The sequence below is a fragment of the Diceros bicornis genome, chromosome 15, assembly GCF_020826845.1.
Source record: "Diceros bicornis minor isolate mBicDic1 chromosome 15, mDicBic1.mat.cur, whole genome shotgun sequence".
NCBI classification, from domain to species: Eukaryota; Metazoa; Chordata; class Mammalia; order Perissodactyla; family Rhinocerotidae; genus Diceros; species Diceros bicornis.
This window is the reverse complement of record NC_080754.1, coordinates 4,030,149-4,102,237: the sequence shown is the minus strand read 5'-3', so window position 1 is coordinate 4,102,237 and position 72,089 is coordinate 4,030,149. Positions and strand designations below refer to the sequence as shown.

At 37.8% G+C, this 72,089-nt stretch overlaps 1 long non-coding RNA gene across 1 annotated transcript; it reads right to left on the bottom strand.

Annotated features, from left to right (window-relative positions):
* Positions 1 to 34,396: 34,396 nt before the first annotated feature.
* LOC131414660 (uncharacterized) lies at positions 34,397 to 53,068 on the bottom strand. The gene is made up of 3 exons (XR_009222211.1): positions 52,875 to 53,068; positions 51,725 to 51,894; positions 34,397 to 35,453 (listed from the first exon to the last, which is right to left on the bottom strand). It is a non-coding gene; the product is annotated as an uncharacterized LOC131414660 (long non-coding RNA).
* Between the last annotated feature and the right edge of the window lie 19,021 nt (positions 53,069 to 72,089).

Genomic DNA, 72,089 nt, shown 5'->3' with positions numbered 1-72,089 from the left:
AAAATTCACTAGAGGGACTCAAAAGCAGAGTAGAGGATACAGAAGAATGGATCTGTGAGCTGCATGAATGACTAGAAGAGATTACCCAAGCTGCACAGGTAAAAGAGAAGAGAATTAAAAAGAGTGAGGACAGTCTAAGGGACCTTTGGGACAATATCAAGTGCACTAACATCTGTCTTATAGGTGTCCCGGAAGGAGAAGAGTGAGACAAAGGGGCAGAGAATCTATTTCAAGAAATAATAGATGAAAACTTCCCTAACCTAAGGAAGGAAACAGATATCCAGGTACAGGAAGCACAGAGAGCACCAAACAAGGTAAACCCAAAGAGGCCCACACCAAGACACATCATAATCAAAATGTCCAGAATTAAAGATAAAGAGAGAATCCTAAAAGCCACAAGAGAAAGACAAGTTACATACAAAGGAAACCCCATAAGGCTATCAGCTGACGTCTCAGCAGAAACCTTACAGGCTAGAAGAGAGCGGCATGATATATTTAAAGCGCTAAAAGGAAAAAACTTACAGCCAAGAATACTCTACCTGGCAGGGTTATCATTCAAAATGGAAGGAGAGATCAAAAATTTCCCAGACAAGCAAAAATTAAAGGAGTTTGTCACCAAGAAACCAGTGCTACAAGAAATGTTAAAGGGACTGATTTAAGGGGAAAAGAGAAGACCACAAATAGGAAAAATTACCTATTTCCATGATAAGAGGGTAATGGATACAAACGCACAAAAAAGAGGTTAGATATGATATCAAAAACATAAAATGAGGGAGGAGGAGAGTTAAAGAGTAGAGTTTTCAGACAGAGGTCAAACTAAAGAGACCATCAATTCTGTATAGAGGACTACTAAAACACTGAGAAAAAAAATTAAAAAATGGCAGTAAGTACATAATTACCAATAGCTACTTTAAACGTCGACGGACTAAATGCTCCAATTAAAAGGCATAGGGAGGCTGATTGGATAAAAACCAAGATCAATATATATGCTGCACACAAGAGACACACTTCAGACCTAAGACACTCACAAACTGAAAGTGAAGGGATGAAAAATCATACTCCACGCAAATGGCAATGAAAAGAAAGATGAAGTAGCAATACTCATTTCAGACAAAATAGACGTTAAAACAAAAACTGTAAAAAGAGACAAAGAAGGGCATTACATAATGATCAAGGGAACAATCCAACAAGAGGATATAACACTTGTAAATATCTATGCACCCAATGTAGGTGCACCTAAATATATAAAGCAATTATTAACAGACATAAAAAGAGAAATAGACAGTAACACAATAATAGTAGCGGACTTTAACACTGCACTTACACCAACAGATAGATCACCCAAACAAAGATCAATAAGGAAACATTGGCCTTAAATGACACACTAGAGCAGATGGACCTAGTAGATATATACAGAGCATTCCATCCAAAAACCGAAGAATACACGTTCTTTTCAAATGCACATGGAACATTCTCCAGGATTGATCACATATTAGGCTACAAAACAAGTCTACATAAATTTAAGAAGATGGAAATAATACCAAGCATCTTTTCTGACGATAATGGTATGAAACTAGAAATCAACTATAGGAAGAAAATCAGAAAAGCAACAAATACATGGAGATTAAACAAAACGCTGCTGAACAGTGATTGAGTCAATGAAGAAATCAAAGGAGAAATCAAAAAATACCTGGAGACGAATGAAAACGAAAATACGACATGCCAGAATTTATGGGATACAGGAAAAGCGGTTCCAAGAGGGAAGTTTATAGCAATACAGGCCTATCTCAACAAACAAGAAAAATCTCAAATAAACAATCTAACAATGCACCTAAAGGAACTGGAGAAAGAAGAACAAACAAAGCCCAAAATCAGTAGAAGAAGGGAAATAATAAAAATCAGAGCAGAAATAAATGAAATAGAGACTAAAAAAACAATAGAAAAAATTAATAAAACCAAGAGCTTGTTCTTTGAAAAGATAAACAAAATTGACAAACCTTTAGCTAGACTCACCAAAAAAAAAGAGAGAAGGCACAAATAGATAAAATCAGAAATGAAAGAGGAGAAATTACAACAGACACCTCAGAAATACAAAAGATTATAAGAGAATACTATGAAAAGCTATATGCCAACCAATTCGACAATCTGGAAGAAATGGATAAAGTCTTAGAACCATACAATCTTCCAAAACTGGATCAAGAAGAAGTAGAGAATTTGAATAGACCAGTCACCAGTAAGGAGATTGAAACAGTAATCAAAAACCTCCCCAAAAATAAAAGTCCAGGACCAGACGGCTTCCCTGGTGAATTGTACCAAACATTCAAAGAAGAATTAATACCTATCCTTCTCAAACTCTTCCAAAAAATTGAGGAGCGGGGAAAGCTCCCTAACTCATTCTATGAAGCCGACAATACCCTGATACCAAAACGAGACAAGGACAACACAAAAAAAGAAAATTACAGGCCAATATCACTGATGAACATCGATGCAAAAATCCTCAAGAAAATACTAGCAAATTGCATACATCAATATGTTAACAAGATTATATACCATGATCAAGTGGGATGTATTCCAGGTACGCAGGGATGTTTCAACATTCGCAAATCAATCAATGTAATACACCACATTAATAAAATGAAGAATAAAAATCACACGATTATCTCAATAGATGCAGAGAAAGCATTTGACAAGATACAGCATCCATTTATGATAAAAACTCTGAATAAAATGGGTATAGAAGGAAAGTACCTCAACATAATAAAGGCCATATATGACAAACCCACAGCTAATATCATCCTCAATGGTGAAAAACTGAAAGCTATCCCTCTAAGAACAGGAACCAGACAAGGATGCCCACTCTCACCACTCTTATTTAACATTGTACTGGAAGTCCTAGCCAGAGCAATCAGGCAAGAAAAAGAAATAAAAGGAATCCAAATTGGAAAGGAAGAAGTGAAACTCTCACTATTTGCCGATGACATGATTTTATACATAGAAAACCCTAAAGAATCCACCAGAAAACTTTTAGAAGTAATAAACAAATACGGTAAAGTTGCAGGATACAAAATCAATATACAAAAATCAGTTGCATTTCTATACACTAACAACGAAGTAGCAGAAAGAGAAATTAAGAATACCATCCCATTTACAATTGCAACAAAAAGAATAAAATACCTAGGAATAAACTTAACCAAAGAGGTGAAAGATCTGTACACCAAAAACTATAAAACATTGCTGAAAAAAATTGAAGAAGACACAAAGAAATGGAAAGATATTCCGTGCTCTTGGATTGGAAATTAACATAGTTAAGATGTCCATACTTCCTAAAGCAATCTATAGATTCAATGTAATCCCTATCAAAGTTCCAACAACATTTTTCACAGAAATAGAACAAAGAATCCTAAAATTTATATGGAACAACAAAAGACCCCAAATAGCTAAAGGAATCCTCAGAAAAAAGAACAAAGCTGGAGGTATCACACTCCCTGATTTTAAAATATACTACAAAGCTATAGTAACCAAAACAGCATGGTACTGGCACAAAAACAGACACACAGATCAATGGAATAGAATTGAAAGCCCAGAAATAAATCCACACATCTATGGACAGCTAATCTTTGACAAAGGAGCCAAGGACATACAATGGAGAAAAGAAAGTCTCTTCAACAAATGGTGTTGGGAAAACTGGATAGCCACATGCAAAAAAATGAAAGTAGACCCTTACCTTACACCATACACAAAAATTAACTCCAAATGGATTAAAGACTTGAATGTAAGACCTGAAACTATGAAACTTCTAGAAGAAAACATAGGCAGTACGCTCTTTGACATCAGTCTTAGCAACATCTTTTCAAACACCATGTCTGACCGGGCAAGAGAAACAATAGAAAAAAGAAACAAATGGGACTACATCAAACTAAAAATCTTCTGCACATCAAAGGAAACCATCAACAAAACAAAAAGACAACCTAACAATTGGGAGAAGATATTTGCAAACCATACATCTGATAAGGGCTTAATCTCCAAAATATATAAAGAACTCATACATCTCAACAACATAAAATCTAACAACCCAATTAAAAAATGAGCAAAAGACCTGAACAGACATTTCTCCAAAGAAGATATACAGATGGCCAACAGACACATGAAAAGATGTTCAAAATCATTAACTATCAGGGAAATGCAAATCAAAACTACAATGAGATATCACCTCTCGCCCGTCAGAATGGCTATAATTAACAAGACAGGAAACAACAAGTGTTGGAGAGGATGTGGAGAGAAGGGAACTCTCATACACTGCTGGTGGGAGTGCAAACTGGTGCAGCCACTGTGGAGATTCCTCAAAAAATCAACGATAGAACTACCATATGATCCAGCTATTCCACTGCTGCGTATTCATCCAAAGTACTTGAAAACACCAATGCGTAAAGATGCATGCACCCCTTTGTTCATTGCAGCGTTATTCACAATAGCCAAGACTTGGAAAAACCTAAGTGCCCATCAAGGGACGAATGGATAAAGAAGATGTGGTATATATACACAATGGAATACTACTCAGCCATAAGAAATGATGAAATCCAGCCATTTGTGACAACACGGATGGACATTGAGGGTATTATGCAAAGTGAAATAAGTCAGAGGGAGAAGGTCAAATACTGTGTGATCTCGCTCATTAAGTAGTAGATAATAACAACAACAAACAAACACATAGAGACAGAGATTGGATTGGTGGTTACCAGAGGGGAAGGGGGGAGGGAGGAGGGTGAGGGGGATAATTCGGCACGTGTGTGGTGATGGGTTGTAATTAGTATTTGGGTGGTGAACATGATGTAATCTATGCAGAAATAGAAGTATAATGATGTACACCTGAAATTTATACAATGTTATAAACCACTGTTACTTCAATAAACAAAAAATTTAAAAAAATAAAAGGCTGGAGTGTGGGCGATATTTTCTGGGAAACCACACAAGAGAACTTGCTGGGGTGATGGAAATATTTTATATCTTCATTGTAGTGGTGGCTACATAGGTGTATCTGCTTGTCAAATTTCATTGAAATGTACACTTGAATGGGTGCCTTTTATTATATGTAAATTATAACTTAATAAAGTTGATTAAGCAAGTCAGTTGTGTCACCTTTCTACAACTCATAATATACAGGCAAAAGGACAGAGCACCTCTGCTGCTAACTATAACACCTCCATACTACAAAACTGGAAAGATTTATATACAGATAGAGGGGAAGTTCTATCTCTGTTGTGGCCTGGTCTGGGTCCTTGATTTCTGTCATTATGCTGGTACTTGTTGACGTGCTAGTTCTGTCTTCTGGTTTGCCTCGTCTGTGTCTCAGGCTAGCCCAGTCTCTTGGTGCCGGTGGAGCAAAGCACAGCCTCAGCCCTGCAGACTTCATTAACTCATAGCTATTTTAGCTAGAAACTGTTTCAGCTAGAAACTAATTTCAGCTAGAAACTAAGAACAATGTACCAATGTGGGAACATCAGGAGATATGATTTTCCTCCACTCTGTTGAATGCCTTTCTATTATGACAGTGAGATCAAAGAATCACAGGAAGTGTGGGAAAGATTCCATCTTTAGCTTAATTTGGGGAAGACTTCAGTGATTTAAAAGAAAAATAGGCACTCTGGAAACCATTTTTTTCCTTTATAGTGATATAAAAAAATCATTACTTTGTAATTTATGTAATCATACCAATGGTTATTTCTCTTTAATCCAAAGAACACCATGAACATGTTACCAAGAATGTTTGTGCAATCAGTATATTATGGGATTTATATAGCCAGACGTGAGCTCCCTCGAGTATTAAATATTTGTAATAGCCATTTATACAGTCTCTTCTTCTAGTCCTTAATACCTTTATACTAGTGTTTGTAGTTTCTTCATTTGACCTAGCCTGTATTTCTCTTGTTGCTATTTTAAATAATTTTCTTACATGGAGACGTAGTGAGGCTGGAGAGCAGATGGCCAATGTCCTCCAAATAATAATGTCATGTTTCAAGACTCATGATCGGTCACTTCCCAATCGTGCTGTCTCCAAATCAAATAATCCTAATTCCTTTAATCTTTAATCATGCATCCAATTGCCTAGGCCTTTTCTTAAACTCCAATAACTAGACATGAGATAGTTCCAACCATGTATTCAGAGCAGAGATTTCAATTTCTATTAACTTTGATTAGAACCAGTTTCTACAGAGCATACAAAAATATTTCCCATGCCTCATGACATAAGATAAATTCTTCTGAAGTGTACAGAGGGATGCTCTGTCACGCACCCAGTTGTTCTTCTTTTTATTACCTAGATTCTAGCCAATTAATGAATGAAAGGAAACATTGCTCATTATGTGTTGTCTATGGGAACATTCTTTAGTGAGGGTGGATTAATCAACTCCAATTCAAGCTTTCCCCCAGATAGCCTTCCTTATACTAAAATGACCAGGTGGAAGAATGATCTTTGAAATGTATTGTTAAGAAATATAATCTTACGTTAGGAATATAATTTTCTTCCTGATGAATTTCGTTCATATCCTTAATGGAGACGAGCATCTTTCAAGAAATATAAGGTCGAATCAGTACTATTAACTCTTCACCTAAAATAGATTACTATGCTACAAAAATGAGAGGGTAAGTACTAATTTGCAAAAATGATACATGTTCTATGTAATCTGTGTTCTTCTATAAGAAAATTTTCCAGATTCTCTTGAATCAAATAGAGGTCATACTGAGCAGAAAATCAAGAGCCTGAGAACAGGACTGCCTCTGTCAAGCCTGGATAAACTCAACCTCAAGGTTGGGCAATGGGTTCTTCAGAAATCCTTCCCTCTCTGTCCAAATAATTCTCCTTTGTGAAAGTCTTTAGATTTTTTTTTTATTTTTTACTTTCTCAGTATAAACTAAATACATAAACAATAATTTGGATTAAAAATATATTCACTAACTTGAAGGTAATTCTGGTTTTAATAACAACAAAAGCCAATCTTTTGATAACAATTGGAACAAAATGATTCTTATTAATATAAATATATGGTAAAGTTTTGGAATGTAATTAGAACGAGTATCCATACAAGTCTTTCTGTCTAGACAATGTCATGTTGAACAAACAAAAAATGAGTAGATATTGAAACAGCTGTACATCTAGAAAACAATATCCAAAAGATTTCAGCTTAAATGATTGCTTAGAACACTTAGTGACTAACACGAGACCAGTATATAAGTGAATGCTTTATAAGTGGTATAGGCTTGATAATTTTTTCATAATTACTTTAGATCAAAAGCAATGTTTTTATTATATGTAGCTCCTAATAATTGACATGAGTCTCTAAACAACTAAGATAACTTCTAGGATTTTAGACATCCTTGGCGTTGTGGAGGCAAATTTTATAACTGAGTAAATGGGGTCCTTTTCCTGTCTTTCAGTAAAAGTCAAAGTTGCCAGTACTTATAGTAAAAGTTGGTGTTAATAATAAATTGCCATAAGCTTGCTTTTTCAGAGGATAATTTTTTCCTCTTATTTTTATAACAGAATAGGACTTCACCTTTGTGTAACTCAGCTATGTGGAAACCTTAATTATTTTAGATGAAATGAATTAAAATGAAAATTCATCCTGCTATTGTCTACCAACCTTCAGAGGAGACCCCGTCAAATAAAAAGCCAATATTATTTCTTTTTTATCTGAAAAGTTTAAACAGAGAAAAGTAAAGATACCACTAAAACACTCATGAACTCTCAAGCCAGAATTTTCCAGTGTTCACACCTGGTCCTTTAGATGTTGTTATCATGAGAAGTAAAACTTGACTGATGAGACACATTTTCTCCTCTTTGCCAGTCCTTTGCTTTCTCTCTGCTCGGAAGCAGCCACTGTCATTAGTTTGGTGGCTAGTCTTCCAGTTCTGCTTTTATATTTTTGCCAGCTTTCATTCATAAGAATTTTTAAAAACATTGTGTTAGTTCTTTAATTGTTGTTGGAATTGTGTTGAAAACTATTTTAATTCATGCATTTAGATGGGTAAAAAGACATCTTTATTATATCAAACCTTCCAATCCTTAAGCAATATTTTCCCCTCTATTTATTCAGGTTTCCTTGTATGTCCTTTAATAGAAAGTTTCCTCCATAACGTTTTGTAAATCCTTTCTCAGATTTATTCATAGTAGCTTTAGATGTTATTGCTATTAAATAGAGGATTATGTCATTGCTACATTTTCTAGATATTTTGAAACTAATGCATATGAACAATAGTGATTTTTGTATGTTGATCTTGTATCAGCAGTCCTGCGAAAGTCTTTTCCTAATTTTCAGATTCTTTGAAATTATCATCTGAAAATAATGAGTTTTACTTTATTCTTTATAATTCTTAAACCTCTTATTTTTTTTTGTGTGTGTGTGTGTCTTCATTGGCTGTGATATCTAGTACTGTGTCGAATAGTAGTGAATTTAGTGGGTTTTTTTGGCTTTTTTGAAGGTATTTCTCATAAAAATTTTTATCATTAAAGGTGATGTTTGATATAGGCTTTGGGTAGATATCCTTTATGAATTTAAGGAGGTTCTCTTTAATTCCTAGTTTACTAAGATATTTAAAAAATTATGAATTATTATTAAATTTTCCTAATTTTACTGTATCTATTGAAATTATCCTATGACTTGTCTTCGATCCATTAATGTGATGAATCACATAGATATTTTTTATGTTATTCTGTTCTTGAATTCCTGGGATGAGCCCAAATTAGTCAAAATATATTTTTTAAACACCATAAATGTTTGGGTTTTTTTGACATGGAATCATCTTTGACATCAATTATTCTTTGATGTTTTCCTAATTTATAATTTTAAATCCTCTGCTTTTAAATCTTCATATTCCTTTTTAATTCCATGTGCCTCTTGTAGATGACATAGTGAATATTACATTTTATCCATTCTTTCAGTTTCTGTATTCTACCTGGTGCACTGAATCAATGAAAAGTTGTTGTGATTATTGATATGTTTAGATTTATTTCTGCCATTTTATTTTTTTATCTCTTTTTTATTTATCTCTTTTCCTGATTTCTTGTATGTATAAGGTTTTTTATTTTCTTTTTTCTTTCTAACTTAGAAGTTACAGCTTTTATTTCTATGCTAACCCTAACCTGAAAGTTATGAAACATAATTGGCTTCATTTTTTTTCTGAAAAATTAAAAAATTAGTTAACATCTTCATTCTCTTCCTAAACAATACAAGAACCACAACTTGCTGCTTAAGTACATCCAGAAACCCCATCTGGAACTTTTATTCCATGTTCCTAAATGCGTTTCAGGTTAATAATATTTTCAAGTATCTTTGCTTGCTATTTCTTTTTGCAACTCACTCTTTACTCTGAGTTAACATTTTTTCTTGCTGAAAGAATTTTTTTTTAGCAATTCTTTAAGAAAGAGACTGTGAATGTAAAAATTTTTTAATTAATTAGTGGATCTATTTTTAATTGATGTATTATTACATATTAAATATACACATTCTAAGTGTACAGTTAGATGAGTTAGCATGTTTAGCACATGTGTAACCAACTCTCCAATCAAGATAAAGAACATTACCAGTACCCCTTAGAACGTTCCCTGTTACTACTTTCCAATTAATTCCTCCCACTTCCTTGCAGAGACAGTCACTAATCTGGTTTCTATTCCCATAGAGTAGCTTTTCCTATTTTTCAATGGTTTTGCCTATTCTTCATATAAATGGAGTCATACTGTGTATTTATTTGTGTCTGGCTGCTTTCACTGAACACAATATCTTAGATATTCACCCATGTTTTGTGGCAGGAGAATGAATATGGTAAAAGTTTATATCTGTTCTCTTACTGATGAATATTAGATTTCTTCCAAGTTTTTGCTGTTGTTAACAAAGTCTTTTTGTTGATATATGTTTTCATTTCTTTTGGGTAAATATCTAGGTGTAGAAGTGCTATATCATAAAATATGTGTAGGCTTAACTTTACAACTGCTAAAAGTTTTCCAAAATGTTTGTATTATTTTACACTATCACCAGCAAGCTTTGAGAATTGTTCCACACCCTCTCAAATATTCAGTGTTGCTAGTATTTTTAATTTTACCATTCTAGTAGATATGTAGTGTTATTGTGGTTTTAATGTTCATTTCCTGAATATGGAAGGTCTTTTCACGTGCTTATTGGTCACTTACAAAACGTCTTTTGTGAAGTCTTTGTCTAAGTCTTTCACCCATATTTTAATCAGGTTGTCTTTTTACTATTGATCTGTAGGAATTCTCTGCATCTTCTGGAGTCAAGCCTTTTGTTGGATACACGTGTTGAGAATGTTTTCTCTCACTCTTTGACTTCATTTCTTTAACGGTGTTTTTTTGAAGAGCAAATGTTTGTGATTTTGATATCCCCTTTCTCCATTTTTTCTGTCATCGTTGCTGCTTTTTGCATTCTGTTTAAGAAATCTTTTTCTACCCTATATCGGTTTCCTGTGGCTGCTGTAACAAGTTCCCATCAACCTGGTAGCTTAAAACAATAGAAATTGGTTCTTTTACAGTTCTAGATGCCAGAAGTTGGAAATCAAGATAGTGGTGGGGCTACACTCTATCTGAAGACTCTAGGGGACCCTGTTTCTTCCTCTTCCAGCTTTTGGTGGCTCCAGACACTCCTTGGTTTGTGGCCACCTCTCTCCAGTCTCTACCTCTGTGTTCACATTGCCTCTTTCTTTTCTGTCTCAAAATTCTCTCTTCTTCTCTCTCATAAGGATAGATGTGATTGCATTTACTGCCTGCCTGTATAATCCAGGATAAGCTCCTCCTGTTAAGGCCCTTAACTTAATCACATCCTTTTCCATATAAGGTCATATTCACAGGTTCCACAGATTAGGATGAGGACATATCTTTTTGAAGGTCACCATTCAGCCCACTACCTATCCCAAGGTCACAAAGATATGCTTTTCTTTTTCTTCTAGAAACTTCATAATTTTAACACTGACATTTATGTTTGTAAACAGTTTTGACTTATTTTTATGTATGGTAAGAGGTAGGGTCATGGTCCATTTTTTTCCCATGTTGATATACAATTGATCCAGACTATTTGTTGAAAACATTTTCCTTTTCAAGCTGAATTGCATTGGCATATTTGTAACAAATCATTTGACCAAAATGAGTAGATCTATTTCTGGACTCTCTAATATGTCTCCTTCACTGTCTATCCTTATACCAATTCCACATTCTATTAACTGTTGTAGCTTTACGGACATCTGCTGGTCAAGAGTGTGAGTTCTTCAGCTTTGCTCTTCCTTTTCAAGATTTCTTTAGCTATTTTAGATCTTTTACATTTCCATATAAATTTTGCTACCAGATTGTCAATTTTTATGAAAAATAACAAAGCTTGCTGGAATTTGTAAGGCAGTTGAATCTATAGATAAATTTAGAGAGAATTAACGTCTCTAAAATGTTGAGACTTCCATCTAATGAACGTAGTATATCTCTCCATTTATATTAATATTTTAAAATGTCCTTCAGCAATGTGTTTGTGGTTTTCAAATGTAAAGATATTTGATTTATTTTTAAAAATTTATTCCCAGGTATCATATATCTTTTGATGTGATTATAAATGGCATCAACTTTTAATTTTTATTTTCCAATTCTTTTTTTTCTGGTATGTAGAAGTACAATGAGTTTTTGTATGTTGACCTTGAGACACTGCTGAATTCACTTATTAGATCTAGCAGAATTTTTTAATAGAATCCTTTAGATTTTCTCCATAGATAATCATGTTTTCTGAGAATAAAGTTTTACTTCTTTTTCCCTCAATCTTTATACACTGTTTCCTTTTCTTTCCTAATTACATTGGCTAGGACCTCCAGCAAAATGTTGAAAAGAAGTGGCAAGAACAGACTTCATTCAGTATTTTAACATTAAGTTAAATTAGGTATAGATTTTCCTTAAATGCTTTTTATCAAATGGGAGAATCTTTTCTAGTTTGCCTAGAGTTTTTCATTTTATCATAAATGGGTTTTCAATATGGTCAAATGACTTTTCTATGCCTATTATGATGACCATATGATTTTTCCTTATTCTGTTAATGTGATAAATTATATTGACTGGTTTTTTAATGTTAAACCAAACATGCATCCCTAGGATAATCCTTGGTTAGTCATAACATATCCTATTTATATATTGCTGAATTAAATTTGCTAATATATGGTTAAGAAATTTTGTGTCTATGTTCATTAGGGGTACTAGCCTATAGTTGTTTTTTGGGGGATGGCTTTGTCATGGTTTGACATCAGGGGTACTCTGGTCTCATAGAATGAATTGGGATGTGTTCTCTCCTCTCCTCTTTAACTTTCTGAAGGACTTGGAGTAGGATTGGTAGTAAGATTGGGAAGCTGTGGGGCTTTTTTACTTAAAAAATCAATTTATTTTCCAGTTTTTATCAGTTTAGTTAGTTGTGTTCTCAAGGAATTTGTCTATTTTAGCTACATCATCAGGTTTGTGGGCTTAATTTTGTTCATAATTGTTCCTTACTATCTTTTAATTACTGTAGGGTTTCTGGTCACATTGCCTATTTTATTGTTGATATTTGTCTTGTGTGGTGTTTTTTTTCCTTTATCAGTGTTAGGATACATCAGTTTTAATAACCATTTCAAGACCCAACCTAGCTTTAAGGATTTTCTATTTGTTTCCACATAAATAATTTCTACTCTTTATTATTTTCTTCCTTCTACTAATGTGTTTACTTTGCTCAGATCATTGATTTTTAGACCTTTTTGTTTTCATACGTTTTACCATATATATTGTAGATGTCACAATACATTGCTATTGATTTTGCTTCAGTCAAGTATCTTTCAAGGAAATTGGGAAAAATTGAAAAGAAAAAGATATATGTATTTCTTTCTTGACCACTTCCAGCACCTTTCAATCCTTCCTAAAGATTCAAGTTTCCAGCTCTTCAGCCTGAAGAACTTCCTTTAATATTTCTTATGGTACAATTGTACTGAGAGCAAATTTTCCCAGTTTTTGTTTACTTGAAAATGCCTTTATTTCACCTTCAGTTTTGAAGGATATTTTTTGCTGAATATAAGATTCTAGAATGACTGTTTTTTTTTTTTCTCTTAGCATTTAAAAGTATCATTCCATTGTGTTCCAGATCACATTGCTCCTGTCGAGAAGTGAGTCATCATACTTATTGTGGTTGTCCTGATATCATATATCATTTTTTTTCTTTGATTGCTTTTAGGATTTTTTCTATATTTTTGTTTTTCACAGTTTAACTATGATATGCCTAGGTATAATTTTATGTTAATTTATGCTTCTTGAGATTTGCTGATCTTCTTGGATTTGGGAGTTTATATTTATTGTAAATTAAAAACAATTTGACTATTATTTCTTCAAATACTCCTGTGCTCTTTCTCTCCTTCCTGTACTTTTGGAATTTTGAATACACATATTTTAGACTACTTAATATTGTCCCATAGCTCACTGATGTTTTCTTCAGTTTCTGTCAGTAATTTTCAGTAATTTTCTTTCCTCGTGGCTTTTTTCAGATAATTTCTATTAACCCGTCTTCAAGTTCACTTGTCCTTTCTTGTGCAGTGTTAATTCTGGTATTAATCTCACTTAAGGTATTTTTATTTCATACATTATGCTTTTTTCAGTTCTAGAATTTTTTGGTTCTTTCTTATAGTTTCCATGTCTTTGCTGAGATTTTCCATTTGTTTGCCTATTTTTTCCTGAAAAACCTTGAACATATGTATAATTGCCGTTTTGAAGTCTTTGAGTGCTACTTCCACTTTCTTTCATCTGTGGCTCATCTTCTATTTTTATTTTCTTGGTTGTGGGCTCCACTTTCTTGCTTCTTCACATGTCTCATAATTTTTTATTGTATACAAGGATTATGTTTATGACAAACTAAATCTCCCAAAGTGTAAAATATTTTTTCAATTATATCTTCTCAAGCTGACACCCTATCTCTATCTTTCTCATGGTTATCAAACTTCATGAAAACCTAATCTATATTTACTGTATTAATTATCTTTCCACACCTTTCATTTTAAAATCTAGCTTTGGCCCTTACTATTCCAATGAGTGTCTGTCATGCTCAGGTTTTCTGTTTCTGTAAACACATCGTCATCTTTCCGTCATCCACACTTTAACCCTTGGAATCTCCTCTGACTCCTCCTCTTCTCACCATCTCTTAGTTGTCAAAATCTACTATTTAATTTCTCCTAAAACTGTCTGTGTCTTCCCATTTCTCAGTTAATTTTATTAAAATTAATTTCTCATTAATTTTCTCCTAAAGTATTCCCTTGAAATTTTTAACTGTTTTTCTATTTTGAATAAATTTTGTTCATGGATACCAAGTCAATCTTATTGAAACTCAGCTCTGTTCATTTCATTTACACTCTCAAAATGAGTGTAATCACAATGATTTCCCCTTTCTCCAGAAAATTGATAAACTCCCTAGATGCATTTAAAATCATCACTTAGTCTGGTCAAAGATCATTTATACCAACTTACCACTATTTTAGAGCATTATATGCCAAACAAACTGAATTTCTAACTGTTCTCTTACTGTCCTTTTTCAGATTTTAGGTTAATTTTTTGCTTTGGAGAAAAATATTTCTGCTACCTTAATGCTTAGCTTAAAGAGACTTCTTCCATGAAGTTCTGTTCCCTCTTGAATTCCCTTAACATCTATATCCAATCACATACCATTACTAATGTGTATTAGAGTAATTTCCATGCTTGTTTATCTCCCTACTAGATTGCAAGCTCATAATCAGATCTTAAGTGAATATCTGATTCCCATTGTCTCCATCACACCTCCTAGCATACAGCTTGTGTGTGCAGGTCCTCAATAAATATACATTGAATTGAATTATGTTATCAAACAAAAATGCCAGGACATATTTAGTATAGAATATGTAAAAAGAAAGAAAGTTGCATATATTTTTGTAGGTTTTTCATCCAAATGGTAATTAATAAATTTAAGTTTCTTGAGGAGGAAAATCTCAGCTAAGTGAAAAACCTGGCTATCTAGAATCCCTGAAGTTCAATGTAACTAAGGTTTTATTCCTGTTTCTAGTTAACTTAGATTATGCCCTTAGGTAAAGAATCTCTGGCTCACTGGCAAAGCTATCATAATATTATAATACGAAAAAAATGGAAAACAGGAAAAAAAGACAAAGCTGTGCCTCTGAGGGCTCCACCTTTGCTTTGTCCTTGTGCCCAGAGTTTTCAAAGAAATACAGATCAAGAGACATAAAATACTATAACAACTAAAGACAAATCCTAACCTGTTTCTTAGCAATTGGAGGACTTATTGAAGTGAAACTGACTCATGAGAGACTGTGGAACGGCTTTAGAGGTGATCCAGGAGATGATTAAAGGACTGGAAACAAAGACTGACACTAAGAGGTTAATAGAGCTGGAACTACACAACTTGATGAAGAAAAGACCCAATCGTCATCTCAGGCCAGTCTTTAAATATACACAAAGGGACGTCAGTCAGTGAGTGGTGGCCAGCTGTTCTCAAGCTCTGATGCACATAGAGCAAGATAAAATGGGCTTAAAGTAAATGAGGAGGGACTTAATTTTGTTTGGAATAGTTTCCTACAAGCAATGAAGCTATGTTACTGAATAAACCTCCTTCTCTGGGAGAGATGTTTCCACTCCATGTTTCTGGGGCTCTACCTCCTACTGGAGGAGACACACTGATTGTGCATCTCAAGGGTTCTTCTCATTATTCTATCTTGTCAGAACTTTGATAGGTGGAACTATCCTAAAGCAAATTTTTCTTCTCTTGGTAACTTCTCATCTACCTCACCTAACAAAGCCATCTTTAAATTTTACATCTGTGAGAAATTTTTAATATAGCAACAGAAGCCTTCTATGAGTTAGGTTTGCCACTGAAGCAGATGAGATTCCAGTTTCTGAACAGCCGATCAAAGAAAAAGGATTAGCTGCACATAAAGAAACAAGTATAAACTATCATTACTGATATTTTTATTACAGAATCTTTCCTTAAAACAATTTATCTAGAATTATCTTTTATGTAAAGAGTTAATATTATGGACATTGGCATTTGGTCTAGTTCTGTATAATTTTGAATTACAGAAGAAAGTGAAAGTATTAAGTGACTAATATGTCCTGAAGGTCTTTTTTTAAGGTTCAAGGAACAGATTGAATAGCTTTTTAAAAGAGGTGTAAAATCCTTAAATTCCTATTCTGTCATAGTTCTCCTCACAAAAATGACAATAATCTGACTGGACTTCTTAACTAACTTATGTGGAATCATCCACATCAAACAACACCTATTTTATCCATGGTATCAAGAATCATTGTCTGGCAGTGTTAGACAGGCTCGTTTCATAAACGAAGACATCCAGGTTAATCCTATGCCTGGTGTTACTGAGTCAGTGTGGCAGAGACCTGATTGGACCTCAAACGTCTTGATTGGGTTGGTACAATTTCTACCAAATCAAGCTGCCTCTAACCTATGTGCATACGTCTCTCACAACTGTCACCACCACTGAGGGAAGTCATTTAAACAATCAGATGGCCACAAGAACTCTGAAGGAAACTTCCCTAGAAAGGTTTCCATTGCTTGCCTTTTAATATTCATTGTTCATTCTGAATCAAAAGCAGGTTTGCTCTGAAAATATTCTTACCATAATTGTTGCTCTTCAAAGCATGCCTGCTTTGAAATCAATATTTGTTTAGAGGCATGAAAAAATGTTCATAATAAATTGTTTTGTGAGGAAAAACACATTATACAACAAAATGAAAAACACACACACACTTACATACACTCTTCTCCGAAAAGAGGAATCAAACAAAAATATTAACTGTGCCCATCTCTGAGTGGTCACGTTTTGAGTAGTTGTTTTTTTCTTTTCCTTGCTTATCTATAATTTTAAAAATCCAGCAAGAAACATGTCCCATTTTTGTGAGGAGAAAAAAAAGTCAAAATGGTTTTCAAGTCAATTTTCTAGTGGTCTTGATTGGGAACATAATTTAAAGTGAGTACTTAAGAAAAGAACTCCTTAGCATTTTGTAGGTCAAATCTCAAGCAGCAATGAGCAGCTAGCCTTTGAGGATGTCATACTCCCTGCCTAATTGTGAAAGTAATCCTAAATATAATTTGGCAATGAAACATTACAAAGCTTCTGCTGCTTGATTCTGCTCAAAAAAAATGCCCTCAGATATTAACATCTTAGTGGCTAAAACACTACTCCAATTTGACATTCAATATATTAGGTAACCTAAATTAAAAAAAAAAAAAAAAAAAGCACTACAGTCTGAAAGAAGGTTTATTTTACTATGGGGGCAAAAGCCATCTATTAGAAATTATGCATTCTTGGTTTTCAATGTATAATTACAGTTCCTATTATATAAATGTCATTATTTTGTCTACAAGATTGTAACTCCTCACTATCTTGTTATCTATTCAAGTGGTTCAATCAACACTCTCTTTCTCAGTAGGAAGGTAAAATCATGGAAATAAATGAAAAGTATGAAAGGAACATTAAACACTATTTTTACATTACAGTACTGTTTGGACGTGTTTTGGGAATAGATGTTATCCAAACTCTCCTGGTCTCTCAGTGTGTAATCAATCACCCTTAGAATCTAGGACATCTTTAAATCTAAACAAACTTTCTAGTTACTAGTACAAGTCCACTTACTGGTACTTGGTTTTCAGTGTAAGGCAGAATCTTGTTTAAAATAGTTTTTCATATTCTTGAAGCAGAGCATAGGTATAGCTCCTTTTGAATTAACCTTGCTTTGCCTAAAATCATTGAGGCTGAAGAGAGAGATTTTGTAACAGTTTGTTTAAGAAATCCAAATCAAACTTTGCCAATTATTAATAATCAATTAGTAAATCAACCCTGGTACTCATTTTCTCTGGCACAAAAAACCCTAATCCTATAACCCTCATTTATCAATCTGATCTTCATTCCATTAATCATTCTTACTGTTATTTCTTGGATTGTTCTCTGTATCTTTTCCAATTGAGTTCTTCTGGAATGATTTCTCTGTTATACCACCATAGGTCAGCTGTGGAGAGGGCTTTATATGACTGGAATTCTTAGGTCTGCTGGGTCTTGCTAAGGCCTTGAAATCCCACTGCTCCAAATCCATTTCCATTCTATTTGACCGTTTTTAACTGTTCACTTTGTCATCTGGAGGGTGTTGGGGGGAGGGAGGAGGGAGAGGTACACTTTCCCAATAGAGTAGAAATAAGGGCTGAATATGAGGAATTCAATTTCCCAGCATAATGTTGATTTGGGCTCTGGTGTCAAGATTTTATCTAGGAATATGAACATCTGGGCCTAAGGAGATATCAGCATGCATTTGGATCATGAATAAACAATGTTTCTCCAACCTGGTCACTGCTGGCTACATCAATAAAAGGCCTGTCAATGACTAGAAAAATCATTCTCTGACACCTGTTGGCCAACCATCTGCCACAAATAGGGCAGATTTAATCACTCCAGAAAGCAATTCCATTCAGGGGTTATAGCAAAAATGAGATAGCTAGCCAATTTCTAGCTGTTTTTTTTTTCCAAAACAGTCACAGAGACACACACACACACACACACGTGTGTGTGGGTATGGAGGGAGGGCAGGAGGGATGCTGGCGCCACTCCACCAGCTGAGGATTCTGCTCGGCCCAAGTCCCGCTGGATGGAAACATGTCCAGTGGTAACTCAGATGATCCCTCTGCTTTCCGTCAGTAACCTTGGCTTTACGGAGTTTGAGGATGAATCTTTCCCTTCTTTCCTCTGGGCTTAGCAGTTAACTCAAGACAGAAATAAACCAATCCTTTGGTTCTAATGTTGTTTTAGGAATATCAGGAAATTCATTTGAACAAGATATGCTAAAACATTATCCAAATTTAAATGAAACCAATAATGGAAGTTAGAGGATAAGTAAAAGTTACAGAAGATGAAAAGCATTAAAAATTATCCTGAATCGGGTAAGGACTGTATCCAAGGTGGGGCAGAGTCCCTTCCAAATCTGAGATTCTAAAGCTTTATCACTCGTATTTGTGTGGCTTATCAAATTTACAAAAGACTTGCACATGTATTCTCTAATTTGATTTTTACAGCAACTTAAGTCAAAACATATGAGCCCCACAGATAAAGAAACAGGCTGAGAGATTTTGGCTGATTTTCCCAATGTCACCAACGACTCGTCATGGTTGAATTCTGATTATGATCAAGGGTTACTGACTCCCAATCGGATGTTTTACGGCCTTTAATTCACACGGTACGCCATGCAAAGATATGAGATAAGTTATATCAACATATTGGAAAGTCTTTCTGCTGGGACTGCGTTCTAAATGAGCAAATTTGTGCAGACAAACTCAATAACGCTGTCTTGATTCTGTTGCCTTATTAGCATGCTAAAATGTGGTAGACATATGGGCCCTGCCTTCAGGAATCTTAGCTGTTTAATAGAATTGTAAATTGGTTCTCTTTCCACTTATATTAGGTAGGCTCTTTCAACATGCAAGGTGCACGTATGCTCAGGTTCCGGGTGGGGTTTATAGTTAGGGTACAAGGAGAAGTAAGGAAGGACAGAACATGGTCTCCTAGGGTTTCAGGAGAACTGGGACATGCATAATTACAGCTCAGGATCCACAAAGGCTGGAGAAGCCAAAGAGCATCTCTGGGAAGCAGGTGTGAATGCACCTCTCCTGTGACCAGGACTCCCCCCACTCTATCATCTGCTTCTTTCTCCAGGTGTTTCTTTGTACTCCATGTAAATCAACCTGTCTCTACACTCCTTTTCTCTGTCTCATACATCTTATTGATTAGAGCTATTTATTAGTATCTTCTTGGGTAATATTATTACCTTCTTTATTTTTCTGAGCTATTCTACTTTTGACTTACTCTCAGAGGATCGGTTGGAATGTGCTAGTCACCAGGACAGGCTTGCTGGGGCTCCAAACCTTTTAGGTCTAATGCTTTTGTCTTTGGTCATGTCCCCCACCCTCAGCTCTCATCCAATCAGCTTTCCCAAAGGTTGTGGGGTCATGTGATACAAAGCGTGGTGACCATAAGCAAGGACTCTAGCCCAAGGGTGGGGTAAGCTGGTGGTCAGAGACCTCTCATGGCGACCAGAATGCACTACACCACCCAGCATTCCTTATTGTTTTTATTATAATCAGCTAAATGGTTTTTTACATATTTCATTTTATTTTGAACATATTTATTGCTTCCTATCTATTCTCTTGGATCAATTTTCAAATAAATATAAATATAAGCATTTCAGTAAAGCTTCACATAGTAAGAAAATTGGATGGTAATAATAATGAAATCAAATAAGGTAGAAGTCCTCTTCTCTCTTATGCAATCAGGACCAGTTATTGGTTAGTTAATAAAAAATCATTTAACATGAGAAATATTTTTAAATGATATATTGTTTAAAGATCATATTTTAACTTAACAGATGTAAATGTCTTTTTATTGGAGTGTTCTATAGTAGTCCATGTTGCATAAAAACCATCATTCCTAATACAACATCTCTAATTTCCAACTTTGGCTTCTTTAGAGTGAAAATTTAAACTCATTTGCAAATTAATATTAGTGCATAGTCTTAAAATTTTGAGAACATTTTTCCCAATCATTTTTAATTTTCTTATCTACACCTAATTTAAAAAGAAAAATTTATTTAGAAACGCAAATTTACCATGCCTTAATCAGAGAACTGAACTTAGTTTTGATAGAAATAACCTTATTTCTCACTCACATTTCATTAAGTTATATAATCTTTCTGGAATTAAATAATTTAAAATAAAATAATTTAAAATAACATTAAAATGTTAGGTAAAATAATAACAGAGGCAACAACGAAACTCACTCTTTATAAACCTATAACACAACTGATGGCAACAGAGGTACCAGTGTGTCCTGGAGGATAAAATAGTCTACTGGTCATGAGTGTTTACCATGCCATGAGCATCATCACTAGGATTCACAGAGAGAATCAGTTCATCTAGCCAGTGAGCTAAGGGGTTTTACTCAACCTGATTCATAATTTCCCTTAGGTTATGACAGCATGTAAGCTTTAAAAAGATTTAAAATGGAGAGAAAATTAGAATTAAGGCTGGTTAGTAAAGGTAAACAAACAATGAGAAATAGAAATAAGCACGTCCTTGAAATACACACAAAAATAAATTCCAAGTGAAAGAAGTAGTGGTGGTCTTCTATTTGTCGGAATACAAGGAGCAGAGAACGCAAAGGGGCTTTTACAACAGATGTTGTTTAAATGCATTGGGAAACCAGAAGTGACACAGGGAACAAAGAGTGACAAGTAGTGAGCAGTGGGTTCAGGAGTATCTGCTCTTGGGGTGTGCTAACCTTGGCTTTTAACACAGACTGGAACAGGGGCAGAGATTGTGGGCCCCAGGAAAGCCTGGAGTTGGAGCTGAGACCACCAACCTAGAGTTGGGACCTCAAGGGCCTGCACTCAATTAAAAGGTTAAAAAGAAAAAAGAAAAGCCCACTGACACTGGGAGAATACAAGGAAGTTTACTTTAGCCTGGATTCTGAACGGTTGAAAAAATTCTTTTCTCTCTGTTGGACCTGTACCAAACGTTGTCTGGTTTGGAAAAGAAATTACCATAAAAATTGCTCTTGTAACAGTAATACTTCTGAGGGTCATGGAATAAGAAAACACAAAAATTCCCTGATGGGACATGCTTTCAACCAAGGCTGCACAGGATTCTCAAGAGAATGAGAATGAGTTTACAATGCAATTATAAGATAAGAGGAAACAATCCATCACGAATGAGACAGCCACACAATAAACAGGAGATTTCGAATCCCAATAAGGCAGACAGTAGAACAATCCACTAGAGACTCTGAAATAAATATGATTAAGATGATTAAAGAGAAAAAAGCAGACTCAAAGATATAGGAAAAAAGGACACATCAAAGAAATAAGATGTACTGATAAATAGATAGAGAGATGGATAAACGAACAAATATGTATACATCAAGTGTAGTAAAATATTTACAGGAGAGTAGCGGTGGTGGGTATACAGGTGTTCAATTAGAATTATTTCAAGTCCAAAATGAATGGTATCATCACTTCTGTCCAATGTAGGACTTGCAAAATATTTTACTATCTACATAAAAAAGTTCTGGTGAGTTTTATTGTCAAACTCTTAAAACTGATAAGAAAGTTCAGCAAAGTCATGCTGGATGTAGGATTAATATACAAATCATATAAAATTTAAATGCACTTCTACAAAGCAGAAGCAAACATTTATAAAATGTAATTTTAAAAAGAGACATTTACAATAAACATAAGATACCTATAAAGACAACAAAAGAGCAAAAACTTTATGAAGAAAAATATAAAATCTTATTGCAAATCATAGCGATGTCTATGAAAGATATCTTACTGGATGAGAAGACTCAATATCACAAAAATACAGTGCCCCCAGAATGTGTGTGTGTGTACATATGTATGTATGTATGTACACATACACATGTATATATTACATATATACATACACATATACGTTTTTAAAATTTCAGGTAATTCCAATCAAATTCCCAAGTAGATTTTTAATGTGAGAAGCTGATCATAAAATGTATATGAAACAAAAAAGAATCAAGAACAACAAAGAATATCTTGAAAAATAAGAGCGGATTTACCATCAAGTCTTGCTGTAATTGAAACAACGTGATATTGATGCAAGAAGTGACAAAAAGAACAATGATGATATAGTAGAGCATAGAATCTTACTTTGGTATACGAAGAGGCTTGGAAAATAGCCAAGGCATTATTAATTGTCGAGGAAAGAATGGGCTAGCCAATACAAATGTGAGACAATTGGCTACTGATACGGTAAAAAGGTAAGATTACAACTTTAACTCACGTCATACCACATATAAAAAATAGATGATAAATAGGTGATTTAAAAGCTAAATGTGAAAAGCCAAATTTTAAAATTTTTGAGGAAAATATTGGAGAACATCTCCATGACATGCAGTAGCAAAGGATTTCATACTCAAGACACAGAGCATAACCATGAAGAAAATGATGGATGCATTTAACTCAGTTCGATTCTTTTATTTGACAGAGACCCCATAAGTAAAGTGAAATGCCAAACCATGGGTTGGGATAAAATATTTATAGTGCCTAGAACCAACAAATAACTAGTATCTTAAATACATAGAGAACTCTTGTAAATTGATAAGAAAAAGACAAACTCAACGGAAGAATGGATGAAGGCTGTGAACATGCAGTTCACAAAGGATAAACCTGAATGACCCAAAATACATGAAAATGAGAAAATCAAACACATTTTCGTAGGCTTTCAGCCCTTTCAGTTGAGTATGGGTAGCATACAGTAGGGCAATAAATGGTTATTGCCAATCTTCCATTTTTAACTTAAAATCGATTGTTTTACATCAGTAATCTGAATAGTTTTGCAAAGGGTAGGACAATGGCACTGCCTACTCATCAGTTTTGATTTGAAGGCACACTTGGGATGAATATACTCAAGCTGCTTTTACTCTCCAGCTAATCCCAAGAAAAGCCATTGATTTATTGATTTAGCAACTTGCTGTCTATAGAAGTCGCTGAAATGAAAGTGTTTCTGTCCTCACCACACCCCACGTTAGCAGCAGCTAAGAGTGGAGAAAAGTCAGAAAGATTTTTTTAATGTCTTCTTGTGTGTCTCACAATTAAGACTCATTTCCTAAGGACATTAAGAACTTTGTAGGAAAAAAATGTGTAAAAAATGTATACCTGGAGAAGCTGTGGAAACAGTGGGGCCGGGAATATTCCAAATAAAGAGATTCGGTTACATCAAATGAAGTGTTCTGCGGAGGCCAGGATCAAATACGAAAGTCAAGTCGAGGTCGATTACAGCTAAAGATTAGGAGAGTAACTCACTGAAACTTAGTTGTTACACACCGGTTTTTCAGGACACATTTACCTCTTATTAGGTATGGCAATTTTAATAAATAATTTTTTCTATTTAAAATCACTGAGTGGGAAAGTTATTCAAATTTCTACTTTAGAGAATGGTTAGTGGGTTGGTTTTGGAATCAGACTGTATGGATTCAAATGTTGGAGTCTGCTGCCTGGCTGTGAGCAGGTTACATGGCCTCTCTGTCTCAGTTCCCTTATCTGTAAGATGGAGCAGTTAATATCACCTACATCATTGGATTGTTCTACTGATTAAAGAAAATAATACAGGTATGTGCTTTCCTTACACAGTGTCTGAAAAATACTAAACTCTGAATAAAATTTGGCTGTAGACATCATACTATATCTGAAGGAAGACTGCTTGTTTGGGTCTCCCGTAGATAACTAACATACTACAGTCCACCTGCTGCCAATTTTTGTGCCTGGAATGTATTAACTGGTCTCTTTTTAAGGGCTGGAATTAAAAACTAAATGGTAAGAGAAAGATAGGACACATCAATGAAGATAGCATTTGTTACCAAATAATTTCGTAGTTAATATGGCTGAGCCCTGAGCACACATATACTTCTGAGGGAATACGCAGATTAGATCAGATCTGTCCACTGATACTAGACATGCACACACACACACACACACACACACACCAAATATGTAGGTCGGCCAAAACCCAGGTACCCATAATTTGCATTCCTAAATACCGCGTAACAAAACCGCTATGCTGAAATTGACATTCCATATATTCTTTGCTGTTAACCAGAAGCAAAAATATTTTCCGATATAATTAAAACATGATTAGAACTACAAAATGTGACGTATGCATTTTAAAACCATTTTGAACCCAAACCATCAAAACCGAGCTTTTTAATTTATAGATGAGGGAGGCTAGCATCACAGGTGTTCCACAGGGCCAGAACACAGGTCTCTTAACTCTCCGTCCAATATTCCTCCCAGCCCAGAGTTCAGGGATGACTTTCCCAGTTGTGTTTATGTGTTATGTGTAAGGGATACATTCTTATGGCTGCTTATAAAGAAAAGTATGTGTCGAGCATAAGCTCTGTGGCCAACCCTCGGCTAGACACCATGGGGAAATGTGCAGTGTTCACATGTGGTAAGTTTAATAAAGAGAGCTGGGGATTGTTTTGCAAAAGATGACTGAGTAAAAAGCAAAGTGTGATATTTTCACTTTCAAATATAATGTTGTGGTTAAAAGTGAAGGGTCTTATTCAAGGTGGCAAGGTTCCAATATAGGTTTTACTAACTCCAGCTATGAACCTTTGGTCAAGTTATTTTAACTCCCTAAGTGTCAATTTTCTCATCTTGTAAAACAAGTTTTGTGGACCTTGAGGGCATTATGCTAAGTGAAATAAGTCAGACAGAGAAAGACAAATGCCATATGATCTCGCTTATATGTGGAATCTAAAAAAAAAAAAAAAAGAACTGAACTCATAGATACAGAGAACAGATTGGTGGATGCCAGGGGGAGGTGGGATAGAGGTGGGTGAAACGGGTGAAGGGGTCAAAAGGTGCAAACTTCTAGTTATAAGATAAATAAGTCCTGGGGGTGTAATGCACAGCATGGTGACTGTAGTTAATAACATTGTATTGTATATTTGAAAGTTGCTAAGAGAGTGGATCTTAAAAGTTCTCATCACAAGAAAAAAAATTTGTAACTATGTGTAGTGATGAGTGTTAATTAGACTTATTGTGATCATTTCACAATGTATACAAATATCTAATCATTATGTTGTATAGTTGAAACTAATATAACATTGTATGTCAATTATATCTCATTTAGAAAAAAAAAAGGGTTGCACCTTTCTGGAGAAATTGTTGTGAGGGAGGCCGGCCCCGTGGCTTAGCGGTTAAGTGCTCGCACTCCGCTACTGGCGGCCCGGGTTCGGATCCCGGGCGCGCACCGATACACCGCTTCTCCGGCCATGCTGAGGCCGCATCCCACATACAGCAACTGGAAGGATGTGCAACTATGACATAGAACTATCTACTGGGGCTTTGGGGGAAAAAAGGAGGAGGATTGGCAATAGATGTTAGCTCAGAGCCGGTGTCCCTCAGCAAAAAGAGGAGGATTAGCATGGATGTTAGCTCAGGGCTGATCTTCCTCACACACACAAAAAAACATAAAAAAGAAATTGTTGTGAGGACAAAATGGCATAAAGCAGACAAAGCACTGGGGGCCCCGCCCAGGATAGGGTAAGTGGTCATGACGATGAAATCGTCATCTTCGTTATCATTCAAAATGTCAGTAAAGCTCGGCAATCTTCTTGAGATGGAAAGAACTCCAGAGATCTTTTCTTCTTGGCTATTAGTTCATGATCACAAACAAATTCCTTAGTTTCTCTCTATTTTATTCATAAATTTAGGCAAAAATATCTCAAAGAGTTATTGCAAGGTTCAAATAGGGTGATCTATGTAGAGCTCCCAGCAAAGGGCCTGGTGTTTGGTGAAACTTAGACCCCATCTCTTGCCTTTCTCTATCACAAAGAATAGGTTATAGGTATCTCCATGAATAGGCAAATCTAGGAATATTTTCTCCAAATAAAGTGCTTAAAACAGATGTCTGCCACTGCTAGGCACAGTGGAAATGAGAGAAAGTCAAAGGAACAAATTATAGTGACTGCTGACAAGTTGGTTGTTGGAGATGAAGGGAGAGAAGACTTAAAGGGGCCTCTGGTTCTGTTCCTTGAACTGGAAGAAAGGAACCAGTCACAGAAATGAGGAGCTTGCTCAAATGGTTACTTTGTTGAGGAAGGTGAGGAATTCCATTTAGATAAGAGTTAAAGTGAAAAATTAAGAGATGATTATAAAATCTAATATCTTGTTATTCTGTAAGTATGTCAGATAAAGCTGCCACCTAAGAAGCTAAACAGACCCCCAAATTCTGTAATGATTAACAAAGAGAGATCAGAAATGTTTCCTGAAGCAACAAAGGCTGTGGCAGAAATCTAATATTATGAATTACATATCCATTCTGAATATGAAAGAATGAAAGTGTGGAGGGTGGAGGGCCCACTGGGAGGTAGCAGAATAACAGTAAACTCATCGTCTTCATAATTTAGCCAAAAGCCTGCCACTTGGCTCTTTATTATTAATGTGGCTGAGCCCTGGTACAAAATGCAAAACAAATGCCATTAATGGGATTTCCCCACATTAAGAATATTGGAAAAGCCATATGTTATGGGTTGAATTGTGTCCCCCTAAAATTCATATGTTGAAGTCCTAACCCCCAGTACCACAGAATGTGACCTTATTTTGAAATAGGCTTGTTGAGGATGTAGTTCGTTAAGATGAGGTCATACTGGAGTAGGATGGCCCTAATCCAATATGACTGGTGTCCTTATAAAAAGGGGACATTTGGACACAGACATGCACACATAGAGAACACCATGCGAAGATGAAGGCAGAGTTCAGGGTGATACTTCTACAAGCCAAGAAATGTCAGATTGCCAGGAAACCACCAGGAGGTAGGTGAGAGGCATGGAGCAGATTCTCCCTTATGGCCTCAGAAGGAACCACCACTGCTCACACCTTGGTCTCAGAATTCTAGCCTCCAGGATTGTGAGACAATAGCTTCTGTTGTTTATGCCACCCAGTTGGTGACACTTTGTTATGGCAGCCCTAGCAGACTAATACCGATCAGCTCCATCTGGCGATGTCCCAGTGCTGACCCGCATTGCTACTTGCTACAGGGGACTTTGCATCTTTTCTTAAGAAGAATGAATTCTTTGGTGGAACCAGATCAATTCAAAGAGTGCTTAAGAACAGATATTTTTGGGGCTTAAGAAAGACCTAATAAAGCTAGTAAGTAAGTGATGCACAAAGGAATTGCCTACATCCAGTAAGCGTGTCTTAAAAGAACAGGAGAGATCCAAAGATGTCAGGCTGATTAATTTCCTATAACTGAAAAATGTCGTCAGCTTGTTGCATAGCATAATAAAAATTAATACACGTAGTTAATTTTCCAGAGTATTCATTTAGGGAGGAGTATTGACTGTTTTGTTCCATCCTAGGGCCCAAATACTCTGTAACTGATAGAATATCAGAACAGTAAATGACTTTAGACAGCACCTCATCTTATAAAAGGGGAAGTGAGAAGAGAAAGGAGTAGGGGGCCAGTGCAGTCAAGAAGCTGGCCCAGGCCAGAGGCCTTTCATCATAGAGACTGAGAAGAGTTGAAATCCTTGGATTGAGTCAGAATCTCTGTCCCCAGACCTTGCTTGGTATAAAAACCTTGCTTATTCCCAGCATGGTCCCTGAAGTTAACCATGCAGAATGCTTATGAAACTAGCCATTTCCACAGCAACTTTGATCCGGCCTCATAAGCCACTGAATCATCATGACTCTAGAATCCAGCTAGTTGGTGCCATTCTTTTTGGTTCCTGACTGGTTATGGTAATGCTGAACTAGAGGAAAGAGAGCTTCTAGAGCTGATGAAAAAAGCCTCGCAAACATGGCATTTTGGAAGGAACAAAATCTGGGAAGTTGTCTCATTATTAATCATATTTGCACCCTTGCTGTTTTTTCTCATCATCCCTTGAAAATTAAGAACTATGGAGTGGAACTGGGTATTTATCTAAAGAACATGAAATCAAAAATTCAAAAATATTTATGCATCCTTATGTTCATTGTAGCATTATTCACAATAGCCAAGATGTGGAAGCAACCCAAGTGCCCATCAGTGGAAGAATGGATAAAGAAGATGTGGAATATATACACAACGGAATACACGATGAAATCGTGCCACTTGCGACAGCATGGATGGACCTTGAGGGTATTATGCTAAGCGAAATAAGTCAGACAAATACAGTATGATCTCACTCACACGTGGAAGATAAACAAATAAACACATAGATAACCGAGAACAGATTGGTAGTTAACAGAGAGGAAGGAGTGGAGGGAAGGCAAAAGGAGCAAAGGGGCACATATGTATGGTGATGGATAAAAACTAGACTCTTGGTGGTGAACATGATGCAGTCTATACAGAAACTGAAATATAATAATGTACACCTGAAATTTACACAATACTATCAGCCAATATGACCTTAATAAAATAATTTTTAAAACAAGAACTATGGAGTGGAATACATCTTAGAGAGAGTCACACAGTCACACCCCCTGGATTTGCACATCAGGAGAAGGACACCCAGAGTGACTGTGCCCTGACTGTGGTTACACTGTGAGTTTATGGAAGAATTGGGAGAAGTTTTCCTGATTCCTCACTCAGCTCTCCTTATATAACACCACACTACCACTCCAGGGAAGACTCTATTTTATATATATTTTTGTTCAATGTGAAGAGAAGCAAGCATCCACGCCTTGCCACTGATGAGTTTAGAAATGGACAGCTCCTCCATGTGAAGTATAGATGAAAAGCAACGCACAGTCATTCTACAAGCTTGGCCGACCTCTGACTCCTTTATGCATTTCATTATCACAGCCTCAGCTCACAGAGGAAATGGATTCTCTTCCAATCACTTCCATTCAAGGATATCACGTTTCTGTACAAAAGCTTAGACATACCAATAGGTACCATGAAAATATACAAATGGATTTAGTAGACAAACCTGTGCCAACACACATCTGGCCTTGCTCTAGGATCTGTGTGTTTTCAAAGTACTCTAAAAGCGAAATAATTCTTTTATGACTAGCCAAAGCATATGTTTAAACCCTCTGTGCCAAGATCTCTGCAGTTCAGCTACTGACTGACAATGGTTGGCAGCCCTGCGCTCATTCAATCCAAGTGTGCAAAGGCCCCCTCTCAATGCAGTGGCCGGCACACCCCTACGGTGCAGAGCTGGCAAGAATTCCACTGCTCTGAGTAGGTCAGACTCCTCTCGGTGTGGAGCGGAGCAAGCAGACCAGCAGCCCGAGGCGACTGAACTCTCAGACTGCTCCCAATTTATTTTCCAGTGACTCTAGTCTCAATTACTCAAGTGTGTAGACCATAAATTTTGAGTCATAAGGACCGTTCCTAGAGTTTCATTAACCTCTTTCATTCTAATTGCTCTTCCGTCACAAGTCTGCATGTCAATTAGGTTGTAAGGAATTAATCCATAGCCTCACAAAGTGCAGACGTCAAAAGAAGAAATGGAAAGTGAACCCTACACGGCTGTAGGGGCTAGAACATGATCACGTTGGCAGTGTTATCATTTGCAGAATCTAATCCTAGTCTAAATGAAACAGATAAATTTTCAGTAATAGGAAACTCCTTTCTTCACATCTTTTCTCCCATTTGCTAATCAAGTAAAACATTCATTTTGGTTGGGACATTGAATTTACTGCTCTTCAAGATTAGGCCTGTTTCTGCTTCTTCATTTTTAGATTTCTCTCTCTACTTTCAGATGCTTGAAAATTCTTAGAGAAACAAAACTTTTCATGCAAGTTACTCAATAAATAGTAAGTGAATGAATGATGCCTCTAAGGGTAATACTTTCCACATAAATGGTTTTCACAACTTAACTCATTTGCTAAAACTATTTGATTTTACTAGATTTGAATTCAAATGCAGTATTTCTTGCTAAAAATCTGAAGACGTATATTGTCACAGTTTTTTCAGAGATGGTGAGTGGTGTGTGAACAGCAGACAACAGTGCGGAATCCTCCCTTCATTCGGGGAGGCAGCCAGCTAAAGAGGAAACGGCACACGGGGAGCTACCGCTCTGAGATCCACCTGACAGTAGCAGAGACGCAGTAGAGACACAGTGTCCAGAAAGAATCATTTCCATTTCCAATATTGACAATTTTTGAGCTGAATTCCCCTCTACCACATTTAAATAAGACAGTGCCTCATTTAATGAGTTTGAATAGAGGAGCATAGTAGACCTAGAAGAAAGAATATTTGAAAAATATTCTGGCCTCTAAATACTTCCTATAAAAAGATAATCCCTTCCCTTTAAAACACCTTATATAACAATACTCAAAAACGTCCATGACGTTTCTCTGTGTGTTTGATTTTGCTACACACAATGTTTTTCAACTGACTCAGTCTTGCCTAAAATTCTAGAAGCCAGACCCTGTCTAGAATGAAGAGTTTAAATCTCAGCAGGATTCTCTCTCCTGAGGGAAAAAATATTCGTCATCATCCTTGTCTCAGGTTGGGGGAAGGTGGCCAGGAATTCTCATGGGTAGACTCCTTTGGTCAGCTCGCTAAGTTTCTGGAACCAAAATATGCCGCCACTGGACTGGGTTGTGAAAGTGGTGTTTACTCAGTTCTCACATTTGGGGGTATGTGGGTGCCCCCACGTAGGAAATGAGAATGGCTGCCTGAGAGGTGTGGGAGCGTCTGCCACAGTTTCCTTTCCAGCGCTTTCTCTCACTGGGTTGGGGCAGCTGGAATTTCTCAGCTTCCTCAGGAAAATGTTGATGTTTATTCAGACTCTCTGACTCCTGACAATGGTGGTCAGATGCCTGTGGCCACCTGTGTCCCTGGATGAGAGGCCGGCGGTCCTCAGGACCGCTCATCCTGCCGTCTGCCACACATCACCAGAGATTTAAAAACAGGCTGGTCCAAGTCAAGTCCTGATAGACGATGCGTAAATGTTTAGTCTGAGGTACTTTCTATCTGTGTCTCTTTCTTTGGACAACTTAAACTTGCCTTCTGTGGTCCAGCTTGGTCCTGACAAAATGAAGTATAGACTGTTTTTCTATCTTGGCCCTGCAAGAAGTAAGACTCCTTTCTGATATGAATATGAAGGGAAGCTGTGAGAACCTAGGACAGATGAAATTGGCAGAATGATTGTACCTTTTAGAAAGGCAAGCAATTCATTCAACATACACTACATGAGATATGACTATGATTAAATATGCATCACATTTACACATTTTATTCTAATATCCCAGTGCACTTAAATCCCAGGCTTCTCACCATGATCCCTGAACAAGGAACATCTGTGTAGGAAAGGATAACTGCAGAAAGAAATGTCTGCAATTGGCCCAAAGACTCTCATGGCTCATCCCACTGAACCTGGATGAGTTTCTCCTAAAGCTGTACTTTATTTATTCCATAGTTAGATAAGATTAAAGTCTAAAATCAAGCCAGTATTTTTTTTCTAGCTGTGCTTCCACAACTACAGCAGAATTGAAAAATATAAAGATGTAGGCATTTCAATATAATGGTTCCGGATGACCCTGTGGGAGTGTCAGGCAGACTAGTTCAGCTTTTCAAGGAAAGGGGGAAGGACGGTCCCCAACAGGGGACTTCTACCATGAATTTGATTTGTAGCTCAGGGAATATCTGGGGAATCAAAGATTTAAACGAAGCACTTGAACTTACCCAAACTTTTGGAATTCCATAATTCCAGTCCAACAGTATAGACATCTTTGAGTTAAAAGATGAGTCATAAAATCTGTTTGCTGAAAGACAGACATTTCTAACTTATTAAATATCAGAACATCAGGGAAGAAAATGACTGGAACCTCTTAGAGTTGCTTACATTGGGCAGCAGCCAAAACAAAACATTCATTATTACTGGATAAACCTTTGTCTACCTAAGCAGCCTGGTTTTCAGATAGAATGCATTACAGACTCAGCATCTGGAAAACTTCTAATTATCTTCAAAATCTTGGTCCAGTTTTTAACAGTGGACTAAGCACAGCTTTGAAATGCTTGGACCGCACTTCCACAAAGGATGTTCTAGGGGATGTCAGGCGAGAGTCGTCAGGACTTCGCTGCAGACCTGGCACTGCTTCTCCCAACTAGCAGGTGTTGGAATGAACACCAGAAGCAGGGAGTGACAGTCAACAGGACGTGTGAAAATGAAGTTGACATCGCTCCACTGTTCTCACTGGCGTGCTTGGTGAAATGCACATCTCTGGACACACACATTCCTACCCACATTTCATTTCCCACTATTTACTTGATAAAAAAATTTGATATGTGAATACAGTAGTCCCCCTTATCAGCAGGGGATACATCCCGAGACTCCCAGGGGATCCCTGAAACTGCAGATAGTTAGTGAACATATATACTATGTTTTTTCCTATACATACAGACCTGTGGTAGAGTTTATAAATTAGGCACAGTAAGAGATTAAAAACAATAACTAAGAATAAAATAGAACAATTATAACAATACACTGTAATAAAAGTTACCTTAGACCTTAGCAACCTCAGCATACAGTTTTTTTCCTATCCTTATTAAGTCAAGAACTTTCACCTTTCTACTCAAAGGAAGGACTTTACGGCTTCTCTTTCGCATATCTGAATTGCCAGCGTCACTGCTCTTGTGCTTTGGGGCCATTATTAAGTAAAACAAGGGTGACGTGAACACAAGCACTTCGATACCGCGACAGTCGATCTGATAATCGAGAGGCTACTAAGTGACTAATGGCGGGTGGCGTCTACCACTGGACAAAGGGAAGAGTCACGTCCTGGGAGGGATGGAGCGGGAGGGCGCAAGGTTTCATCATGCTACTCAGAATGGCATACAATTTAAAATTTATGAATTGTTTATTTCTGGAATTTTCCATTTAGTATTTTCAGACCACAGTTGACTGTGGGTAACTGAAACCCACTGAAAGCAAAATCATGGATAAGGGGGATTGCTGTACATATGTTTACAAGGTGTTATTTATTCTCAAAATAATGTCAATTTATTCAACTACTTTGAGAAGGAAAAAAGTCTATAGGAGAGTTGGGATTTTTTATTTCTGTTTATATTTCTTTCTATATTATATTTCTTTCTATATATACACATATATATACGTATAGAGAGAGAGAGGAAGGGAGGAAGGCAAGGAGGGATTTATTTTAAGCAATTGGCTCACACCATTGTGAATGCTGGCAAGTCTGAAATCTGCAGGACAGATTGGCAGCTTGAAAATTCTAGCAGGAGTTGATGTTGCAGTCTTGATTCAAAAGGCAGTCTGGAAGCAGAATTCCTCTTTTTCTGGGGATCTCAGTCTTTTCTCTTAAGGCCTTCAACTGATTGGATGAGGCCCACCCACACTATGGAGGGTAATCTACTTTACTCAAAGTCCACTTACTAATTTAAACATTAATCACTTCTAAAACATACCTTCACAACATCTAAACTGGTGTTTGACCAAACAACTGGGTACCATGGCTTTGCCAAGTTGACATAAAATTAACCATCACACTATCTTAAGCATAATTCAAATTTTTATCACTTAAATATTCTCAGATAAGTGTGTGGGAAACTATGAACCTACAAATATATGAAGCACGAACTATAGGCCTGTCATAAATTATTCCAATCTCAGACTTCTAGTTGTCATTTGGCCCCTTATCTAGACTTTGCCTAGAAAAGATAGTACTTGGAAGTTATCATTCTTAGGCCTATAGATATGCCAAAATAGGGCAAAGCTAATTGAAACCTAAATCAATACCATAAATAAATTTTTTAATAATGTAGTAAGGAAATAAAGAATTCGAATTTCCACTAAAACTAAGTGCAGTGTGGAAATGGTACTGACACTTAATACAAACTCAATGATAGGTTTTGGGTTAGATTTGATTACCTCTCTCTGGAAACATCAGACATTGACTTATGGAAAGTCTCTGGAGATAACCATGGTTTCTGGAGTAAGGGTGACATCCTCTAGTGGACAGAATCTGCCAGTTTAACTCTGAAACTCAGTGATGGGCAAATATTGCGACCAGAAGGCAATCTGGCATCTTTTTATATAGACGCTCTTAGGTATGACAGCCTCGAGGAGGTTTCTGACCAGAAAGAAATTCATGTGATGTGGTTGTTCTTACACATAGAATCTAAAAGATGATATAAATGCAATACTTTTGTTAACCTTTTCCCAATGATGCACCTTTAATTCCTACAGAATTCCCTTCAGGTGACCAGCTAGACGGCCCGGTGCCCTAGGCTCTCTGGTTTGTCTTTGTGATTTCCACTCCTCACTTTCAGCTCAATTCTCTTGATCGTTCTTCCCATCTCACCTCTTTCCCAGGATCCCGGCTTTCCCTCCATCCAGGAGCATCTTCCCTTGCTAATATGTTTCACTTCCCATACACACCATTGTGCCCAATATGTCCCTGTCACCTCATATTTTTATTACAGACTCCCACTTTCACCCCAGTTGGAGAACAAAAGAGAAAACTCGGGCCTTTCGCAGGAGCTTTAAACTCTCTCTTTTACAGGCCCAAAGATGTACAGCATATGAAGACGAATCTGTTGCTATTCTATTGACTGATTTATTGTTATAATTATTATAAAGCTGTAACAAGACCAAGGGCTTCTCAATGCTTGGAACAAGATGTTTTCTGTCTCTCGTGTTGTTTTTCTACCTTAAATGTGAAAAAAAAAAAGGAGGAGAGAGTGATTGCCTTAGCTTTAGCAATCAGAAAGCTTTTCTCCGTGACTGATTAGGACTGAGCCACTAGGACATCTGAAAACCACTGAGTTAAGAAAAAAAGCAAAGTAGAGTCTTTTGGCACTTACTTTACAGAAATGTTTTATTTCATACCTGATGCCTTTTGGTATGCTCTGATCGGTCATTGAGGACCAACAGTCTTTGGCCTGGAAAAGCAATGAAATAAAAAATACTGAGTTCCATGATGTTCCCAGCTTCATAAAGCTGACCTAATTAAGCAAGAAGTAAAGGTTTCCAGAAAGCACAAAGCAAAAGGGATAAAAAGGGTAAAATTTCTTTAGGATGAGGACGCACCTGTTTCCACTATTGAACTGTTACTTTGCCAAGCATCTGCCTCGTGGTGCCAGCTCTGTGCTGCCTGGTACAGTGTCAGCCTTTAGGAGGATGAATGTACTTCTTTGAAGCTTCAGTGCTGTGACCTTGAACTTTCTTGATCACAGACCCCATCAACAAAATTATTGCCCACACACCCATAATGTATGTCTATTTATTTTTAAATTCTATAACTGTGCCATTTTTATAATATATTATGTACATTATAAAACTACATAAAAATAATTTAAAATGAGAAAAAATATAAATAGAAGTTCTAGTATTTCTTCCTGCATCCTAGAGAATCATGTGGTACTGCATAAGGTACACAACACCCCATACCCTTCACTTTGCAGACCACTGCTTTAGCAAAGACTCCCCTTCTATCAGCCCTTTGCTGCCAGCAAATTTCCCTTAATTCTAATGCAAAAAAAAAAAAAAAATCTGCACCTCCCTAACCCTTGCTCTTCTCCCTCTGAGAGGCAGGTCGCCTCTATTTCATTCTTCCAATTACTACATGAATCTCTGTCACCATCAATACTCTGAAGATACCCTTAGCAAGGCCAATCCTTATTTCTACACCAAATGGACAGATTTATTTCAGATTGTAGCCTTCACCTTGCTGCAGCACCAGATCTTATTAACCACAATCTCCTTAAAATACTCTCCTCCCTTGATGTTTGGGATCGCTGGCTGCTGGGAACCAAAACCACTCGAGGTGGCCTAAGTGACAGAACCCAGGACGGTACCCCTCTGGACCTCTGAGGGACCAGAACCAGAAAGGGACAGCCCGCAACCTAAGTTTCTTCCTCAAGCACCCCATGTCTCCCACCCAATCTCTCGTCGCTGCTCCCCAGGTCTGTGTGCTTTGTGTCAGCCCCGGGTGGCTGTCCTGACCCTGGATGCACATGGCCTCCAGTTCAAAAGCCCGGGAGATGCACGGGAGTCTCCATTACCGTTACACCCACTGAGAGGGAGAGGCCTGCCCGAGCAGCTTGAGTCCTATGCCGTGTCCTGGTCTCCAGGCAGCTGTGGTCAGCAGTTTGAGGGCTCTGAGGGGGCAGACGCAGACTGGGGTGGAGGGAGGGTATGTTCCCTCCCTTGGATTCCTCCACCACCCTTAATACAGGTGTTTCCCCTTCTCTCCCTGGTTCTTTCTCCATCCCACATACTCATTCCAAAGGCCTGGCTTCTGCAACCACCCGACACTGATTGATGTCTGCCTCATAAGGCCCATGGCACCCATGCCCTCCATATCTGTGTCTCCACCCTGCGATCCATCCTGAGCTTGAGGCCCTCTCTATGCCCACCTGCTGCCCCTCTGCCTGATGTCCTGCAGCCACTGCGAGCCCAGCGTGTCCAGGCTGAGCTCACCACCTTCAGCCCCACCACAGATCTTCCCACACATCCCACCCGCTAGCATCACCACCCCAACCGGCCACCCACACCTGAGAGGTGCTCCAATTAGACTCCTGCTTCTGTCTGGATTAGGTACTGGCTCTCTCTTGAGATTTCTGTTGAAATGTAAATTTCTTTTGCTCTAAAATACATGCGAAAGCATCGCAGTTTTCAAAATCCTTCTGCTTAAATAACAGAGGGAATTAATATTGATTAACTAATCGTAAATGAATTCAGTATGTATCTTCCCGGATAACAAATAGCTGTCATCGAAGAAACTGATGCTGCAGAGTGCCTTGGAGAGCCATGGGACATTATCTCTCACTTATTATTCACCCCAACCATAGAAAGTAAGTATTATTAATATTCCCATCTCACAGGTAAAGAAAGACACTGCTACGTAGAGAGTTTGAATAACTTGTGCAATATCACAGATCTAGTAAGAGGCTGAGGCAGGATTTTAACCCATATTCCGGAGCTCAAGCTCCTAATTAGGGCAATATGCTTCCTCCTTCTATGTTGTGGATTTGGCATATGGTTAAGAATACAGGCTTGGAGGTCAAACAAAATTGGTACGAGTTACTGCTCGCCTGCTGGGCCAGTTACAAAACCTCTCTGTGCTTCCTGGTCTGTACAATGGTGACAAGAGAGCTTGGAGGGCTTTGCAGAGTAAATGGGAGTGATACATGTGGGTGGAGAACATAGGGCTTGGCACATACTTCTTGTTCAATAAGTGGTACCTGTTACCTAAATGAAGCCATGTAGTCGAGACAGGCACAGCACGAGTTACAGCCTCTGCTCAGCCACCAGCACTCTGGGTACCTTGCGCAAAGTTCCTTAACCCCTGGGGAGCTACGTTCTAAAGAAAGATGCTGATCAAATAAAATAAGGTTCCTAGTGGTGGAGTGTCAGTCAACGTGATGGGTAGAAGAGTCTTAGACCCAGACGTGATGCACAGCAGGCACTGATGGATGTCATTTCCTTTCCCCTTTCAGAGGGTGGTGAAGCCAGGAGAACCTGGTCAATGTGCCATAATGGGATCTGAAAACTCAGTTGGGTAAAATATGGAATTGCATTTGTTGCATAACTGCAAGGTTAACGGAAGGGCAGGGAGCCAGCTGGAATACCAGGCGACAGTCCATGCCCAGCCAGGCCTGACCTCAAAGGGGCAGTTATAGACTCTGCTGTAAACATGGCAAGTACTCTGGCTCTTTGTGGGTGATTGTGGGTGGAATTGGGAGTTCCAGGAGAGTGACAGTGTTTCAGGAATCTTCCAGTTAGTGGGTAACTAGCTCTGTGGGCTCAACCTGGAGAACTGGAGAATCCTGGAGTGCAGAGGTCCATCCTCCACCTCTGCAGGTCTGGTCGTTGATTCCCCTGAGATCGTACACCCAGCTTGCCCTCCCCATCACCCACTCCTGCTCCCCTCCGCCCCAAGAAGATGAGAACTTCTGGTCCACCTCACTTTAAGATCAGGGTGCTGTAGCACAATTTGAGTGAACTAAATAGATTCTGATGAGTGTAGTATAATCAATCTTTCTGAAGTGATAAGTCCCAGATGGAGTCTGATGTTTGTAGCAATATCTAGTTGAGATTCTCCTGGCTGGGAGGCAAAGAAGATGTCCTCTCAAAATGCTTTCCAGGAAAGTTGCAAAATATTGTGCCGCCCAACCCTTTAATCAAACGATGGTGGCATTTAAAACATCCTGTACTTCAACATTTTTATTGTCTAGGTCCGTGTCTATGGTGCCCAAATGACAACTCATTTTACAAATTCAGTGTAGCACAGGTGACCACCCCATTCCACCAGGACGCAGACTTTCTATCCAAAAGCCAAAATGTCAGGAAGGACCATGAATACATTTGTGGCAGGGACTGCTAGGTACCAACCTAATATCCGTTTTTCCCATCTTCTTCAAACAGAACTCTGATTTTATTCTAGATGGCAATGTACCCAGCTTAAAAATTAAATTTCCCAGCCTTCTATGAAGCCAGGGATAACAGAAGTACTTAGGTGAACATCTGGCAAATCTTAAAGGGAACACTGACCCAGCTAAGAGAGAGGATGTCTTGCTTTTTTTCCCTTTCCCCTCTTCTTCCTTTCTATCAGCCGGAACTCAGACATAATTACTGGTGCACTAGCAGCCATCTTAGACTGGAAGGACATCTTGAAGCTAAGGTTGGTGTCTTAGCTCGGGCTGCCATAAAAAAATACCACAGACTGGGTGGCTTAAACAATGGATATTTATTTTCTCACAGTTCTGGAGGCTGGGAAGTCCAAGATCAGGGTGCCAGCATGGACAGTTTCCGGCAAAACCTCTCTTCCAGGCTTGTAGACGGCTCCCATCTTGCAGTGTTCTCACATGACCTATTCTTTGCGCACACAAGGGTGGGGGGGGGGAAAGGAGGTGCACTCTGGCCCCTCTTCTTCTCTTCTTATAAAGACACTAATCCTATTGTATCAGGGCCCCACCCTTATGACCTCACTTAACTTTAATTATTTCCTTATAGGCTCTGTCTCTAAATACAGACACATTGGGGGTTAAGGCCTCAAATTATTAATGGGGGTGGGGGGGCACAGTTCAGTCCATAGCAGATGGGTAGCAGAATTTTAGTAGACTCTTGTGACACTGAAGCCAACATGGGGCCACTATACAGCCCTGGACTGCCTGTGTCTGAATTTTCTTTACATGAAGCCAGAAAAAAAAAAAATCCTCCCTCTTGTTTGAGTCATATATTTAGAATTTCTATTATACTGAATCAAACCTAATCCCAAATTATGTAATATATATTTATCTATTCATTCAACAAAAAAAAATTTAAGGATGTTCTATGTACTGGGTACCATGCTGAGTGCTGAGAAACTAAGGATCATAAGAAAAATCAGATGAATTCCCTCCTCTGATGAACTCACAGGTTTATGGAGGAGACAAACATAAATATACAATTCAAATTTGTAGTGTTGTAGCAGGACCAAAAAGAAAGTGAATAAAATAGACAAAGATAGTTTAGCTTGGAAGGTTGGGTAGAACTACCCAGAGATGAGATTTGACCTTGCCCCTGAAGGATGTGTGGAACTTCAGCAGTTTAGAGATTGGAGTAGTCCAGACATAGAAAACAGTAAGAGCCAAGGAATGGAAGCATGGAGGAGCATGGCATGGCCATTGGACAGTGGGCTGTGTTCCGTGAATAGAGAAAGGGAAGATGGGGAAAGTAGCTGGAGAAGAGGCCAGAAAAGAAAATAAGCATAAGTGCCTTCTACACCACACTTCTTAGGTTTTTGGTATTAATCTCATGGCAGTGGGCCACACTGAAGGGTTTTTAAGCAGTGACGTTAAGGAGTGATGTTATTAGATTTACGTTTTAGGAAGATTGGTGTAGAGGTGGACTGGAGGCCAGGGGACTGTGTAGAGGACCGTTATAATAGTACTAACAAGAGACGATGAGGGTATGAACAAGGCTAAGCGACAACGTGTTAACTCTTATCCATTTCAGTTTCATCCAGCTTGTCAAATGAGCCGCTAACCAGCCTGCATAGACCAACAGACTCTAACCTAGCATTACAGCAAAACTTCTGACCCCATTAAATAGTATTTCTTGAAAAATGGTCTTTTCTACTGTCATTAGGCATATGTAGAAGAAATTATCAGGTGGCAGGCCTTCTGAACACCCCTGGGACAGGGCAGGCCTCCTACTTGCTGCCTACTTTCCTCAAGTCCTTGGTTTTCTCCACACTGACATCTCCCTACCTAGACCAGAAGCCCCCAGGAGTGCTGCTCCGCACCCGGGCCTGCTCACTGGGCTCTACTCTTCTACCTCCTGTCTGCTCATCACACTCCCTTACTTCCAAATGGATCTCCTTGGATATGATACCATTTGAAATGCTATCACCATCTTGGTGTCAAACATCTGAAGCTATGCATGAATTATCCTGTGTTCCTACAACAGAGTTCTAATTAGATATGGATGCCTGTTTGATTCTGAACTGTGAAAAATCCGTTGTTATGGTTGCACCTCTCTGGGAGTGCTGTTTCTACTCCTTTCCTTCCTTTCAACATCATCTCCCTTTCTGCCCACATGCACTCCTCTAGCATTGGATGGATGTGTACAGTAATCTCTTCCTGGTAAATGAAGCGATAAATGGGAGCATATCAGAGACAGAAGGAAGATGAGTTGGTGGCCAGCCAGTTAGAAAGTCAAATTGCAGCAAAAGCACAAAAGGATTAGCTTTTCCTTGACACCGACAACGAGGTCATATTTTGTGATATTTCTTTCAGAATCTCAAAGGGCAGAGGGAAAATACAATGCATTGATAGTTCTTTGCCTTTCACCATCTATTGAATAAGCAAGCAACATTTTTTTCTTAAATTTAAAACTTGTTAGTCACTCTTGGGTTACAGATTTATTTTATCTGAACATCTCCGTAATGTCTAAATCCACATGTCAATTACACACACACACCATATATGATTTTGTTCAAAGTCAGACCATGTAAAATATAAAAGTGGGAGACTCCAAAGAAAATGTGATTTCCTTCCAAAAAGTCCGCTATGTTCTGATTTCAAATATTGACTTTTTTTCTGGAAATCTCCACTTGTTTAAATTGTCTACACACCAAGCTGGGCTCTCAGCTGGAACACTCAAAATCAGGGACACATTTCTGTACATATTTTTAAGGTTTATTCACATTTTGTTTCAAAGCTACAAAAAATCAACTTAATCTGAATCACTCTATAAGCTCATATGCCCCTATAAACTTTCCCTTTGAATATGAACCATGAGGATATACTCTTGCTTAAATCACTTTCTCTGTTTCAGTGCTGTTTCAAGAGTTCAATATGTGTTTATTGTTGATTTATTTAATCATTCAGCAATTTGGCAAATATATATTGGACATCTATGTGGCAGACCCTGTGTCGGGAGGTGTGGAAATATAAAGATTAATAAAATTAATATTATAAAGATTAATAATCCCCTACACTCAAAGGGCTTTCAGTCTGGCAGGAGAGCTGATATTATCGCACATATTTACAGGGCTTTGTGGTTTACAAAGCATTTTCAAATGCGTTCTTACATTTAAATGTCTTCATAAAAACCCAGTGAACTAGCAAAGTGGGTGTGATTAGCTCCCTTTTACAGATGGGCAAACTGCGTCATCTCTCATGAAGCTCTACTTCACACTTGATGACCGTCACAATGGGTTTCAACCTGAATGGAATGAGAATCACCTGGGAAGCTGAAATGAAAATGACCAGTGCGTGGGTTCCCCTCCAGAGATGCAGATTTTGTTGGTCGGAGGTAGGGTCTGGGCATGGGCAACTTTTTTAAGTCATGAGATGATTCTTCTCTACAGCCAAGGTTGAAAACCACTGCTCTCCTATTACTCAACTTCTTGTGATTCTCGTTGGACACTGAGCTGTTTCCCATCTCTGTGTCATTGCTCGTTTGTCCCTGCTCTTTCCACTTTATATTGAAATCCCACACACAGCCTTCCACTGTCTCTTATTCACCTTTTAAGCCACAATTCCCAGCACAGTACCTCGTGTACAGTAGGAACTCAGTGTTTCTTAAACTAACTTCAACTTGTTCACAAAATACACTAGTTTGTGTTGTTGCTTCTGCCTCATCATGGTCCCCTCAGCATAGTCCCCTCATCGTGGTCCTCTCATCAAGGGATAACACCTTTCATCTGATTACATCAGCTGGTTCATTTTTGTCTGCTTCTCAGTAAGAAACTGGGTTAAGTCTCCTGGGACAAGGCAGAAGGACAAATTAAGTGGCACTGTGATGTTCTACGCTCAGAATCATCCCTCCTCACTAATTCCTATCATTTCTACTCCGTCTCTGTCTCCCTGTGCTACATTTCACAGGACAGTGAGGGATATGACCCTTGACCTCCAGCTGCCCAGCTCATCCAGCCAAGGCTGCCTCACCAGATCTTCATTAAAACACAATTTGTCCCACTGTCTGTTACAGATACCCCTAGCTGGGTCAAAATTCAAAATGTGCACCTCGTTGAGGCCGTTAACTGTGGAATCTGCAATATCCACCCAGTACTCAGGAAAGTTATGTCTGAATAATAGATCATTACAGTGTATTTTTCTAGTAGGAATAACGCTGTTTCTAAGAAATACAAAATCAAGTACTTTTACTCTGCAAATAAATTAAACTATTGGTATGTTTAAAATAATTTCTAAAAATTAACCCCATAGTAGAAATAAAATATAAATGCTTTATATTAGTTTCTGGGCTTAAAATTAACTCTTATTGGATTGTAAATGTCCATTTCTGTAACTATCAGTAAGATAAAGCTGTTAGCTGCTATTCACAGGGTTTTCATGGCCAGTTTTTTCAGAACTGGGTGGCCAGGTCCTTCTTCCTAGTCTGTCTTAGTCTGTAGGCTCCACTGAAACCTGTCCACCATGGGTGACCCTGCTGGTATCTGAAATACCGGTGGCGGAGCTTTCAGCCTCACAGCAACATGCAGCCACCACATTATGACAACCACACCACAGGGTGATGTGGTTCTCTGACCGAGACATGAACCCAGGCTATGGCAGTGAGAACACAGACCTTAACCACTAGACCACCGGGGCTGGCATTCTGGATTTAGTGGGACACAAAGTGCGATGATTTTCTGTTTTGCTAATGCTGCTTTCACTGGGCCAGGAGGAATCTCCATTTCCCTTCTCTTTGTGAAATGTCTGTCAGTTTCCATAGTCACTTTCAGTTTTCCAGTCACTTTCAGTGTGAAAAAGTCTAGTACAATTTAATCATTTCAAACTGTAACCTCATATCCTCCCTTCTCCCAGCTCAAGTTTAACTTTGGCTTAAAGAACACAGAATGGAGAAGGGGACTGTGGTGCTCCTGGAACACCCCATGTCCCCTTTCTGGGTCCCTTTCTCTTTGGCACTCTGGGAATGAGGGAGAAATGGAAGATAATAAGCAGTGTTTCTTATTTATCTCTTGCTACAGTAGTTTTCACTGTGAGATGATCTCGATTTGATGGCTCTCCAGTGGACATGTAAGTGAGTTCTTTAGAGGACTCTGTGGGGACTTCCAACTGCACAGTTTCTGCATGGGAGATTTGCCCCAGTTCAACATTCTCAATCTCCAACAGCTCCTTCCCATAGCCATCTTGCTTCTGGGCTGCCTTTGCCCGGAAGATTTTGACCCACAGGTATTGCATCCATCTTGACATGACAAACAGCAGGAGTGAGGTGCATTCCTGCTTCACTCCTGTCCCCTCCACAGTGCGTTGCCCATCTCTCCATTTCCCTCCCCTCTGCTGAAGTCGACATAGAGGACATTCAGCAAGTCCCTTGCCTGGGCATACGTCCCAGCAGAGAACAAGATGCCAGACACCCACTGTGGCCGACTCCTTCAGTCTCTATTCTTTTGGATCCCTTGATTTGGGGACCACAAAGAAGCACGATTCTACAACCTCCATGCAGGGGAAGGAAAAGTTCCAGCTCTCTCGTCTTAGACTCTAGTCTTTCTCAAATTTCTCTAGTCTGCTCATATAGACTGGTGGGCAGGGTAGATTGATGTTTGGAGTAAAATAGCCAGTTTGGTCACCTTTTAATAACAGCTGAAGAGGTCTGGCCCCAATAGGACTCGTTAAATAACTTTATTAGAACATTAGGTAGACTAACCTGTTGTTTTCCTCTTGTTCACCTAATTATTCTATACATTGCAATTTCTAGTCTTATTCTTTGCTTCTGAGGCATATAAATGCTCTCTTTTTACTTAGGTCACCAAGTACTTTGCCTTCTGCCATTCAAAACTTTCTCAAAACACCTTGCTCTTCCTAGACCAAATAATTAATTAACTTTACACTATCTAATGCTAAAAGTTATGAGCACTAAAAAATGTTCCAGTTGGAAAGGACCATCATGAACTCAGTCCAATTCTCTCCATTAACTGGTAAGAATAGCAGATTTCAAAAGGTGAAACGGTTTATCTGAGATTATTGAGTTAATTAGTGGCAAAGATGGAACCAGAAATCTGGCCTCTTAGCTTCTGAGAGATGAAATTCCCCAAACCCTCATAATGTTTCTCACACCCACATCAACATGACCCCAACAAGAAAATTCACATGAACTGAAAACATTACACTTATTGGATGATACATTTAATGTACCATGACATTAAAGAGACATGAAAAGGTCATGATATACCACAAATGATCAAATAGTCACTTTCTATACTTTATAATCTGTCTTAAGACTGAGTCCTGTGTTCTGTAAAGTCAGGTAAGTTCAATCTTCATGCTGAGTCATCATTACATGTTGGCACCATGCATTGGGGATGCACTTGGGAGAGACATCATTGCACAAAAGTGTGTATTCAGATAACAAGTTTGGCTTAAGGCCATAGAAACCAAGTTTCCGGGCAAAGTGTGTCATTTTGCAGCTGTTTCCTGCATCTGTAACAACCTCCCCACAGTTAACCAGATGAAGCTGGAGGTATCAGGACGTAACCTGGGAGTTTGCCTCTTGATGACTCCTCTGGGGTGCTGGGGAATTTTAGTACAAGCAATTACTAAAACATCTATAATAAGCTATTGTAGGATGTACTAAGATCAGTGAATAAGAAGAATTATAACTCAAAACCATCTTTTCCACAAGCTTCAAGAAGTTGAATTAACTTTACCAAAATATTTGTGGGAAATATACTCTTCTTACGAAAATCTAGGTGTGCATATCTTTCAGGAATATCTTTGGAAATATTTATGGGAGAGTAATCTTGACACCAGGGATAAGAAGTACAGCCTAAGAAAACTAATTTAGCTCCATAAAGTGGACATTCCAAAGTCCAAAAGCAGGGAGACACAGGGCAGAGCAAAGGAACTGTAGATTTATAGAGTGTTTATATATGTAATGATATGGCTTCTCAGCCCAGCTTCCCTACTTGGGCTCATTCGTGTAACTAATCTTTATTGAGCTCCTAACTGCTGCCAATAGTGGAAATATAAGAACACTATACAAGACATGGTCTCTACCATTTAGGAATTTATTGCTTCTTTGGGGAATGAGCGAGTACACCCATCACTACAATGCAGAGGAAGTTAACAGCAATGCCTCTTGATCTTGCTGTGCATCTTTCTTGTTCCTGGGGTCTACTCATATCTCTGCCACTACAGGGGAGGCTATCAGAAAGAGCAATTGTGTCTTATTGATCTTTGAGGGCTTTGTAGTGTTTGGAAAAAGGCAAATATTTCATAACTAAAAGGGATCACTTTGTGAATGAAGCTTTACAATTTATGAAAAACTTTAAAGTCCATGAAGCCACTTGGATAAGAGACTCCATAACTCTGTGAGATAGGCAGAGCCTATATGGTTACCCCCTTTTTACAGTCAATGAAAACAAGATTCAGAGATCTTAAATTAGTTTCCAATATAATAAGTGGCAGAAGTGTGGATAGGGCCGAGCTTCCCATTCTCTCTGTTCTTACTATAGCCTGCCACCTTGGCACTACAATGCTGCCTCCTTAGTCTGTGATAAGTGATCTGTAATGTTAATGGATGTTTGGAAAAGAGAGAGATCATGTGAGTAATCAAAAAGACGTCATGAAAAAGATGGCATTGTTCTTCAAGTTTCACTTCAGGACTTCTCTATTATTAACTATATTTCAGCTAACTTTTTTTTGTTGTTGTTATTTTATTGTTTTTTCTGCACCATATTGAAGATACTATTTTAAATTGAAAGCTTCTAGAGAATAGGTAATATTTTTTGTATATGGGGAATATTATTCTGAATACCTACTAGTAATAAATATTTGATTTTTAACTACTCAGTAATTGCCCATCTTAAAATTTTAAAACTTAGATGCATACAATTATAGTGCTAGAAGTAACTAGAAATAATGTAGTGAAGTAGCCCCTAACATTTTGGCTGCCCAGTGTCCTCTTTATGAGTCCTCCCTGTTTTAAATATTTGCCTATTTTATTTAATCCAAAGACAAAGAAAACATAGCACCAGTCCTCAAGGAACTCACAAACTAACGAGAGATATAAATAAGTGTATAATGAACATATTGTCCTCTCCCTGTCTCATGCCCTTTGAGACTTCTTCACCCAGTGCATGGGGCCACTGTTCATCCAAATGCCCATGCCTCAAGCCTAGATTTTATTCTTGATTCATCTTTCTCTCATAGCCCACACCCAATCCACTAGAAGTTTATCAGCATAATTCCTGCACTTAATTCAGAGCCCTACTCAACCAGCACCTCCTTAGAAAGACCTTCCTTGACCTTTTCACTTAATGTAGCACCTCTCCCCAAGCTCTGTCACCTTCTATCCTCTTAAACTGCTCTATTTCTCCCCTGGCACTATCACTATCTGAATGATATTATTTCATCCCTTATTTATTTTTTTATTATTTATTTCATACTACAATGTATACCAAATTCATGAGGATAAAGACTTCTTATTCTCTGCTGTATCATCAGCTACTAGAATACGTAGTAGACACAATAAATATTTGGATGGCTGCATAGATGGATGAGTGTATGGACAAATGGATGACTAAATGGATGACTATATGAAGAAAAGGGCACAGTGGGGGTACAATGAAAAGCAATGACTAATATACCTGAAAGAAAAGCTAAAGATGGTGGCAACGAGCTGGGCTTTAAAAAAATGAGTAGAAGTTAACCAGACAGATTAGGCAGGGAGGGGCAGTGCTGGCTAAGGACATTGACAAAGAGGTGGGGGTGTGTGTGGATGTTTCTGTGAAAGGTTAGGATCCACGTTGGGATCAGAAATAGCAGGAGAGAGCCGGCCCCATGGCTTAGTGGTTAAGTGCGCGCGCTCTGCTACTGGTGGCCCGGGTTCAGATCCCAAGCGCGCACCAACGCACCACTTCTCTGGCCATGCTGAGGCCGCGTCCCACATACAGCAACTAGAAGGATGTGCAACTATGACATACAACTATCTACTGGGGCTTTGGGGATGAAAAAAAAAAAAGGAGGAGGATTGGCAATAGATGTTAACTCAGAGCCGGTCTTCCTCAGAAAAAAGAGGAGGATTGGCATGGATGTTAGCTCAGGGCTGATCTTTCTCACAAAAAAAAAAAAAAAAAAGAAAGAAAGAAAAAAAGAAATAGCAGGAGATGAGGCCGTTTGTTAGATCGAGGCCGTGAATTAAAAGGCCTTGTGTGTTTGCTAAGGAGTTTGGACTTGCCCTCTGGATAACATGGAACAGATTTTAAAAACAGAAATACCACGATCGGGTCTGTGGTGGCCATGGGTTGAGTGCACTTTACAGAGGAGAGAGAAGAGTCAAGGAGACAACTTAGGACATTTTCACTACCATCCACGAGTTCAGTAGCGAGACCAAAGGCGCTGCCGTGGACATGGAGACAGAAAGACATAGATGAGCAATGTTCCTGAAATAACGTGAAATGACAGAATTAAATAGCTGCATTTGGAGAAAGGGAGAGATGAAGAAACTAAGAATGATTCTACAACCCCTTGCTTAGGAAGTGTGAAGAGAGTGATGGGTTAATGAAAATAGAGAAGTCAGAAGAGGAGTCGGGGAGGATGAGGAGAGAGATGAGCTCACTTTGCAGCAACGGTAAGGTGTCTGGTATCTGTCGCTCGTCAGGTAGTTGGGTATTTGATTTTGGAGCTGAGACAGAGAGATTGACCATAAAAATACAGGGTTTGTCGTCATAAGAGTAGAGGTGGTGGTTGAATCCATGAAACAAAACTTCATGTATTAGTAATTATTTTTGTACCTTTAGCATACAAAACAAAACTTCTAGTCAGAACTACTGACTAGAAACCAATGCTACCACAACTGTTGATAACTAACGAAAAACAAAGAAACTTGAATTTTTAGTTGACCTTTGGTGAATATATTATTTCTAAATTTTTTTAACATATTGTCAATAACACACACTCCTTATTCTTCACAAATATCTAGAAGGGAAACAAGGGCCTCCAAGTTAGAAACCAATGACCTAGTCCAATTCTTTCAGAAAAAAACTTAAACCCAAGACGTTACACCAGGTTAGCATGAATTAATTCTTATCTTGAAATCGGGTGTGCAAGCTCCACGGCCAAGTAAACTCCTTGGATCATTTTTAGGATTTCCCCTCAGCTCATTTGATACAGCAGGAAAAGAATATGGGCTGAGCAGTATTTTGACCTAACGACTGATGAGTTCTGGCACAGCTGCCATCCTATCTTTACCTCTGTCCCTTAGCCAGGGGATGGGGGAGACGTGCACAAGGAAGAAGAAGGTCCGTGGAGGAAGGCACAAGAGGGAAACATACAGATTTTGCAAGCTCTTTTCCATAAGGAGACAAAAGCAATTTTAGCAAGTATTGTCCCCAGTTTCTAGAGAATACACCTAGACGGCCAATTTCTTGGAGGTAAGATGGAAGGATCCCAGATCAAGTATATGAAAACAGGACTTGCTTAAAACCAGAAACTGTTCAGTTTAACTGTGGAGGAAATGCTTGTCTTTCTTAAAGATTAAAACTTTATTTGAGAACTATTAGGAAAATTAAAGTATAGTTTTGTATAACGCCTATGTTAAATGAGAAAAGGCAAATATAAAATTTTATATGCAATGTCATCGTAAACATGATTGAAAATGCATAGAAAAAAGACTAGCTAGAAATACACAAACTTACTATTGGTTGTCACGTGTGGTAAGAATATGCATGATTTTTTTCTGCTCTTCTAATTTCTGATTTTCTATGAATGTGTTATTTTTGTAAAAGTTAAAAACAAAATAAATTTTTGGATCACCTACGTAGTTGGGAATTTTTTTCTTCCAAACCTATAAACCACCTTATCTAGCAGCCAGCCCTTGGTAACAGAGAGCAAGCAGGGCTTGGCCCTGGTGCCCATGAGCTGCACATACTGGAAGCCTTACCCAGTAAACTGGTCATGTGGACACAGTCATGTCACCTGGTGGGATGTGGACCAACCTAATTGTGATAGAGAACCTGGGGATCACCTCCAGTCCTCTCATCTCGTCCTGTGACACCATACCAGTTGTTAGTGATAAGGTTCCTCTTGACGGAATCTGAAATAATTTCACCAGATGTCACACATCCTTCATGGCAATGAAGAGTTCTGAGGTCACTTCTTCCTTCGCTATCGTCTAGGTTGTGTCCCGATTTTCAGCTAGTAACACAATCCGAATTCCTTAGTGCCACATCTTGCCTTTATGTCAGCAAATATACAAAGTAACACTGTTTATTTTCCTATAAAAGTGTTTTCATTTTTAGAAAGCCGCTTCTGACCTCATGAAAGAAAAACACAAAGACTACAGAAGCTAAACTTTGTCACTATTCAGACCTTTGAAGAATGTTCAAACCATCGATCTGCAGATCTTAAGAAATACAATGAATTTCAGTAGAGGGTAAACACCATCAATCACTAATTTGCTCAATTTTGTTAGCCAACTCCTTTCACCCTCTAGAGAACAGAAGTGAATCCAAGAGGAATAGGGAGATGTGAATATATAATGACTGGTTTCAAAACCATATTTCTTGGCAGCCATCGTGGGGTTTGTTTTATCCCCTATGCACCGGCAATCTCTACCTTGGAAAATCTTGCCTGGGCATCAATCAAGCAGCAGGAGATGGTTTCTGTTTGCCGAAGCAGAGCCTTGAGAAGGAATCAAGGATCCTAGCAGCACACTACTTCTGCCCACGTTTGGGAACCTTCTCAGACTTAGTGAAGGCTGAAATCAATTGCCAAGAAAAGCCTTCAGGGTTCAATTAAGAGCAATGAGATGTTGGAAAATATCTAACAAAATCAATCTCCCAAAACAGCATAGAATGTGAAAATTCTGGACACTGTGGGCAATATATTCTGCCAGATCCTTCTGATTATGTTTGGTGTATAATTAGGACTCTTCCTCCAGAAAAGTTTGGCCCTCTTTTGAAGTAGGAAGGTGTACAAGATGCCTCAGGTCTACCCTAAATGACCCAGGTTATAAGAGAACTGGAATTATTTTTAAAAAGAAATAAATACCCACTGAACAAATACTCCCAAACCCATGGCTTTAAGACACAATTTCAGGGATATCTACCTTTGGGATGATCATCTTTTTTTTTTTTTCAGAACAGACTTGAATTAACTGAGAAGCAAACATTTTGAAATCATAGAATGTGAGAACCATAAGCAGTCTTAAATATCATTTAATCCAACTTCCTCATTTTCTTATGAAGCCGCTGAGACCTAGTGGCTTAATGACTGGCCTAACATAATACAGCTCCTCAGGGTGAGAGCCCTCGAAATCATCTCTCACGTTTGAACACAGCTTTGGGATTCTCAAGCACTTTTTCACCTAATGGCTCATTTGATCCTCAACTCAGAGGATTTAATCCTCAACCAAAGAGGCAGAGACTAATCAGTGGGTGGGCTCTTGTATTTCTGACACAGTTTCAAGCAAAATAACACATCATTTGGGAGGAAAAAGGAGTTCAAAAACTGAAAAATGTTCCTCTTGATTCAATTTTGTCCGGACATTTATAATAATGTCAGGAGATTCTATGTTCTTATTTGTGTTCTGTCTCAGAATCCTACCAGGATGGATGACCACCTAACCGTGAACTCTGCTAAAGTAGGAGGGATTCAGGTTTTGAAAGAGAAAACCCTTATATTTTTATTCATTGAAGAACAAAACAAAATTCTTTCCTCTAAAAATAGGAGTTTGTTAGAGGTGGGCAGATACTCACCTATGGGTAAAAGTTGAGGCACAGTATTTTCTGGAATTGGGGATGAGGCCTGTCTTGAGCTTGAAGGTCTCTTCCATTCCTGGAAGTTGGGATTCATTGGCTTTATTTTCTTCAGTTCAGTAGGATGGTCTTCATTTTCAGTCTTAATACTTCTCAGAGATCTTTTAATTCTGAAATTCATTAAAGTCTGAATTCACCTAAAAGTTGACTAGTTTAGCCATAATATTATCTATCAAGCGCGGAAACTAAATTGAGCCTATCCTGAGACCCACTCTAAGCATGACTAATGTGACTTCCACTCCTTTCTCACTCTCTTTCTGAGGACTGATGTGGAAAGCTAGACTCCATTAATGCCTAAATAAACAGAAACTGTCTTCCTTCATTCCACTCTAAGCATCATAATTTTTATAATATATTGATGAAAAACATATTTTAATCATGCTTAAAGTGATGTCTAACTTTTTCCCAAATCAAATAATAACATTCTCGAATGGCTGGTTAAGCTCTTTTCTTCCAAAAGCTACTAACTAAACAGCCAGACTAGAGCAACCAACAACTCCGTGCTTTGCATGGAAGTTAAACTAGAATGTGCACTGAGTCGGACTTGAATAACCAGGGAAGTTTAATGAAATTAGGTACAGATGTGGGATTACAAACATTGGCATTTCTCAAGTCTGGCACAATCCGGTATCTGTCTTTCTGCTTCCCTAACATGAGAGGTTTGCTAGCACCACTTCTCGTTAAGTCACGTGAGGTGTAATTGGTCCAAGGCTCACATTCCCATCAGTTGTCCCTCTTGGCCTATGTGTCTTCAAATATACCCCATAAGAGACAACGATAAAGGATGTGAAGGCTAAGGGGCACTAAACTAAGCTTCACGTTTCACACCACGACCACCATTCATGAAAAGATTTTCAACCTGATTTTATTGTCCTGTAGATAAACAGAGTTTTATTTTTTTGAGGAAAAACATGGGCCTTTGTCACACTTCTAAATTACAACATCTGTGCTTCTGTGTAGGCTAGATAAGTCTGTCCAAGACCAAAAAAAAAAGAAACCATTAATCCATAGAAAATATCAAAATCCATTTTCCTCCTCTCAAATTCATACCTGGACCAAACTGTAAATACTGACTCCAGAGGCAATTTACCTGGAAAGGAATCTGTAAAAGCATGTTAACAGCATTCTCATTTCATTCTTCACATCGGACTTGACTCAAGACATTTTGAACAATCTAGCTGATGATCACTTCCACATGACAGATGCAGTAGCATTCTCCTCTCTTTTTCTCTCTTCTACATTTCAGAGTCTGTGACTATTTTTAAAATAGTTCTAAAGTGTAGTATTGCCGAGGGGAAAAAAAGGAAAGAAGATGAGTACAAGGAGTCTCGTGGTTGCACGTGTCTTTACACTATCTCCTACCTGATCTTCATCTTTGCATATAAGTCATCTGCTAGACTGCAATACAAGGAGCATTACATGTTCTGGCCCCTCTACTAAGCAATAACATATTGTGCTGCCTGAAACTGGAAATATTTTCAATTGTAAAATCTAATATCAGATAAAAACTAATGAAGAGAGATCTCCTGTTGCATTGACTTGCATTGGAGATATTTCCAAATTCAAAATCTAATGTTGAAGAAAAACTAATGAAAAGAGAGATTTAAAACTCTTCCTGAGTATGAAACTAGGATATTAGGTGAACTGTGTAACTTACTACAAGAGCAAGCCCAAACTGATGGCACTTTTTCATCTACGTAAGTGCTCGAGCACCCCTTTTTAAAGAAGTCCAACCTTAAACAAAAGAAAAAAGGAGGGGCACTTAAAAGCAACCTACATTTTTACTTAAGTTTCTCAAAGTGTTTCCAAAGAGAATTCCACTTGTAATATACAGCAAAAATGTCTCTAAAAATATTCTTCATCCATTTTTCTCCCAATGTCCCACAATGAACAAATTCAGCTCCCCCAATTTCCTCTATTCCTTCTACAAAATATCTGCAAACTCTCCTTCAAAACACAACAACCCACTCTTTCTCTTTTTGGCCTTTACATATCTATCCTTTTCTCCCATAAACAGTAGAGGAAAGGCTGGTGCAAGTTTAACTTTTAAACATTTTGTAAGATAATGCCTGAATCCCTTACCAAGCCTACCTGAAGAAGACACTCTACTGGCTGCTGAGACAGACTCCCATTCAACCATTCTATTTGGGTCCCCACAATCCTGTGGAAATTCAAACCAAGCAATTCAACTCACACTCTTGGCACTGACTGTCTAAGGCTTGAATTTCAGGGTTTCAAAACAAGGCTTTTGTGCCAGCTTGTTCCACGGCGGGAAGAAAAGCAAATGAAGCCACAGAGGCGTGCCAGTTTTAATTTGATTTCCGGCTCAGCAACCCAACCCTGGTATGAAAATAAAATCCAAAACCCAAATCTCTCCTGTAGAAACCAACAGAAAATGCCCTCTCCTGCTTTCCCTCAAAAAAGAAGCCTTCAGAATTCTTCCAAACCCAGCTGGTGAATGTAATCAGCTTCTCAGAAGGAGGGCTGTGAATGACTGTGCCTTTTCAGGGCTCAACAGCATGGTGGGGACACAGCCTCAGTGACAACGTGTATGTGTGGGTATGGGTATTGAGCTTTGGCTTGGAGTATAAAACTCTAATCCTGAAGACAGGCTGTATGCCTAATTGACTCTAACAGCCTTAGCAGGGCCTTTTGGGTAGACATGCTTTCCCTTCGACCCTGTGCCTCCATAATCGATTTAACATGTGTTGGGATAGGTGCTAAAAGTCCTGAGTCCTGAACTCAGTCTGGTTAACGAAAACAGAAACACCAACACAGGATACAACACAATGCTGTCAAGTCCAAAGTATACAGGACATAGAAAAAATTATGGAAACACAATAAAGGATTTATCCTGCCTTTGTGGCAGGGTAAAAGATGTGTGTTAATTTCCAAATAACAGGGTCTTTTCATTTTATGTGCAAATATTTTCTTAACAAAACTTCCAAAAACTAAACTAACTTCACACTACAGTGACTTCTGTGAAGTGTGTTTACAGGAGGAAACAAGGAAATGGCACATAATCGAAAAAGATTGGTTATTTAGATGAGCTCTGATAAGTAAATTTGAACTACTTATTAGTCATAGATGTTGATGTGATAAATGCTCACAATCCCAGGACTCCATCCTGCTGAGCATGTTCCATATCCTTTCAATTTCACATCCACTTTTCAGAATGTTCTTCACGTAACTCCTGCTCTTACTCGTTTTTCTCCCTACAACATGGCTCCGAGATGACCCTCATGGTCTAAGTCTTCATCTAGAGGGAGCAGGTGGGTGGCCGATGACTCAAGCAATGGTTAAAGAACTAGGCTGCAAACCAATAGGGATTACAAAGCAAAGAGCCGGAATTTCCCAGGAATCTAACTTGTTACTCTTATTCTGTGCTCATCAAAAATGAGCCAGCCAAACTTTTTAAAAAATTTGATATAAGCAAAATAATTAAAACTTTTAGAAGCCCAGAATCGGTGAACAAGAATACATGTTAATTAATCTCCTTAATTAATCTATCATTAATTCCTTTTGTGCTCATCTAAGCTTCCTTGTCTCAACAACTTTAAGATAATGTATTGTCTCTCATTTTAAACTAATTATGCGTGTGTAAACCTATCATCTGAATTCAATATATATCAAGTGTGCCACACTTGTTCTATTTATCCTTTTAACTCTTTAATTTTCTTATTAATTCTAAAGTATTTTAAAGAATTCCAGATATGTCATTTCGTCCCAATATATTTCAGTCTGCATCTCTAAAAGCTGGGAAAAAAAAAAAAAAGAGAGTGACAACAATCCCACTCTTACAAATTTTAATTACAAAATATTTTAAATAAATAGAAAAAATAAGGATATACACCTATGTAGCCACCAGCAAGATAAAATAGATGTCAATATTTGGCCTTACTTGCTTTAGTTAGTGTTTTTCCTCCCTTTTGCAAAGAAATAAATCTTTGCAAATACAGCCAAGTTCCTCTTTTTTTCACTAGTTTTCCAAGTGTATATTGCCTCTTAACATGGAAATTAAAATGCTTTATAATCCAATCCACGTCAAATTTTATATAACGTCTACAATTGTTTTACTTCAATTAGACCTTCAAAAGCCTCTGCTAGTTATTATCTTTGTCACTGGGTTACTTCTAGAAATATTTTCTGGAAGAACTAGACTGCTCCATCAGGCTTCGTTTTAAATTATTACACATTGCCTGAATGTTTGAGGTTAAGCTTTGTGGTTTACCCCATGCCTGAACACCATAATCTTTCTGATAGATATAAAAATAGAGATGAAATTAATTTATAATAGCATTAATCTACAAAGATTACTACCATGTCTTTTTTCATAAAAATTTAGATAAATTTAATTGACCTTGCCTGGAACTTAATGTAAACTGAGACGAACTACACGCATCTTATTTCACGAGGCAGTCAGCATACACCAGACCTGAAAGACTTATCTGGAACTTGGTGATGGACTCATATAAACCTACTTCAAGCTAATAAGTAGAACAGCATTTCCTCATCTGTCTTCCTTCTACCTCGTGCACCTCCTCATGTTTTTCATCTGTCTGACCTCATTTATTGCATAAGGAATAATGTGAGGCGGATGGGATAAGAAAATAGGAAGATGGGAGTACGTCTTAAAATGCAAGTTACCTAGGACTTTCAGTTTTATCAACTTTCCTCTGATTATGGCAGGATATTTGCATTTAATTTTCACAAAGCTGAGTACAAAGCAGCTAAGTATGGATCTATAATCTTTGAAAATGGTGAGCAGGTGGTTGATGGAAAGAAGTCTTGACAACAAAGATCACAGCCAAATCGTAGGATCATAAGTGAGTCAGGGTTTGGTTTTTGTTTTCCTTTTCACTTTGCCACATTGGCATTTGTCTAATTCATTGTCTTTTATGACAGGGACAATTGTACCCAAGTCTGCTTACATCCTGAGTTAAAGGAAGAGGTTAGTTCAATTAAATCAGGCACTTACAGAAAAACAGGTTATCGATGTGGGTGGACAGACATTGGTAGATTAAGGAAACAATATGACCACTAATATGAAAAGTTCAGATGACGTTCCTAGTCAGTGGAGGCAGATGGTAGTTTTTGGAGAGTGAGGAAAATCTCCCAAACCCATGTCTATTCAGCTAGTTAGCCTAGGAAGGAGCTAGCCTGGCCTCAAAGATTCCATGAGGTACTCACTGTTATCGACCATCACCACCTCAGCTACTTCCCCAACTTGCTGATGGTTGATTGCTCTGGTCTAACATTAGTTACCAGGAGGAGGGAGAAGCCAAAGACAACTGGGGTCCCAGTTAGGAAGGCAGTTCTTTCTAATTGCCTCACATTTCTCTCTACCTATTCATATATTCTGCTAATTTAGACACTACATTTCAGAAAGTCTAAAGATCTGCCTGTGTAGCACACTGCATGTTCTTTTCTTGGTACTCAGAAGTTAAGCTTAGGGTATACTGTGCTGTTCTAAACCATCTAAGTACTTCTAAGGCTGGTCCTCCCTCTCCCCCCGCAAAAATTTTTTATCTTCAACGTGTCATCTTTATGAAACAGTGTTCAGGACAAATAGATCTCATCAGATTTTACCTGATGCTACAACTGTCTTTATTTTTAGAATTTTAAAATATACCGAATTAAAAATGAGTGAATAGGGGCCAGTCCAGTGGCAAAGCGATTTTCTCATGTTCTGCTTTGGTGGCCCATGGGGGTTCACCAGTTTGGATCCCAGGCGCAGACCTACTCACTCCTCATCAAGCCATGCTGAGCGGGTGTCCCACACAGAAGAACTAGTAAGACCTACAACTAGGATATACAACTATGTACTGTGGCTTTAGGGAGGAAAAAAAAAGAAAAAGAGGAAGATTGGCAACAGATATTAGCTCAGGGCTAATCTTCCTCTAAAAAAAAAACAGAGTGAATATCCCATAATTTTATTCTTACAATTCACAATGTTCTGTAAAGGAAAAAGGAGCAAAGGGGAAATCAGAAGAGGTATTTTGATGATGAGGCTCCCACTAACTAGTCTTCTCCTCTCTGACTTTCAGACTTGTCTATAAAATGGAAGGATTGGACCACATGACCTACAAGTTACTTTTATTATAGTTGCGTTTATACTTCATGATGCAATCTTCACATCTTTTTTCATGTGTGTAACATAGTCTTTTTCCTACCAAATATCTGTCCGCTTCTGTCCCTCTCCACCTCCGCCCTCCTTCTCCAGGCCAACATCATCTCCAACCTGGAGACACAACAGCTTTCTAACAGTTCTGTATCCCTCCATTCTTGTCTCCTTCTAGTCCATCTCTTGCACAGAAGCAAGTGACCTTAAAACAGAAGTTCAATTATGCTAAGTTCCAGCCTAAAAGGCCCTACATGATGCTCACCCACCATCCCAGTCTCACCTCTCCTGCCGTTCTCCCCCCTTACTCCAGGGCTCCAGCTACTTTGGCCTCTTTTCACTTTCAAGAACTCGCCAAGCTCTTTCCTGCTTCTGGACTTTTACATTTGCCCTTCCTTCTGCCTGACTCACTCTTCCACCCAGTCTTCACGTGGCCAACTCCTTCTCATCCATGGAGTTTCACCTAAAACATTAGCTCAAATGTTACCTCCATAGACAAGCCTCCTCTGATGTTTCTACCAAATTTGTTGCTCCTCTCTTCTATGTTTTTCTATCTCAGCACCTTGTTTATTTCCTTCATTGATCTTATCAAAATTTGTCATTGTTTTTCTATATACTGGATATTGGTTTGCTCCCCCACTAGATTGTCTTTCTGTATGTGTCTGTCCTGTTCAGCATGACATCCCCCAGTGCCTAGCATGCTGTCTATACACAGTAGACATTAGAAAAATGTTTGCTGAATGAAATAGTGAATTCAGGCTGGAGTTGGTGCTACTTCTCCAGTTTACTCGACATAGCATCTGTGTAGTATGTGCATCGTGTGCACAGAAGCATTAATACACGGAGAGAGGATAGTGACCTAAGCTGAGTTAGTGGAAGAAGTAAAGGAAAGTGTATCCTCATGTGGCTGAAGAGCATTTCTCTCCTGACCAGGTGTGGGGCAACACTTCTCCATGTGTGGGAGTCCTTTTCTATATCTACCACTATGTGCCCTGATTTTAAGCTCCCGGAAGTGCCTCACTCTTGAACTGAAAGCATGAAAGAAGCAATCACTTCCAAGCCTTCTCTAGAGTCTGCCTTGACCTTCTCTGGGAGGGAGAAAACTACAGGGTCAGGAAGGTGAGTCTCCTCTTTCAGCCTCTTTCTTTGCCAATGCCTGTTACCTAACACAGAAGGTTAAATGGAACACATTTGACAGGAAGCAATGATGATATGAATCCCACCCTCTGTACACTGTGAAGGGTCCTTAGGAACAAGAGTACAGCAGTCTCCCCATATTCCTTCATAAAAACAAATCTCAAGCATTTGGCGACTATTGCCTTGGGAAAATGCTCTGCCTCCAACTCCCAACCCAACACTTTCAGTTCTGTCATGTTAGGGAGCACTTTTTCTTTTCATCACCAAAGTCATTTCCTTTTTATCATCAGAGTCAATTACATAATTAAAATGATTGACTACTTAAAAAATTGAAAAGTGAACATATTCTTTTATTGCAATTATTGACAGACAACTGCCATCTCATTGCCATTATAAATTTCTCAGTCTTGTGTCACTGGAAACATTTTTGCAAGTGTTTGATTATAAATTCTGTCAAGTTTTGCTTGATTATTTGAAATGGATTCATTATTTCGTATGACAACTTCCTGCCAATTTAAAAACTCACCACTCCATTTCACTTTGTCCAGATGTGATACCAACAGTGACATTTCATTCAAGTTGTGGAAAGCAAAAGCTCCCAGTCATCCCAGTGACCTGAATGGAATCTTCCCACTCTCTTCAATAGTCAACTTTTATCACATCTTAATAGAAAGCAGTAGTTTTCGGTATAATTATGGTCTATTCTACTAGAACCCATTTAATTAGCAAAGTCTCTTAAAGCTTAATACTAGGCTATGTGCTTATTGATGTCAGACCTATTTAATTTATTCACTTCATCTCCGGAGCCCTGTAGAGTGACAGAAGTCATTCACTTAATAGTAGGTGCTCATTAAATATTTGACGACTGAATCACATAAAATGTGAACTATCACACTGATTACAAGACCATTCCTATGGAGGATATGGAGTTGAAATTATAAGATACTTTTATTAAAAATTCTAGGGTCATAGAGATCACCTTTTTCAAATTTACTATTTTTACAGGTTTTCACCTATAAAAACAGGCTCAGAAAGGTTACAGAATTTGGTTAAAATTACACTTTCACTAATTAGAATTAGAATCCCAGTTTCTAAGACCCCTGCAATTGTATTCTACTATTTTGGGCCTAAACACCAATGGGTACTACTTATTATTGGGTACTTACTGTTAATGCAAAAACACGATTGTAATGCAAAGGTGAAAATGTAAAGGGAGTTGCATAAAATACAACAAGCCTAAAGAAAACAAGGATTCTTTTGAACATTAGGTCTCGTGATATAAAACATGCAAAACCCTTAGCTATCATTAATTTTTAAGGTTTTCGAATATTTTCTGATAGCCAAGTAACAGTAATATTCATTAGTCACTTAGTATAACCATAGTGATAAAGAATTTCTTTCTTTCCTTTTTATTTTTTTGAATCTCTTTCAATGACAACTTTAAGATATAAAGCATTTAATCTCTTTACATGTTTTCCCCCCAATAATCAAAAGCATAGTAATGCCCGTGTTTGGCGATATTTTATGTATAAATAACACAAACCACCTAACAGAGTCAACCAAGCTATCAGCCATTTAATTTTAACTTCAATGACTTTCGTATTGTTAAACAATATCCTTTGGGCTTCCAGCATCACAAAAAGTCCATTTTTATTTGCTTTTGTTGTAATAAATTTGAAAGCAGTTTGTGGCATACATTGCTACTGTTCACTGATCATCAATTCCCCTCTTCTTTGAGGTACCTGCAAGGATTCCTTAGGAGGTAAGCATATGAGCAAAAGAGATGAGTGTCATTTTCCCATGGAAAGAACCCATTGATAGGGCTTAACTTCCAACCTACAATCTTGATCCTCACAGCAACTACGGGCTCCTTGGTCAAAAAAGTTTGAAAATGCCCCCTTCTTAGAGATTGACATTACATATTAGCATATTAAATGCATTCAGAAGCTCTTCCGGGGGAAAAAATCTTTAACATTGCACTAATTCATTAAGATGACTTCAACCTTTTTCTTGCTTAACAATTCTTATTCCTTAGGACCCTCTTTGGCAATTCACTGACTCATGTCTTAAATATTGGTAATTAACTTAGCAGGGATTAGCTAACAGCCAATGAACACAAAGAGAGGTGCTTGGAGAGTAGATTGTAGAGTTGGGCACTAGCCATATGGAAATGACATGCATGACTTCTGGTCATATGCAAACTTCCAGGGAATCCTTCCAGGTACCTCCTTGTAGAGGGGAATTAGATATCAGTGTCTGCCAAACTCTGCCAAAGTTTATTTTTAAAGAGGAGGGGAGATTTTGTGATACTAGTAGCCTAAATGATATTATTTGAAAAAGGAAAAGTCATTCAAGTTGAAATTAAATGTCAAGGTCCAGTCAGAAACTCACCAGTAATTTAAACAGGAAATTTAATGTAATGAATTATTAAGTAATAAAAGATGGTTAGCTGCTAAAAGAAGTAAAGGGTACTGGAAAGAATGCAGGAAGAACAGATGCAAAACAGGTTCTAGAGCTCAGGGAGAGCACCCGAGGATGGAACTAAGAACCTGGAGGAAGATTCCTTACCCCCACTCTCCTGAGACTGTAAATCAGACGTTCAAGAGGGTGCAGCTATGGCCTGCTGGAGAGAGCAGAAGTTTCCTGGGGTGCTAGCAAGCTGGAGTTGGTCTTTAAGAAGCCATCTGCTGAGAGGCCAGGATGATTTGCTGAAGAATGAATGCCACTGGGTCTCCCACTGCCAGTCATAGCATGAGAGCTAAAAATAAAGCACACCAGAAACAGAAAGAGAAGCCCATCTCTCTCTATGGCTTACAATGGTCTTCTAGCCTCCTCTACCAATAAAGCCTTATACTGATCCAGCTGACAAAAGAGAAATTTTCCAGGGCCCAGGTGAACAAGCACAAAGAAGAACAAAGAAGCGTGGAGCTGAGAAACAATAAGTTGATAAGTGGCATAGATAGGGAAAGCTGAGAGAAAAAAGAGGCTGCTGATACAGAAACCATGAAGGCACTGCAAAAACACAACCCATGTCTCAACTTGTCCCTCAAGTAGAAATAGAAGCTTAGCAGAGGGAGGAGGAAAAAATGCCCACCTTCAGTTTCTCCCCAGAAGGTGCTGAATTACAGACTCTCCCTGTTGCTGTTGAGGGTCCAGCTTCCAAATGGCCTGCATCTAGGTGCTGAACTGCAATCCTCCCCTTTGAGACGTGATGGGTCTTGGCACACCCTCAGCTACTGGGAGCCACTAAAAACAAAGAAGGGAGCTTGGATAGTCACAATCAAGATCATGGGCCAGGCTGCTTGATGAGGTTCAAGTGCATGAGACTACTCTGTCCAGACTGGGAGAGGTGACTGTTTTAGCTAACACACAGTGTCAAGGAAAATGAATAAAGAGAGGAATGTGTTCCAAACAAAAGACCAAGATAAATCTCTAGAAACAGAACTTAATGAGACAGAGATATGCGATTTACCTGACAGAAAGTTCAAAATAAAAATCATAAAGATGCTCACCAAGGTCAGGAGAACATGCATGAACAAAGTAATAATTTCAACAAAAAGATAGAAAATATTAAAAAAGTACCAAACAGAAATCACAGAGATGAAGAATACAATATCTGAAATGAAAAATTCAGTAGAGGGGTTCAGCAACAGACTAGATCAAATGGAAGAAAGGATCAGTGAACTGGAAGACAGGGCAGTGGAATTCATCCAATCAGAGGCACAAAAAGAAAAATGAATGAAAAAGAGTGAAGATAGCTTAAGAGACTTATGGGACACCATCAAGCAGATCAATATTCATATTATAGAAATCTCAAAAAGAGAAGGAAGAGAGAAAGGGGCAGAGAGTTTATGTGAAGAAATAATAACTGAAAACTTACTTACCCTAGTGAAACAGATATCCAGAGCCAGGAAGCCCAGAGAATTTGAAATAACATGAATCAAAAGAAACTCACACCAGGAGACACATTATAATTAAATTGTCAAAAGTTAAAGACAAGGAGAGAATCTTTAAAACAAGAGCGAAACAACTTGTTATGTACAAGAGAACCTTCACAAAACTATAAGCAGATTTTTAAGTAGAATCTTTGCAGGCCGGAAGGGAGTGGCATAATATATTCAAAATGCTGAAAGCAAAAACTGCCAACCAAGAATGCATCTGGCAAAGCTGTCCTTCAGAATTGAAGGAGAGATAAGTGTTTTGCAGACAAGCAAAAGCTAAAGAAGGTCATCACCACTAGACCAGCCTTACAAGAAATGTTATGGGAACTTCTTCAAGCTGAAATGAAAGAACAATATTTAGTTATAGGAAAATATATGGAAGTATAAATCTCACTGGTAAAGGTAAATATATAGTTAAAATCAGACACTCTGGCATAATAGTTAAAAAACAAAAGTATTAAAAATAACCATAGTAGAGCCAGCCCCGTGGCTTAGCGGTTGGGTGCGCATGTTCCGCTACTGGTGGCCCGGGTTCGGATCCCGGGCGCGCACTGATGCACCACTTCTCTGGCCATGCTGAGGCTGCGTCCCCCATACAACAACTAGAAGGATGTGCAACTATGACATACAACTATCTACTGGGGTTTTGGGGGGAAAAAAAGGAGGAGGATTGGCAATAGATGTTAGCTCAGAGCCAGTCTTCCTCAGCAAAAAGAGGAGGATTAGCACGGATGTTAGCTCAGGGCTGATCTTCCTCACAAAAAAAAAAAAACACCATAACAACAATAATTTGTTGATGGATACACAATGCAAAAAGATGTAAATTTTGACCTTAAAAACATAAAAGGTTGGGGGGGTGTAAAAATATACAGCTTTTATACATATTCTAAGTTAAGTTGTTATCAGTTTAAAATAGACTGTTATAAATATAAGACGGTTTTTGTAAGCCTCATGGTAATGAAAACAAAAACCTATAATAGATACACGAAAGAGAAAGAGAAAAGAATCAAAGCACACCACTACAGGAGATCATCAAACCACAAAGGAAGAGAGCAAGAAAGGAAGAAAGGAACAAAAGAATTAAAAACAATCAGAAACCAATTAACAAAATGGCAAAAATAGGTGCATAATTATCAATAATTACTTTAAATATACGTGGACTAAATTCTCCAATCAAAAGACCTAGAGTGACTGAACGGATAAAAAAACAAAAGCCAATTATATGCTGCCTGCAAGAGACTCACCTCAGCTTTAAGGACAGGAATAGAATGAAAGCAGAGTGATAGAAGAAAATATTCTGTGCAAATGGAAACTGAAAGAAGTCAGAGGTAGCTATACTTCTGTCAGACAAAATAGACTTTAAGCCAAAGACTGTAACAAGAGACAAAAAAGGTCATTACATAACGAAAAAAGGATCAATTCATCAAGAGGTTATAACATTTGTAAATATTTATACATCCAACATAGGAGCACCTAAATATATAAAGCAAATATTAACAGATCGGAAGAGAAAAATAGGACAGTGTGGGAGCCTTCAGTGCCCCACTTTCAACAATGGATAGATCATCCAGACAGAAAATCAATGAGAAAACATTGGGCTTAAACTACACATTAGATTAGACAGATTTAACAGATATTTATGAAATATTCCACCCAACCGCAGCGGAATGCACATTCTTTTTGAGTCCACATGGAACATTCTCCAGTATAGATCATATATTGGACCACAAAACAAGTTTTAATAAATTTAAGAACACTGAAATCATGTCAAGTACCTTTTCCAGCCACAATGTATGAAACTAGAAATCAATTACATGAAGAAAACTGGAAAATTCATAAACATGTGGAGATGAAACAATGTGCTACTGAACAATCAATAGTTCAAAGAACAGACCAAAATAGAAATAAAAAAATATCTTTAGGGCTGGCCCAATGGTGTAGCAGTTAAGTTTGCATGTTCCACTTCGGTGGTCCAAGGTTCACTGTTTCAGATCCTGGGTGCGGATCTACTCACTGCTCATCAGGCCATGCTGAGGTAGCGTCCCACGTAGAAGAGCTACAACTCTACAACTATGATATAAGACTATGTACTGGGGCTTTGGGGAGAAAAAATAAAAAGAGGAAGATTGGCAACAGATGTTAGTGCAGGGCCAATCTTCCTAAAAAAAATAATCTTTAGACAAATGTAAATGGAAACACAACATACCAAAACTGATGCAGCCAGACAAAGTACTTGAAAGAGAGAAGTTTATCAAGAAACAAGATGCCTGCATCAAGAAACAAGAAACATCTCAAACAAACAACTTAACCTTACACCTCAAGGAACTAGAAAAAGAAGAACAAACAAAGCCCAAAGATAGTAGAAGAAAGACAATAATAAAGATCAGAGTGGAAATAAATGAAATAGAGACTAAAAAGAAAATAGAAAAGATCAATGAATCTAACAAACAGCTGAGGTTTTTTTGAAAGATAAAATAGACAAATCTTTAGCTAGATTGAAGTGTTCCCTTTTCTTCATATCCTCACCAACACTTATTATCTCTTGTCTTTTTGATAATAGTCATTCTAACAGGTGTGAGGTAATATGTCATTTTGATTTGCATTCCCTGATGATTAGTGATGTTAAATATCTTCTCACGTGCTGTTGGCCATCTGTATGTCTTCTTTGGAAAAATATCTATTCAAGTCTTCTGTCTGTTTTTTAATTGGATTGTTTATTTTTTTGATATTGAGTTGTATGTATTCTTTATACATTTTGGATATTAACCGTTTATCAGATACATGATTTGCAAGTATTTTCTCTCATTCACTAGGTTGCTTTTCATTTTGTTGATAATTTTCTTTGCTGTGCAGAAGATTTTTAATTTGATGTAGTTCCAATTGTTTATTTTTGCCTTTACTTTTGGTGTCAAATCCAAAAAAATCATCACCAAGACTGAAGTCCAGGAGCTTACCACATATGTTTTATTCTAGAAGTTTTATGGTTTCAGGTGTTACATTCAAGTCTTTAATCCGTTTTGAGTTAATTGTTGTGTATGGTGTAAGTTAGTAGTCTAGTTTCAGTCTTTTACATATGGCTGTCCAGTTTTCCAAAAATCATTTATTGAAGAGACTGTCCTTTGTCCACTGTATATTCTTGCCTCCTTGTTGTAAATGAATTGATCATATATGCCTAGGTTTATTTCTGGGCTCTCTATTCTGTTCCACTGATCTATGTTTTTATGCTAATACCATGCTGTTTTGGTTACTATAGCTTTGTAATACAAGTGAGAATGTAAACTGGTACAACCACTATGGAAAACAGAATGGAGGTTCCTCAAAAAATTTAAAACGGAACTACCAGATGATCCAGAAATTTCACTTCTGGGTATGTATCCAAAGAAACAAAAACACTAACTTGAAAAGATATGTGCATCCCCATGTTCATTGCAGCATTATTTACAGTAGCCAGGATATGGAAGCAACTTAAGCGTCCATGGATGGATGAATAGATAAAGAAGATGTGGTACCTGTATACAATGGAATACTACTCAGCCATAAAAAAAGAATGGATGGCCAGCCTCAGTGGCCTAGTGGTTAAGTTCAGAGTGTTCTGCTTTGGTGGCCCGGGTTCAGTTCCCGGGCACAGACCTATACTGCCCTGTTAATGGCCATGCCGTGCTGGTGGCCCACATACTAAAAAATAGAGGAAGATTGGTACAGATGTTAGCTCAGGGTGAATCATCCTGAGCAAAAAGAAAAAAAAGAATGGAACATTGCCATTTGTGATGATACAGATGGACCTTGAGGGCATTACACTAAGTGAAATAAGTCTGACAGAGAAAGACAAATAACATATGATTTCACTCATATGTGGAATCTAAAAAAACAAAACAAGCAAACAAACAAATCAAAACAAAACAAAAACCAAGCTTATAGATACAGAGAACAGATTGGTGGTTGCCAGAGGGGAGGGGAGGTGAAAGGTGGGCAAAATGGGTGAAGGGGGTTAAAAGGTACAAACTCCCAGCTATAAAATAAGTAAGTCATGGGGATGTAAGGTATAGCATGGTGACTATAGTTAATAATACTGTATTAGGATGGCCAACAGGCACATGAAAAGATGTTCAACATCATTAACTATCAAGGAAATGCAAATCAAAACTACAATGAGATATCACCTCACGCCCACCAGAATGGCTATAATTAACAAGACAGGAAACAAGTGTTGGAGAGGATGTGGAGAGAAGGGAACTCTCATACACTGCTGGTGGGAGTGCAAACTGGTGCAGCCACTATGGAAAACAGTATGGAGATTCCTCAAAAAAGTAATAGAACTACCATACAATCCAGCTATTCCATGGCTCAGTATTTAGCCAAAGAGCGTGAAAACATGAATACATAAAGATACATGCACCCCTATATTCATTGCAGCATTATCACGATAGCCAAGACTTGGAAGCAACCTAAGTGCCCATGAAGGGACAAATGGATAAAGAAGATGTGGTATATATACACAATGGAATACTACTCAGGTGTAAGAAACAATGAAATCCAGCCATTTGTGACAACATGGATGAACCTTGAGGGTATTATGCTAAGCAAAATAAGTTACAGGGAGAAAGTCAAATATTGTGTGATTTCACTCATAAGTAGAAGTGAAAACAACAACAAAAAATCACATAGAGACAGAGATTGGATTGGTGGTTACCAAAGGGGAAGGGGGGATGGAAGGGGGGCAAAAGGGATGAGTAGGCACATGTGTGTGGTGATGGATTGTAATTAGTCTTTGGGTGGTGAATATGATGTAATCTATACAGAAATTGAAATGTAATGATGTACACCTGAAATTTATATAATGTTATAAACCAACATTACCACAATAAAAAAAAAAATAATAATACTGTATTACACATTTGAAAGTGGCCAAAAGAGTAAATCTTAAAAGTTCTCATCACAAGAAAAAAAAATTATGACTATCTATAATGACAGATAGCAATTAGCCTTATTGTGGTGATCATTTTGCAGTGTATACAAATTACTATGTTATACTCCTGAAATTAATATAATGTTATATGACAATTATAACTCAATTTAAAAACACTACGAAAATAAAAAATTCAGAAAATTTAATAAAACCCTTTTGCTAGACTTACCAAGCAAAAAGGAGAGAAGACTCTAATAAATAAAATCGGAAATCAAAGAGGAGATTTTATAACTGATACCTAATACAAAGGATCTAAGAGACTATGAACAATTATATACTAACAAATTAGACAGCCTAGAAGAAATAGATAAATTCCTAGAAACATACAACCTACCAGAACTGAATCATGAAGAAACAGAAAATCTAAACAGACCATTTATTAGTAAGGGAATTAAATCAGTAATCAAAAACATCTCAAAGAAAAGTTCAGGACTAGATGGTTTCACTGGTGAACTCTACCAAACATTTAAGGAAGAATTAATACCAATCCTTCTCAAATTCTTCCAAAAAATAGAAGAAGAGAAAACACTTCTAAACTCCTTTTATGAGGTCAACATTATCCTGATACCAAAACCAAACAAAGACATTATGAGAAAAGAAAATTACAGACCAATATTCCTGGTGAACACAGATGTAAAAATTCTCAACAAAATATTAGCAAACTGTATTCAACAGTACATTAAGAGGATCATACACCGTGATCCAGTGGGATTTACTCCAAGGAGGCAAGGATGGTTCAACATCTGCAAGTCAATCAATGTGATAAAAAACACTAACAAAATGAAGGATAAAGTCATATAATCATCTCAATACATACAGAAAATGCGTTTGACAAGATTCAACATCTTTTCATGATAGTAGCTCTCAACAAGGTGGATATAGAGGGAAAGTTCAACATAATAAAGGTCATATATGACAAGCCCACAGCTAACTTCATACTCAATGGTGAGAAGCTGAAAAGTTTTCCCTCTAAGATCAGGAATAAGACAAGGATGACCACTCTCACCTCTTATATTCAACATAGTACGGGTAGTCTTAGCCAGAGAAATTAGGCAAGAAAAAGAAAGAAAGGGCATCCAAATCTGAAAGGAAGAAGTAAAATTGTCTCTATTGGCAGATGTCATGATAGTATATATAGAAAACTCTAAGGATTCCACTAAAAACTATTAGAACTAATATACAAATTCAGTCAAGTTGCAGGATACAAAATCAATATACAAAAATCGGTTGTATTTCTATACAGTAACAATGAATTATATGAAAGAGAAATTAAGAAAACAATCTCATTTACAATAGAATCAAAAACAATAAAATACTTAGGAGTAAATTTAACCAAGGAGGTGAAAGATCTGTACCCTGAAAACTATAAGACATTGATAAAAGAAATTGAAGAACACACAAATAAATGTGCACATGGACGGGAAGAATTAATATTGTTAAAATGTCCGTACTGTCCAAAGCCATCTATAGAGTCAATGCAATTCCTATGAAATTTCCAACGGCATTTTTCACAGAAATACAAAAAAGAATCCTAGAATTTATATGGAAACACAAAAGACCCCAAATAGCCAAAGCAATCTTGAGTGAGAAGAATAAAGCTGGAGCATAACACTTCCTGATTGCAAACTATACAACAAAACTATAGTAATCAAAACAGTATGGTATGGGCATAAAAGTAGACACAAAGACCAATGGAAAAGAATAGAGAGCCAAGAAATAAACCCCTACATACACGGTCAACTAATATTTGAAAAGGGAGCCAGGAATACTCAATGGAGAAAGGATAGTCTTTTCAATAAATGGTGTTGGGAAAACTGGATATTCACATGCAAAAGAATGAAACAGGACCACTATCTTATGCCATACACAAAAATTAACTCAAGATGCATTAAAGACTTGAATGTGAGACCTGAAACCAAAAAAATCCTAGAAGAAAATGTAGGGAGTGAGCTCCTTGCCACTGGTCTTAGAAATTACTTTATGGATTTGACACCAACAGCAAAGGCAACAAAAGCAAAAATAAACAAGTAGGACTACATCAAACTAAAATGTTTCTGCGCAGCAAAGGAAACAATCAAGAAAATGAAAAGGCAGCCTATGGAATGGGAGAAAATATTTGCAAACCACGTATCTAGTAAAGAGTTAATATCCAAAATGTATAAAGAACTCACATAACTCAATAGCAAAAAAAAAAAAAAAAAATTACGAAATCCGATTTTTAAAAGAGTAGAGGAACTGAATAGACATTTTTCCAAAGACGACATAAAATGGCCAATAGGTACCTGAAAAGATGCTCAGCATCACTAATCATCATGAAAATGCATATCAAAACCACAAAGAGATATCTCCTCACACTTGTTAGAATGGCTATTGTCAGAAAGACAAGCGATAACAAGCGCTGGTGAGGCAATGGAGAAAAAGGAATCCCTGTGCACTGTTGGTGGGAATGTAAATTGGTACAGCCACTACAGAAAACAGTATGTGAGGTTCCTCAAAAAATTAAAAATAGAATTACCATACAATCCAGCAATCTCACTTCTGCTTATATATCCAAAGAAAATGAAAATGAGACCTCAAAGAGATATCTGCATACCCATGTTCATTGCAGCGTTATTCACAATAGCCAAGATATGGGAACAACCTTATTATCCATCAACAGATTAATGGATAAGGAAGATGTGGTATGTGCATACAATGGAATAGTATTCATCCATGAGAAAAAAGGGAATCCTGCCATTTGCATCAGCATAGATGGACTTTGGAGGGCATTATGTTAGGTGAAATAAGTCAGACAGAGAAAGACAAGTTAGAAAGAGAAAGATACACGGAATCTAAAAAAGCTGAACTCATAGAAACAGAGACTAGAATGGTGATTACCAGAGTCTGGGGGGGTAGGGGAAATGAGGAGATGATGGTCAGAGGGTACAAACTTTGAGTTATAAAAGGAATATGTTCTGGGGATCTAATGTACAGCGTGGTGATTATGGTTAATGATACTGTATTATATACTTGAAAGTTGCTAAGACAGTAAATCTGAAATGTTCTCACCATAAAAAAGAAATGGTATTTACGTGACACGATGGAGGTGTTAGCTAATGCTATGGTGGCAATCATTTTACAATATATAAATTTATCAAATTAACACCTTGCATACCTTAAATTTACACAAGGTTGTACGTCAATTATATTCAATAAGGCAGGAAAAAAAGAAATAGAAACTTAATCTAGGGACTACATTAGCCTTCAACTTACAGGCACCTTTAAAAAGATTTCCTTGGGAGATGGATCACAGCTTTTATCATATTCTCAAAGAAATCTATAGCCCCATGAAAATGAAGAACAGAGGCAGTAGAGTATTGGGCAAATATCTAGATCAGTAAAAGTGGAAAACATTTTTCTCCATCAATTACTCAGGACTCTACAGAGCGGGCCCACGAAAATAATCCTTAACCAAATTTTAAAAATAAACGTCTCCAAGGAAAAGTTGGAGAAAATATAGATGTCCCAAACAAAATTTAAAAGGAATAAAATTAAAGAAGTTCAAATTCCGCAGACAAAACATTCAGGCCAAGCGCCCTCCCCACTCCGCTGGACTTCCAGCTGTTTTTGGATACCTGTCCCAAGACTTCACATAATTTTTTCCAATGGAATAATTCCACAAGGACAAAATTAGAAATGTATTTATTACTTTCCTTGGAAGATTGTTTTTTACATATAATAAACCTGAGCCACTTTCAAGACTAGCATGTACCACAAGGAAAGGCTCAGACCACGAGACTGTTTAGGAAGGACCTTTTTTTGGGGAAAAAAAAAAGAAATTTAAATTCCTCTCAAATAAGAATACTTTTTCTTCATGTGACAGGCTCCTAGTCAGCCAATCTCTGGAGAGGTTTGGAAAGTTCAGAAGATCATTTCTACCGCGAAGCTGGGTGTACCTCGTGCTTTATCGAGGCACCATCGACAAGGGAAGAAAACCGGTTATTTACACTTTGGAGAGCCAGTTTATATGAGATTCCACAAGAGAATTTTAGGAAACTATCCACTTCTATGCTCAAGAGAGGAGTATGTACATTATATCTTTTACTTTCAAATAAAATTCAAAGATGTTTTTAGAGTTAGTGCTTAGACCCATACCTTTAC